Source organism: Amblyraja radiata, unplaced genomic scaffold, assembly GCF_010909765.2.
Source record: "Amblyraja radiata isolate CabotCenter1 unplaced genomic scaffold, sAmbRad1.1.pri S89, whole genome shotgun sequence".
Lineage (NCBI taxonomy): Eukaryota > Metazoa > Chordata > Chondrichthyes > Rajiformes > Rajidae > Amblyraja > Amblyraja radiata.
In genome coordinates, this window is record NW_022630172.1 from 1,105,703 (window position 1) to 1,177,242 (window position 71,540).

General features: G+C 48.9%; 2 protein-coding genes and 1 long non-coding RNA gene across 3 annotated transcripts in view; 1 reads left to right on the forward strand and 2 right to left on the reverse strand.

Annotated features, from left to right (window-relative positions):
• The window catches only part of LOC116969599 (zinc finger protein 239-like), an 8,528-nt gene extending 4,192 nt beyond the window's left edge, over positions 1–4,336 (reverse strand). The window contains exons 1-4 of the mRNA XM_033016428.1: positions 4,326–4,336; positions 2,592–2,771; positions 2,354–2,446; positions 1,440–2,185 (exon numbers count right to left, since the gene is read on the reverse strand). Coding sequence (XP_032872319.1) covers positions 1,440–2,185; positions 2,354–2,446; positions 2,592–2,771; positions 4,326–4,336 — 1,030 coding nt within the window. The remainder of the gene's footprint in view (positions 1–1,439; positions 2,186–2,353; positions 2,447–2,591; positions 2,772–4,325) is intronic.
• A 20,330-nt stretch (positions 4,337–24,666) lies between these two features.
• On the reverse strand, positions 24,667–39,084 carry LOC116969621. Its single transcript, XR_004410860.1, has 4 exons — positions 39,006–39,084; positions 37,433–37,490; positions 31,702–31,707; positions 24,667–24,677 (listed from the first exon to the last, which is right to left on the reverse strand). It is a non-coding gene; the product is annotated as an uncharacterized LOC116969621 (long non-coding RNA).
• Positions 39,085–45,081: 5,997 nt separating this feature from the next.
• On the forward strand, positions 45,082–46,512 carry LOC116969620 (zinc finger protein 239-like). The gene is made up of 2 exons (XM_033016448.1): positions 45,082–45,282; positions 45,451–46,512. Exons 1-2 carry the CDS (start codon positions 45,193–45,195, stop codon positions 46,501–46,503), a joined length of 1,143 nt encoding a protein of 380 aa, XP_032872339.1. The 5' UTR covers positions 45,082–45,192; the 3' UTR covers positions 46,504–46,512.
• Positions 46,513–71,540: the final 25,028 nt, after the last annotated feature.

Consider the following 71,540-nt stretch of genomic DNA (forward strand, 5'->3'; position numbering starts at 1 on the left):
AGGGGAGTTAAAATGGTTGGCAACTGGGAGTATTTGTGTTTGGTCCTTATCCGTCCTTAGCCTTGGGCGGACCGAGCGCAATGCAGAGTGGGGGGATCGAGGACCAGATAGAAGGAACAGCAGATGCTGGTTTACAAAAAGAGACACAATCTCCTGGAGTAACTTGTACATCTGGAGAGCATGGACAGGCAACATTCTAGGTCAGGACCCTTCTTCAGACTGCTTGGTGTGGGGGGTGGAGAAAGTTGGAAAGGAGAGGTGGGAGTGGTTGCCTTAGATTCCCTTCCCTCTACAGATGCCGCCTGACCCACTGAATTCCTCCACCGCTTTAGAGGGAATGGACAGACGACGTTTTGAGTCAGGACCCTTCTTCAGACTGAGTGGAGTGGGTGGGGGGAGGAAGCTGGAAAAGAGAGTTGGGGGCTGGACAAAGCCTGGCAAGTGATAGGTGAACACAAAATGCTGGAGTAATTCAGCGGGACAGGCAGCATCTCTAGAGATAAGGAATGGGTGACGTTTCAGGTTGAGACCCATCTTCAGAAGTGATAGGTGGATATAGGTGAGGGAGACACAAGAAACTGCAGATGCTGGAATCTTGCATAGAACACAATTTAGTTAGATGCACAGAATATTTTGCCCAGAGTGGGGGAATCGAGGACCAGAGGACATGGGTTCAAGGTGAAGGGGAAAAGATTTAAAAGGAAACTGAGGGGTAACATTTTCACACAGGGTGGTGGGAGTATACAACAAACAGTCAGAGGAGGTAGTTGAGGCTGTGACTATCCCAAGAAACAGTTAGACAGTTACATGGATAGGCCAAATTTGCAGGGATATGGACCAAACACAGGAAGATGGGACTAGTGTAGCTGGGACATGTTGGTCGGTGTGGGAAAGTTGGGCCGAAGGGCCTGTTTCCACACTGTATCACTTTATGACTAACACAAATTGCTGGAGTAACTCAGCGGGTCAGACAGCATCTGTGGAAGACATGGATAGGTGACATTCACAGAGTGCTGGAGTAACTCAGCGGGACAGGCAGCATCTCTGGAGACAAGGAATGGGTGATGTTTCGGGTCGACACTGAAGATGGGTCTCGACCCTGAAACGTTACCCATTCCTTCCTGCGTCTACCTAAACTGTGCCTATCCACGTGGCGATGTGCCAGCAGGCTGGAGCGGGCAAAGGCCTTGCTGCAGAGCGGGCAGGTGAAGGGGCGCTGGACGGTGTGGTCTCGTCGTTGCTCCAGCAGATGGTCAAGGCGGGTGAATCCCTTTACACATTCAGCGCACACAAAGGGTCTCTCCGATGTGTATCCGCTGGTGTTCCCGCAGCCCCCGTGCTCTCTTGTCACAGTGGGAGCAGCTGCTCGCCGGCGTGGGTCCGCCGGTGCTGCCGCAACTCCCGTGAGCTGTCAAACTCCTCACCGCAGTACAGGCAGTCGTAGGGCTGGCCACTGGTGTGCACATGCTGGTGAGGCGGGGCGTAGGAGGCCATGGTGAAGCGCTCTCCACACACCGGGCTGGGGACGGGACGGTCGCCGGCGTGCACTCGCTGGTGGGACAGCAGCCGGGTGGAGTTGGTGAAGCCCTTGCCGCACTGGGCACAGGTGTAGGGGCGCTCGCCGGTGTGGGTGAGCTGGTGGGACAGCAGGTGACTAGACTGGGTGAAGCCCTTGCCACACTGGGCGCAGGTGAAGGGACGCTCGCCGGTGTGGACGCGCTGGTGCACCAGCAGGCTGCTGGAGTGGGTGAAGCCCTTGCCGCACTGGATGCAGGTGTAGGGACGCTCAGCAGTATGGGTGTGCTGGTGGGACAGCAGCTTGCTGGAGGAGGTGAAGCCCTTGCCGCACTGAATGCAGGTGTAGGGGCGCTCGCCGGTGTGGTTGCGCTGGTGCACCAGCAGGCTGCTGGAGTGGGTGAAGCCCTTGCCGCACTGGATGCAGGTGTAGGGGCGCTCGCTGGTGTGGGTGAGCTGGTGGGAATACAGCCTAGTGGAGCTGTTGAAGCCCTTGCCGCACTGGGCGCAGCTGTAGGGGTGCTCGCCGGTGTGGGTGCGCCGGTGCTCCAGTAGGTTGCTGGAGTGGGTGAAGCCCTTGCCGCACTGGATGCAGGTGTAGGGACGCTCGCCAGTATGGGTGCGCTGGTGGGACAGCAGCTTGCTGGAGGAGGTGAAGCCCTTGCCGCACCTAATGCAGGTGTAGGGGCGCTCGCCGGTGTGGTTGCGTTGGTGCACCAGCAGGCTGCTGGAGTGGGTGAAGCCCTTGCCGCACTGGGCGCAGGTGTAGGGGCGCTCGCCGGTGTGGGTGCACTGGTGCGACAGCAGCCTAGTGGAGCTGGTGAAGCCCTTGCTGCACTGGGCACAGGTGTAGGGACGCTCGTCGGTGTGAGTGCGCTGGTGTATCTTCAGGTGGTTGGACGTCTTGAAGCCTTTGCCGCAGTTGGAGCAGGTGAAGGGTCGCTCACTGCTGTGCACCCGCCGATGATCCCCCAATGCCGACGACAGTGCAAAACTCTTGCCGCAGGTGGAGCAGCCATGGGGCTTCTCGCCCGTGTGCACCCGCCGTCTTGAAGCTCTTGCCGCAGTCGGAGCAGGTGAAGGGCCTCTCGCCGGAGTGCACGCGGTTGTGCCGCTGCAGCTTGTCATAGCAGGTGAAGCTCTTGCCGCACTCCGAGCAGTCGAAGGGGCGTTCTCCCGTGTGCACCCGCCGGTGGAGCTCCAGCTGGCTCGGGTACTGACTGGCCTGGCCACACACGTCACACTCATAACGCTTCTCCTTGTTGTGTCCCGTCATGTGGTCCTCCATCGCAGCTCAGCAGCTCGAAGCTCAGCCCGCACACCGAGCAGATGGGGGGGGGGGGGGCTCACCATCCTCGTCTCTCCGTCCACGGCACCGGCTCTTAAGCCCTGCAGGAGGGGAACACAGAGGGTCAACAAGCTGGCAAACAGGACATTACAGATCCGATCTTTGTCCGGAAGCAAGATGGCGGAGGCTGGTTGCTAAAATGGGTCCTATAATCACCCATGAATCTGCCCATGACCGCACTAAGTGTTTTGCGTAGGAGTAGGCCATCTTGCTCTGCTATAAGATCTTTGATTGGCTCTAGCCCAAGTGGGAGCAGAGTTAGAAGTGAGTCAGTGAGGGGAAAACAATTGAAAACTGAGGAAGAGAGAGGAGAATTCAATGTTAATGCCATAAGGACGCAAGGTCCCCAGACGGAATATGAGGTGCTGTTCCTCCAATTTCCGCTGTTGCTCACTCTGGCAATGGAGGAGACCCAGGACAGAGAGGTCGGATTGGGAATGGGAGGGGGAGTTGAAGTGCTGAGCCACCGGGAGTTCAGGTAGGTTTTTGCGGACTGAGCGGAGGTGTTCGGCGAAACGATCGCCCAACCTACGCTTGGTCTCCCCGATGTAAATCAGCTGACATCAAGAGCAGCGGATGCAGTAGATGAGGTTGGAGGAGATACAGGTGAACCTTTGTCGCACCTGGAACGACTGCTTGGGTCCTTGAATGGAGTCGAGGGGGGAGGTGAAGGGACAGGTGTTGCATTTCTTGCGGTTGCAACGGAAAGTGCCCGGGGAGGGGGTGGTGCGGGAGGGAAGGGAAGAATTGACGAGGGGGTTGCGGAAGGAGCGGTCTTTGCGGAAGGCAGACATGGGAGGAGATGGGAAGATGTGGCGAGTGGTGGGGTCACGTTGGAGGTGGCGGAAATGGCGGAGGATTATGTGTTGTATTTGGCGGCTAGTGGGGTGAAAGGTGAGGACCAGAGGGACTCTGCCCTTGTTGCGAGTGCGGGGATGGGGAGAGAGAGCAGTGTTACGGGGTATGGATGAGACCCTGGTGTGAGCCTCATCTATGGTGGCGGAGGGGAATCCCCGTTCCCTGAAGAACGAGGACATTTGAAGAAGGGGTCTGAAGAAGGGTTTCGGCCCGAAACGTCGCCTATTTCCTTCGCTCCATAGATGCTGCTGCGCCCGCTGAGTTTCCCCAGCAATTTTGTGTACCTTTGAAAACTGAGGAATTTTGTTTGTAAATTAGGCAATTTATCAGTCAATATAAGCAAGATGGCTATTAGGGAGCAACAGTGAGGGAGCGGCCTTGTGAGGGAAGTGCCCTGTGAGAAAAGTGCGAGTCTTTGGCTCGAGAGTCTTCAGCGAGGAGGCTGAGGAGAGGAGGCTACGCAAAACGCTGGAGAGGGAGAGACGTAAGAAGGATATGTCAGGCAAGGACACTGCTGGTGCCTCTGGCTGCTACAAATGTGAGGTGCATCCAGGTACAGCTCCTGAAGGACCGTGTTAGGGAACTGGAGAAGCAAGTGGAGGACCTCAGGTTCATCCGAGAAACTGAGTCGTTCCTCGACAAGTCCTACAGTAAGATTGTTACACCTAAGGTACTAGAAGTGAGAAGGGGGGTGACGGTGAGAAAGGGAGGGAAGCATGGAATGCAAACGTCCCCAGGTGTTGTACCTCTTGTGAACAGGTTCACCCACTTAGAAGGTGAACAGCCGGAAGTGGTAGTGCATGTCGGCACAAATGATGTCGGAAAGAAGGGGATGAATATTCTGCAGCGTGACTTTAGAGAGCTCGGAAAAATGCTGAAAAGCCGGACCTCCAGGGTTGTTCGCTCCGGTTTGTTTCCAGTTCCCCGTGCTGGCGAGAGCAGGAACAGGGAGATACGGGACCTGAATGTGTGGCTGAGGAACTGGTGCACGGGCAGGGATTTAGAGTCTTAGATCACTGGGATCTGTTTTGGAGTAAAGGGGAACTGTACAAAAGGGACGGATTGCATCTTAACAGGTGGGGGAACCAGCATTCTGGCAGGCAGGTTTGCCACTGCCACACGGGTGGTTTAAAACTCAATATGGGGGTGGGGTGTCAAATGGGATAGTTGAGGATAGAGTTAAAGGGAAAGGGTTTCTTAAATGTGTGAGCGGAGAGTCAGAGGGGTGTAAAATGAGGGTAGAAGCAATAGGTAGCAAGGTGAAAAGTTAAAGTGGCAGGCAGACAAATCCAGGGCAAAAATCAAAAAGGGCTACTTTTCAACATAATTGTATAAGGGGTAAGAGTGTTGCAAAAACAAGCCTGAAGGCTCAATGTCTCAATGCAAGGAACGTTCCATATAACCATATAACAATTAAAGCACGGAAACATGCCATCTCAGCCCTACAAGTCCACACCGAACACTTATTTTCCCCTAGTCCCATCAACCTGCACTCAGAACATAACCCTCCATTTCTTTTCCATCCATATACCTATCCAATTTATTTTTAAATGATAAAATCGAACCTGCCTCCACCACTTCCACTGGAAGCTCATTCCACACAGCTACCACTCTCTGAATAAAGAAGATCCCCCTCATGTTACCCCTAAACTTCTGTCCCTTAATTCTGAATTCATGTCCTCTTGTTTGAATCTTCCCTACTCTCAATGGGAAAAGCTTATCCACGTCAACTCTGTCTATCCCTCTCATCATTTTAAAGACCTCTATCAAGTCCCCCCTTAACCTTCTGTGCTCCAAACAATAAAGACTTAACTTATTCAACCTTTCTCTGTAACTTAGTTGTTGAAACCCAGGCAACATTCTAGTAAACCTCCTCTGTACTCTCTCTATTTTGTTGACATCCTTCCTATAATTGGGCGACCAAAATTGCACACCATACTCCAGAATTGGTCTCACCAATGTACAATTTTAACATTACATCCCAACTTCTATACTCAATGCTCTGATTTATAAAGGCTAGCACACCAAAATCTTTCTTTACCACCCTATCTACATGAGATTCCACCTTCAAGGAACTATGCACAGTTATTCCTAGATCCCTCTGTTCAATTGCATTCCTCAATTCGCTACCATTTACCATGTACGTCCTATTTTAATTTGTGCTACCAAGATGTAGCACCTCACACTTATCAGCATTAAACTCCATCTGCCATCTTTCAGCCCATTCTTCCAAATTGCCTAAATCTCTCTTTAGACTTTGGAAATCTAATCTTCGTAATAAGGTGGATGAATTGAATGTGCAGATAGTTATTAATTACTATGATATAGTTGGGATCACGGAGACATGGCTCCAGGGTGACCAAGGCTGGGAGCTGATAATCCAGGGATATTCAATATTCAGGAGGGATAGACAGAAAGGAAAAGGAGGTGGGGTAGCGTTGCTGGTTAGAGAGGAGATTAACACAATAGAAAGTAAGGACATTAGCTTGGTGGGTGTGGAATCGATATGGGTAGAGCTGCGAAACACTAAGGGGCAGAAAACGCTAGTGGGAGTTGTACAGGCCACCTAACAGTAGTAGTGGAGTTGGGGATGGCATCAAACAGGAAATCAGAAATGCGTGCAACAAAGGTAAAACAGTTATAATGGGTGACTTCAATCTACATATAGATTGGGTGAATCAAACTGGCAAGGGTGCTAAGGAAGAGGATTTCTTGGAATGTATGCGGGATAGTTTTCTAAACCAACATGTAGACGAACCAACGAGAGAGCAGGCTATTCTAGACTGGGTATTGAGTAATGAGGAAGGGTTAGTTAGCAGTCTTGTTGTGCGTGGCCCCTTGGGCAAGAGTGACCATAATATGGTTGAGTTCTTCATTAGGATGGAGAGTGACATTGTTACTTCAGAAACAAGGGTCCTGAACTTAAAGAAAGGTAACTTTGAGGGTATGAGATGTGAATTGGCCAAGACAGACTAGCAATTGATTCTTAAAGGGTTGACGGTGGATATGCATTGGAAGGCATTTAAAGACTGCATGGATGAACTACAACAATTGTTCATCCCAGTTTGGCAAAATAATAAATCAGGGAAGGTAGTGCCTCCATGGATAACAAGGGAAATCAGGGATAGTATCAAAACAAGGGATGAAGCATACAAATTAGCCAGAAAAAGCAGCCTACCAGAGGACTGGGAGAAATTCAGAGTCCAGCAGAGGAGGACAAATGGCTTAATTAGGAAAGGGAAAATCGATTATGAAAGAAAACTGGCAGGGCACATAAAAACTGACTCCAAAAGTTTTTATAGATATGTGAAGAGAAAAAGATTAGTTAAAACAAATGTAGGTCCATTGCAGCAGGATACAGGTGAATTGATCATGAGGAACAAAGACATGGCAGACCAATTGAATAATTACTTTTGTTCTGTCTTCACTGAGGAAGACATAAATAATCTGCCGGCAATAGCAGGTGACCGGGTGTCAAATGAGATTGAGGAACTGAGTGAAATCCAGTTTAGCCCGGAAGTGGTGTTAGGTAAATTGAATGGATTAAAGGCCGATAAATCCTCAGGGCCAGATAGGCTGCATCCCAGAGTACTTAAGGAAGTACCGGCAGAAATAGTGGATGCATTAGTGATAATTTTTCAAAACTCTTTAGATTCTGGAGTAGTTCCTGAGGATTGGAGGGTAGCTAATGTAACCCCACTTTTTAAAAAGGGAGGGAGAGAGAAAACGGGGAATTACAGAGTAGTTAGTCTAACATCGGTAGTGGGGAAACTGCTAGAGTCAGTTATTAAAGATGAGATAGCAGCACATTTGGAAAGTGGTGAAATCATTGGACAAAGTCAGCATGGATTTACGAAAGGCAAATCATGTCTGACGAATCTTATAGAATTTTTCGAGGATGTAACTAGTAGAGTGGATAAGGGAGAACCAGTAGATGTGTTATATCTGGACTTTCAGAAGGCTTTCGACAAGGTCCCACATAAGAGATAAGTATACAAACTTAAAGCATACGGTATTGGGGATTCAGTGTTGATGTGGATAGAGAACTGGCTGGCAGACAGGAAGCAAAGAGTAGGAGTAAATGGCAGGCAGTGAGTAGTGGGGTAACGCAAGGCTCAGTGCTGGGACCCCAGTTATCTTAGATTACTAAAACTCTGTTCTTGACCGGCTTTGGCCATCTGTGCTGTGATCTCCGAGAGAACGCCGCCACCTACGGCCGTCATTTTTGGCCACCTTGCTCAGAGCCCCCCTCCGCCGTATGTGTGCCAAGGATTTTTCCTGTCGATGAGAAATGACAGAGATGTTAATGTTTTAACAAAATTCCCCATTCTCTCTGCTGCCCCTGCTGGCGGCAGGGGGGAGGGACTATAAAACCAGGAAGTGGTGTGCCTCACAGTCTCTTCAAGATGGAGTAAGGCAGAGGGTCGTGTTTCTCTGAGCTGTGAATAACACTGAACACATGTCTACTCAAATGTAAGTGTCTTTAGTGGTTCTAAAACGCTTGCAGAATGTGTCTATTGGTTCTAAAATGTTTGATAATCGTTTATTGGCTCTAAAATGTTTGCAAAACGTGTCTCTTTTGGTCCTACAATGCTTGCAGAATGTGTCTTTTTTGGTTCTAAAATATTTTTTAGGTTCTCCCCCCCCCCTTCATCTTGCCACATATCCTCTCTCCCCCCCTCTCCATCTCCCACCGCTCCTCTCCCCTCCTCCTCTCCCCTCTCTCCCCCACTCTCCTCTCCTCTCCCCCCTCTCCTCTTTCCTCTTTTTCTCTACCCCCGTCCCCGTCAATCCCCTCCCCCACCCATTCCTCCCTACACCCTCCCCTCCACACATCCCCTAACCCCCTTCCCCACCTCTCTCCTCCCCCCTCGTCCTCTCACACACCCTCTCTCTCCCCCCTCTCTTCCCCTCTCCTCGCCTCCCCTCTCCTCCCCCCTACCCCGCTCTCTCTCTCCCCTCCCCCCATCCATCCCCTCCCCACCCTCCCTCCCTCCCCTAAACCCCCTCCCCACCACACCGCCTACCCTCTTCCCTCCCTCTCCCTGCTCCCCACCTCTCCCCCCTCTCAGCACCGCCTCTCTCTCCCCCTCACTTCTCACCCTCTCTCTACTCCTCCCCTCCTCCCCCACCTTTCCTCCTCACCCACCCTCCCTCTTCTCCTCCTTGCCACCCCCCCTCCCTCTTGCCCCTCTCTCTGTGTCTCTGTCTCTCTCTCTGTCTCTGCCCCTTCTCTCTCTGCCCTCACTCTCTACCCCCCCCCCCGCACTCTAGATGTGACTGCAGGTTGGGGGCTATGCGTCAGTAGATAGGGTGGTTATGGGGTAAAAGGAGCACATTAATAATATTAATATAATATCAAGGGGGGTAATTAGCGTGAGTGCGGGGGGGGGGGATAGTTAGCGTGTGTGACGCTGCATGCCGCCTCCACCCCCCCCCCCCCCCACAACCGCACGTTGGGGGAACAGACCCAACGGATCTGCACTTGGTCTAGTTTACAATATATATTAATGATTGGACGAGGGAATTGAATGCAACATCTCCAAGTTTGCGGATGACACTAAGCTGGGGGGCAGTGTTAACTGTTAGGAGGATGCAAGGAGGCTGCAAGGTGACGGATAGGCTGGGTGAGTGGGTAAATGCATGGCAGATGCAGTATAATGTGTATAAATGTGAGGTTATCCACTTTGGTGGCAAAAACACGAAAGTAGACTTTTATCTGAATGTTGGCCGATTAGGAAAAGGGGAGATGCAACGAGACCTGGGTGTCATGGTACACCAGTCATTGAAAGTGGGCATGCAGGTGCAGCAGGCAGTGAAGAAATCGAATGGTATGTAGCATTCATAGCAAAAGGATTTGAGTATAGGAGCAGGGAGGTTCTACTGCAGTTGTACAGGGTCTTGGTGAGACCACACCTGGAGTATTGCGTACAGTTTTGGTCTCCTAATCTGAGGAAAGACATTCTTGCCATAGAGGGAGTACAGAGGAGGTTCACCAGACTGATTCCTGGGATGTCAGGACTTTCATATGAAGAAAGACTGGATAGACTCGGCTTGTACTCGCTAGAATTTAGAAGATTGACGGGGGATCTTATAGAAACTTACAAAATTCATAAGGGGTTGGACAGGCTAGATGCAGGAAGATTGTTCCCGATGTTGGGGAAGTCCAGAACAAGGGATCACAGTTTAAGGATAAGGGGGAAATCTTTTAGGACCGAGATGAGGAAAACATTTTTCACACAGAGAGCGGTGAATCTGTGGAATTCTCTGCCACAGAAGGTAGTTGAGGCCAGTTCATTGGCTATATTTAAGAGGGAGTTAGATGTGGCCCTTGTGACTAAAGGGATCAGGGGGTATGGAGAGAAGGCAGGTACAGGATACTGAGTTGAATGATCAGCCATGATCATATTGAATGGCGATGCAGGCTCGAAGGGTCGAATGGCCTCTACTCCTGCACCTATTGTCTATGTTTCTATGGCCCTCTCTTGTCTCTCTCTCTGTGTAACTGGCTCGCTTTCTCCCTCTCTCTATCCATCTGTCTCTCTCTGTCCCCCTCTCTCTCTCTGTCTCTCTCCATCTCTCTCTTCCTTCTTTCTCCCTGTCTCTCTCTCTATCTCTCGCTCTGTCCCTCCCTCTCTCTGCATCTCACTTCTCTCTCTCTGTCTCTTTCCCATCTGCCTATCTCTCCCTACGTGCCTCACTGTTTTTCTCTCTCTCTATCTGTCTCTGCATCTCTCTCTCTGTCTGTCTCTCTCCTTCTCTTTCCCTCTCTATCTCTCTTTGTCTGTCTCTCGCCTTCTCTCTCCCTCTCTATCTCTCTCTCTCTCTCTGTATCTCTTTCTCTATTTCTCCCCCACTGTTTGTCTCTCTCAATTTTCAATTTTTAAATTCAGAAACTTTATTCGCATGATAAAAAATACATTGTTATATTGCCAAAGTATATAACATGACATACATATTTAAGATGCATAAATATAAATACAAGTCTACAGTGCATGGATAGATATGTCCCTATACATAAACTCGCATTAGGCCTATAGCCCTTTATAGATGCTACATGTTCTTGCAGCTGCAGCAGTACAACACAATAGCAAATTTAGCAATTAAATATTCATTTCTATGTGTCAGTTAATGTCGATTAGTGTGTGCGTACACATGTGCATGTTGGTCATTCGCCGTCTCTCAGGTTGTGGCATGCTGTTACGTATTGTGCCTTATTTCCTTCGCCAATTATTATTCTTAGTTTTGATGTATCATCTAGTTCTTTAAAATCAGGGGTTGCCACACTGAGTTTGCCAAAGTATGCTTTCCTTGTTTTGTCAAATTGTTTGCATTTTAGGAGGAAGTGTACCTCTGTTTCAACCTCATCTGTCAAACAGTGGCCGCATATTCTGTTTTCTCTTGGTTGCCAGAATCTCTTGTCTTCCTGTCTCTCTCTTTCCCCCTCCCTCTGTCTCTCTGTCTCTCACTCTCACTCTCTCTATCTCTCTCTCCCTGTCTCTCTCTCTCTCACATGCTCATAGATACATAGAAAATAGGTGCAGGAGTAGGCCATTCGGCCCTTCGAGCCTGCACCGCCATTCAATATGATCATGGCTGATCATCCAACTCAGTATCCCGTACAGCCTTCTCTCCATGATCCCTTTAGCCACAAGGGCCACATCTAACTCCCTCTTAAATAGAGCCAATGAACTGGCCTCAACTACCCTCTGTGGCAGTGAGTTCCACAGATTCACCACTCTCTGTGTGAAAAATGTTATTCTCATCTCGGTCTTAAAGGATTTCCCCTCTATCCTTAAGCTGTGACCCCTTGTCCTGGACTTCCTTGTCTCTCTCTGTGTCACTCCCTCTCTCTCTTTCTCTCTCTGCCTCATTCTCTCCCTCTCTCTGTCACCCCCCCTCCCTCTCTCTCTGTCTCTCTCTCCCTCAGTCTCTCCCTCTCTCGCTTCCTCTCTCTCCCTCTCTGTCTCTCTCTCCGTTTCTCTCTCACTCTCTCTGTCTCTCTCTCTGTCTCTCACCCCCTCTCTCTGTGACTATATCTGTCTCCCCCTCTCCTCCCTCTGTCTCCCTCTGTGTCTCCCACTGTCACTCTCTCTGTATCTCTCCGTCTCTCACTGACTGTCTCTCTCTCTCGCTGTCTCTCTCTCTCGCTGTCTCTCTTTCTGTTTCTCACCGTCTCTCTCTCTCTCTGTCTCCCTCTCCGTTTCTCTCTGTCTGTTTCTGTCTTTCTTTCTCTCTCTCTGCATCTCTCTCTATTTCTCGCTGCCCCTCTCTCTATCTCTCTCTGCTTTTCTCTGCCACTGTCCCTCTCACTGACACTCACTTTCACCCTCTCTCTCTTTCACCCTCTCTCTCTTTCTCTCTCGCTCTCTCTGTCTGCCTCTTAGTCTCTGTCTCTCTCTGTCTCTCACTGGCCCTGTCTCTCTCTCCCTCAGTCTCTCCCTCTCACTCCCCGTCTCTCTCTCACTCTCTCTATGTCTCTCTCTCTTTCTGACTCTCTCTCTTATCTCTCTCTCTCCCCATCTCTCTGCTTCTGTAACTGTCTCTCTCTCTCTCTCTCTCTCTCTCTCTCTCTGTCTGTCTGTTTCACTGTATCTCTCTTTGTATCGGTCTCTCTCTCCCTTTCTCTCTTTCTCTCTCTCTCTATCTCTCCCTGTCTCTATCTCGCTCTCTGTCTCTCTCTCTCCCTCCCCCTCTCTCTTTCTCTCTGTATTGAGTTTGTAATGAGAAGTTGGGAGGTCACGTTGCAGTTGTACAAGACGTTGGTGAGGCTGCATTTAGAGCATTGGGTTCAGTTGTGGGCACCGTGTCACAGGAAAGATGTCGAGCTGGAAAGAGCGCGGAGAAGATTTACGAGGATGTTGCCGGGACTCGAGGAGCCTGAGCTACAGGGAGAGGTTGGGGCAGGCTGGGACTCTATTCCTTGGAGCGCAGGAGATGAGGGGTGATCTTATGGAGGTGTACAAAATCACCAGGGGAATAGATCGGGTAGACGCACAGAGTCTCTTGTCCTGAGATGAGGAATCGAAGACCTGAGGACATGTGTTCAAGGTGAGTGAGGCGGGGGTGGGAAAAAATTGAATAGGAAACTGAGGAGCAACACAGTGGGTGTATGGAACGAGCTGCCGGAGGAGGTAGTTGAGGCTGGGACTATCGCAACACTAGTACAGGTACATGGATAGGACAGGTTTGGAGGGATATGGGCCAAACGCTGGCAGGTGGTTCTTGTGCAGATGGGGCATGTTGGTCGGGGTGGGACTAGTGTAGATGGGGCATGTTGGTCGGGGTGGGACTAGTGTAGGTGGGGCATGTTGGTCGGGTGGGACTAGTGTAGATGGGGCATGTTGGTCGGGGTGGGACTAGTGCAGATGGGGCATTTTGGTCGGGTTGGGACTAGTGTAGATGGGGCATGTTGTCCTCTGGCATGGTGTGGGCAAGTTGGGCTGAAGGGCCTGTTTTTGTGCGCTGTCTCTCTATCTCTCCCCCTCTCTGTCTGTGTCCCGCTCTGTCTCTTTCTCTCGCTCTCTCTCTCTCTCTCTCTCTCTATCTTTCTCTATCTCTCTCATTGTCCCTCTCTCTGACTCTCCATCTATCTCTCTATCTCTCTCTCTCTCTGTCTGTCTCTGTGTCTCTTAATGTCTCTCTCTCTCTCTCTCTCTCTCTCTCTCTCTCTCTCTCTCTCTCTCTCTCTCTCTCTGTCTCTCCCTCACTCTCTTTCTCACTCTGTCTCATTCTCTCTCTCTCTCTCTCTCTCTCTCTTTCTCTGTCTCCATCTCTCTCTCTATCTGTTTCTTTCGTTCTCTCTCTGTCTCTCTCTCCGTCTCTGTCTCTCTCTCAGTCTCGCTCTCTCTCTCTCTCTGTCCCACTATGTCAATCTTTCACTCTCTCTCTCTCTCTGTCCCTGTCTGTTTCTCTGTATCTCTCTTTGTATCGGTCTCTCTCTGTCTCTCTCTCTGTCTCTCTCTGTCTCTCTCTCTGTCTCTCTCTCTGTCTCTCTCTCTCTGTCTCTCTCTGTTTCTCTCTCCCTCTCTCTCTCTCTGTCCCTCTGTCACTATCTCTCTCTCCCTCCCTCTCTCTCTCTCTCTGTATTGAGTCTAGAAGTTGGGAGGTCACGTTGCAGTTGCACAAGACGTTGGTGAGGCTGCATTTAGAGCATTGTGTTCAGTTGTGGGCACCGTGTTACAGGAAAGATGTCGAGCTGGAAAGGGCGCGGAGAAGATTTACGAGGATGTTGCCGGGACTCGAGGGGCCTGAGCTACAGGGAAAGGTTGGGGCAAAGGGCTGGGACTCTATTCCTTGGAGCACAGGAGATGAGGGGTGATCTTATAGAGGTGTACAAAATCACCAGAGGAATAGATCAGGTAGACGCACATAGTCTCTTGCCTTGAGTAGGGGAATCGAAGACCCGAGGACATGTGTTCAAGGTGAGTGAGGAGGGGGTGGGAAATATTGAATAGAAATCTGAGGGGCAACACTCATTGGGTGTATGGAACGAGCTGCCGGAGGAGGTAGTTGAGGCTAGGACTATCGCAACACCAGGACAGGTACATGGATAGGACATGTTTGGTGGGATATGGGCTAAACGCTGGCAGGTGGTTCTTGTATAGATGGGGCATGTTGGTCGGGGTGGGACTAGTGTAGATGGGGCATGTTGGTCGGGGTGGGACTAGTGTAGATGGGGCATGTTGGTCAGGGGTGGGACTAGTGTAGATGGGGCATGTTGGTCGGGGTGGGACTAGTGTAGTGGGGCATGTTGGTCGGGGTGGGACTAGTGTAGATGGGGCATGTTGGTCGGGGTGGGACTAGTGTAGATGGGGCATGTTGGTCGGGGTGGGACTAGTGTAGATGGGGCATGTTGGTCGGGTGGGACTAGTGTAGATGGGGCATGTTGGTCGTTGTGGGACTAGTGTAGATGGGGCATGTTGGTTGGGGTGGGACTAGTATAGATGGGGCATGTTGGTCGGGTGGGACTAGTGTAGATGGGGCATGTTGGTCGGGGTGGGGCTAGTGTAGATGGGGCATGTTGGTCGGGTGGGACTAGTGTAGATGGGGCATGTTGGTTGGGGTGGGACTAGTGTAGATGGGGCATGTTGGTCGGGGTTGGACAAGTGGGGATGGGGCATGTTGGTCGGGTGGGACTAGTGTAGATGGGGCATGTTGGTCGGGGTGGGACTAGTGTAGATGGGGCATGTTGGTCGGGGTGGGGCTAGTGTAGATGGGGCATGTTGGTCGGGGTGGGGCTAGTGTAGATGGGGCATGTTGGTCGGGGTGGGACTAGTGTAGATGGGGCATGTTGGTCGGGGTGGGACTAGTGTAGATGGGGCATGTTGTCCTCTGGCATGGTGTGGGCAAGTTGGGCTGAAGGGCCTGTTTTTGTGCGCTCTCTCTCTCTCCCCCTCTCTGTCTGTGTCCCGCTCTTTCTATTTCTCTCGCTCTCTGTCTCTCTGTCTCTCTCTATCTTTCTCTATCTCTCTCATTGTCCCTCTCTCCCTCTGACTCTCCATCTATCTCTCTCTCTCTCTGTCTGTCTCTGTGTCTCTTAATCTCTCTCTCTCTCTCTCTCTCTCTCTCTCTCTCTCTCTCTCTCTCTCTCTCTCTCTCTCTCTCTCTCACTCTCTCATTCTCTCTCTCGCTCTCTCTGTGTATATACCTCTCTGTCTCTCTATCTCTGTCTCTCTATTTCACTCTGCTGCTCTCTCTCTCTCTCTTTCTCTGTCTCCATCTCTCTCTCTATCTGTTTCTCTTTCGTTCTCTCTCTGTCTCTCTCTCCGTCTCTGTCTCTCTCTCAGTGTCGCTCTCTCTCTCTCTCTGTCCCACTATGTCAATCTCTCTCTCTCTCTCTCTCTGTGTGTCCCTGTCTGTTTCTCTGTATCTCTCTTTGTATCGGTCTCTCTCTGTCTCTCTCTCTCTCTCTCTCTGTCTCTCTCTCTCGTCTCTCTCTCTCTCGCTCTGTCTCTCTCTCTCTCTCTCTCTCTCTCTGTCGCTCTCTCTGTCTCTCTCTCTGTCTCTCTGTCTCTCTCTCTCTGTCTCTATCTGTTTCTCTCCCCTCTCTCTCTCTCTGTCCCTCTGTCACTATCTCTCTCTCCCTCCCTCGCTCTCTCTCTCTCTCTGTATTGAGTCTAGAAGTTGGGAGGTCACGTTGCAGTTGCACAAGACGTTGGTGAGGCTGCATTTAGAGCATTGTGTTCAGTTGTGGGCACCGTGTTACAGGAAAGATGTCGAGCTGGAAAAGGCGCGGAGAAGATTTACGAGGATGTTGCCGGGACTCAAGGGGCCTGAGCTACAGGGAAAGGTTGGGGCAGGGCTGGGACTCTATTCCTTGGAGCACAGGAGATGAGGGGTGATCTTATAGAGGTGTACAAAATCACCAGAGGAATAGATCAGGTAGACGCACATAGTCTCTTGCCTTGAGTAGGGGAATCGAAGACCCGAGGACATGTGTTAAAGGTGAGTGAGGAGGGGGTGGGAAATATTGAATAGAAATCTGAGGGGCAACACTCATTGGGTGTATGGAACGAGCTGTCGGAGGAGGTAGTTGAGGCTAGGACTATCGCAACACCAGGACAGGTACATGGATAGGACATGTTTGGTGGGATATGGGCTAAACGCTGGCAGGTGGTTCTTGTATAGATGGGGCATGTTGGTCGGGGTGGGACTAGTGTAGATGGGGCATGTTGGTCGGGGTGGGACTAGTGTAGATGGGGCATGTTGGTCGGGGTGGGCCTAGTGTCGATGGGGCATTTTGGCCGGGGTGGGACTAGTGTAGATGGGGCATGTTGGTCGGGGTGGGCCTAGTGTAGATGGGGCATTTTGGCCGGTGAGGGCAAGTTGGGCCGAAGGGCTTGTTACCGCACTGTATCTCTCTCTCTCTCTCTCTGTCTGTCTCTGTGTCTCTCTCTGTCTCTTTCTCTCTCTTTCTGTCTGTCCGTCTCTCTCTCTCTCCCCCCACACTGACGTCACAACAGCTTCTAATTTTCAGCCGGTTTCCTTTACTGTGTCTCTCTCTGTCTCTCTGTCTGTCTCTTTCTCTCTCTCCGTCTCCATCTCTCTCTGTCTCTCTCTCTCTCTCTTCATGTGTCTCTGTCTCGCCCTCTCACACTCTGTCTCTCTGTCTCTCTCTGTCTGTCTGTCTCTCTGTCCCTCTCTCTCTCTCTCTCTCCCTCTCTCCCTCTCTGTCCCTCTCCCTCTTTCTCCTTCTCTCTGTCCCTCTCTACCTCACTCTCTCCCTCACTCTCACTCTCTCTGTCTCTCTCTCTCTCTCTCTCTCACATTCTCTCTGGGACAGAGGATTTGGGTGAACATAGACCCATTCCTGCCATCCGTGGGCCTAACTGCAGATAGATACATAACGTACTCAACACATAGGACAAGAAAGAGAAATGATCCGCAAATAGAAACGCCATTGTCCAGGACAGATATTTATAAGGACAAGCTCTTTGTAAGAACCGCAATGGAATGGAATAAACGAGACAACAATGTCGTCTAAATGTTTAAGAAGGAACTGCAGATGCTGGAAAATCGAAGGTAGACACAAAATGCTGGAGTAACTCAGCGGCTGAAGCAGCATCTATGGAGCGAAGGAAATAGGTGACGATTCGGGTCGTGACCCTTCTTCAGACTCAAGAACCATTTCCTTCACTCCATAGATGCTGCCTCACACGTTGAGTTTCTCCAGCATTTTTGTCTAACAACAAGTCAAATCACCTTCACTGGACAATAGACAACAGGTGCAGGAGGAGGCCATTCGGCCCTTCGAGCCAGCACCGTCATTCAATGGCTGATCATCCCCAATCAGTACCTCGTTCCTGCCTTCTCCCCATATCTCCTGACTCCGCTATCTTTAAGAGCCCTATCTAGCTCTCTCTTGAAAAAAAACATCCAGAGAACCGGCCTCCGCCGCCTTCTGAGGCAGAAAATCCCACAGACTCACAACTCTCTGGGTGGAAAAGTTTCTCCTCATCTCGATCCTAAATGGCCACAGATTCACAACTCTCTGGGTGCAAAGGTTTCTCCTCATCTCCGTTCTAAATGGCCAACGCCTTATTCTTAAACTGTGGCCCGTGTTTCTGGACTCCCCCAACATCGGGAACATGTTTCCTGCCTCTAGCGTGTCCAAACCCTTAACAATCTTATATGTTTCAATAAGATCCGCTCTCATCCTTCAAAATTCCAGTGTACAAGCCCAGCCGCTCCATTCTCTCAGCATATGGCAGTCCCGCCATCCCGGGAATTAACCTGGTGAACCTACGCTGGGCTCCCTCAATAGCAAGAATGTCCTTCCTCAAATTAGGGGACCAAGACTGTACACAATACTCCAGGTGTGGACTCACCAGGGCCCTGTACAACTGCAGAAGGACCTGTTTGCCCCTAGACTCAACTCCTCTTGTTATGAAGGCCAACAGGCCAAAACGGCACACAATGCTTCGTGTGTGGTCTCACCAGGGATGGAGGGAGAGGGAGAGGGAGAGAGAGAGGGGAGGGGGAGAGAGAGAGAGGGAGGGGGAGAGGGAGAGAGAGAGGGGGGGAGAGAGAGAGAGAGAGGGGGAACCGCCTGCCAGCGCCTGTGCATGCTCCCCCTGCTGCATTAAAGGGACTGCATGCATCACTGGCTGCATTGCTGCCTCCCGCGCTGCATTATGGAGCTTTTATCCTCACCTGACCTTCACAGCTGCATTCCCGCACCGATGAGTGATGAACCTGATGTCCACAAAGGCGCTTCCGGCGGGAGGGGGGACGCTTTAGTGCGGCGCACCTGCGCTGGCAAAGCGGGACGGCGGGTCTAATGTGTCCGGGTGGAGGGCGAATAGCCGAATATTGGTTCCGGGTGGATTTTCGGTGCATTGCGAGTGGGATTGAGAAGAAAAAGGACGGGGAGTAGGAGTGAGGGAAGGAGAGAGATGGGGGGGGAGGGGGAGAGAGGGAGGGAATGATTGGGGGAGAAAGTTTGGGAGAGTTTTGAAAAGTTTTCAGAAACATTTTACGACGTTTTGGAGAAAGAGAGAGAGATTATTATCTGAATGGTGGCCGATTAGGAAAGGGGGAGATGCAGCGAGACCTGGGTGTCATGGTACACCCGTCACAAAATTCATAAGGGGTTGGACAGTCTAGATGCAGGAAGATTGTTCCCGATGTTGGGGAAGTCCAGAACAAGGGGTCACAGTTTAAGGATAAGGGGGAAATCTTTTAGGACCGAGATGAGGAAAACATTTTTCACACAGAGTGTGGTGAATCTCTGGAATTCCTTCCCGCAGAAGGTAGTTGAGGCCAGTTCATTGGCTATATTTAAGAGGGAGTTAGATGTGGCCCTTGTGGCTAAAGGGATCAGGGGGTATGGAGAGAAGGTAGGTACAGGATACTGAGTTGGATGATCAGCCATGATCATATTGAATGGCGGTGCAGGCTCGAAGGGCCGAATGGCCTATTCCTGCACCTATTCTCTATGTTTCTATAACAAGAGGAGTTGAGTATAGGAGCAAAGAGGTCCTTCTGCAGTTGTACAGGGCCCTGGTGAGACTATACCTGGAGTATTGTGCGCAGTTTTGGCCCGTTGGCCTTCATAGCAAGAGTAGTTGAGTCAAGTAGCAGAACTCCTGCAGTTGCACAGGGCCCTGGTGAGACCACACCTGGAGTATCATATGCAGTTTAGGCCTGTTGGCCTTCATAACAAGATGGGTTGAGTACAGGAGCAAAGAGGTCCTTCTGCAGTTGTACAGGGCCCTGGTGAGACCACGGCTGGAGTATTCTGTGCCAGATAATATGAGGTGGCCTCATTCTGGTAATGGAGGAGGCCCAGGACAGAAAGGTCAGTATGGGAATGGGAAGAGGAGATAAAATGGTTAAGGAACTTGGAGATCTAACTGGCCTCGGTGTACCAAATGTATGTATTTGACAAAATGGTTCTCAGTCTACGTTTGGTCTTGGCGAAGAAGTAAAAGAGGCCACATCAGGGGCACAGAATGCAGTAACCATATAACCATATAACAATTACAGCACGGAAACAGGCCATCTCGGCCCTACAAGTCCGCGCCGAACAATTTTTTTCCCTTAGTCCCACCTGCCTGCACTCATACCATAACCCTCCATTCCCTTCTCATCCATATGCCTATCCAATTTATTCTTAAATGATACCAACGAACCTGCCGCCACCACTTCCACTGGAAGCTCATTCCACACCGCTACCACTCTCTGAGTAAAGAAGTTCCCCCTCATGTTACCCCTAAACTTCTGTCCCTTAATTCTGAAGTCATGTCCTCTTGTTTGAATCTTCCCTATTCTCAAAGGGAAAAGCTTGATCACATCAACTCTGTCTATCCCTCTCATCATTTTAAAGACCTCTATCAAGTCCCCCCTTAACCTTCTGCGCTCCAGAGAATAAAGACCTAACTTATTCAACCTATCTCTGTAACTTAGTTGTTGAAACCCAGGCAACATTCTAGTAAATCTCCTCTGTACTCTCTCTATTTTGTTGACATCCTTCCTATAATTGGGCGACCAAAATTGTACACCATACTCCAGATTTGGTCTCACCAATGCCTTGTACAATTTTAACATTACATCCCAGCTTCTATACTCAATGCTCTGATTTATAAAGGCTAGCATACCAAAAGCTTTCTTTACCACCCTATCTATATGAGATTCCACCTTCAAGGAACTATGCACGGTTATTCCCAGATCCCTCTGTTCAACTGTATTCTTCAATTCCCTACCATTTATCATGTACGTCCTATTTTGATTTGTCCTGCCAAGGTGTAACACCTCACATTTATCAGCATTAAACTCCATCTGCCATCTTTCAGCCCATTTTTCCAAATGGCCTAAATCACTCTGTAGACTTTGGAAATCCTCTTCATTATCCACAACACCCCCTATCTTGGTATCATCTGCATACTTACTAATCCAATTTACCACCCCTTCATCCAGATCATTGATGTACATGACAAACAACAAAGGACCCAACACAGATCCCTGAGGCACCCCACTAGTCACCTGCCTCCAACCCGACAAACAGCCATCCACCATTACCCTCTGGCTTCTCCCATTCAGCCACTGCTGAATCCATCTTGCTATTCCTGCATTTATACCCAACAGTTTAACCTTCTTAACCAACCTTCCATGAGGAACCTTGTCAAAGGCCTTACTAAAGTCCATATAGACAACATCCACTGCTTTACCCTCGTCAATTTCCCTAGTAACCTCTTCAAAAAATTCAAGAAGATTAGTCAAACATGACCTTCCAGGCACAAATCCATGTTGACTGTTCCTAATCAGACCCTGTTTATCCAGATGCTTATATACATTATCTCTAAGTATCTTTTCCATTAATTTACCCACCACTGAAGTCAAACGAACAGGTCTATAATTGCTAGGTTTACTCTTAGAACCCTTTTTAAACAATGGAACAACATGCGCAGTACGCCAATCCTCGGGGACTATTCCCGTTTCTAATGACATTTGAAATATTTCTGTCATAGCCCCGGCTATTTCTACATTAACTTCCCTCAATGTCCTAGGGAATATCCTGTCAGGACCTGGAGACTTATCCACTTTTATATTTTTCAAAAGTGTCAGTACTTCTTTTACTTTGAAACTCATAGTATCCATAACTACTCTACTCGTTTCCCTTACCTCACATAATTCAATATCCTTCTCCTTGGTGAATACCGAAGAAAAGAAATTGTTCAATATCTCCCCCATCTCTTTTGGCTCTGCAGATAGCTGTCCACTCTGTTTCTCCAGTGGACCAATTTTATCCCTCGTTATCCTTTTGCTATTAATATAGCTGTAGAAACCCATTGGATTTACTTTCACCTTGCTTGCCAAAGCAACCTCATATCTTCTTTTAGCTTTTCTAATTTCTTTCTTAAGATTCTTTTTTACATTCCTTATACTCCACAAGCACCTCATTTACTTCATGCTGCCTATAATTATTGTAGATCTCCCTCTTTTTCCGAACAAGATGTCCAATTTCCCTTGAAAACCAGGGCTCTTTCCAATTTTTACTGTTTCCTTTCAACCGAACAGGAACATAAAGATTCTGTACTCTTAAAATTTCCCCTTTAAATGTCCACCATTTCTCTTCTACATCTTTCCCATAAAACAAAATGTCCCAGTCCACTCGTTTTAAATCATCTCGCATCTCATCAAAGTTAGCCTTTCTCCAATCAAAAATCTCAACCCTAGGTCCAGTTCTGACCTTCTCCATAATTATATTGAAACTAATGGTATTGTGATCACTGGACCCGAAGTGCTCCCCAGCGCATACCTCCGCCACCTGTCCCGTCTCATTTCCTAACAGGAGGTCCAGCACTGCCCCTCCTCTAGTAGGTACCTCTATGTATTGCTGCAAAAAACTATCCTGCACACATTTTACAAACTCCAAACCATCCAGCCCATTTACAGAATGTGTTTCCCAGTCTATGTGTGGAAAGTTGAAATCTCCCACAATCACTACCTTGTGCTTACTACTAATATCTGCTATCTCCTTACATATTTGCTCTTCCAATTCTCGTTCCCCATTTGGCGGTCTATAATACACCCCTATAAGTGTTGCTACACCTTTCCCACTTCTCAGTTCCACCCAAATAGCCTCCCTAGATGAGCCCTCCAATCTATGCTGCCAAAGCACTGCTGTAATATCTTCCCTGACTAGCAATGCAACACCTCCACCTCTTGCCCCTCCAATTCTATCACACCTGAAGCAACGAAATCCTGGAATATTTAGTTTCCAATCACAGCCCTCCTGCAACCATGTTTCACTGATCGCCACAACATCATACTTCCAGGTGTGTATCCAGACTCTAAGCTCATCCACCTTTCTTACAATGCTCCTAGCATTAAAATATGCACATTTAAGAAACCCCCCGTCTCTTCTTCTCTGTTTATTTCCTTTTTTTCTTTCTCCTCTTGTGTCCGAGTGCTTCCCTTTTCTGCTTCCTGCCTCCCATTCTGTCTACTAGCTTTCTCTATTTGAGTCCTTCGCCCCAACCATTCTAGTTTAAAGTCTCCCCAGGAGCCTTTGCAAATTTCCCCGCCAGGATGTTGGTCCCCCTCGGGTTCAAGTGCAACCCATCCTTTCTGTACAGGTCCCACCTTCCCCAAAAGAAGTCCCAATGATCCAGAAACTTGAATCCCTGCCCTCTGCACCAGTCTTTCAGCCACGCATTTATCCTCCACCTCGCTCCATTCCTACTCTCACTGTCGCATGGTACAGGCAGTAATCCTGAGATTGTTACCTTTTTGGTCCTTTTCCTTAACTCTCCTCCCAACACCCTAAATCCTCCCTTCAAGACCTCTTCACTTTTTTTACCTATGTCATTTGTACCAATATGTACCACGACCTCAGGCTCCTCTCCCTCTGATTTCAGGATATCTTGGATGCGTTGAGACACGTCCGAGACCTTGGCACCAGGGAGGCAGACCACCATCCTGGTCTCCTGACTGCGTCCACAGAAACGCCTATCCGACCCCCTAACAATAGACTCCCCAATTACTATTGCCCTCTTCTTTTTTTCCCTACCTTTCGGAGCAACAGGGCCGGTCTCTGTGCTGGAGGCCCGTCCGCTGTTGCTACCCCCGGGTAGGCTGTCACCCCCATCCGTACTCAAACAGGAGTACTTATTTGCAAGGTGTACCGACATTGGAGTACTCCCTCGTTCCTGCCTCTGCCCCTTGCCCTTCCTTAGCGTGACCCACATGTCTCTCTCCCGTGGTTTTGGAGTGACCACCTCCCTATAACTCCCCTCTATGACCTCGTCACTCTCCCTGACCAGACAGAGGTCATCGAGCTGCTGCTCCAGGAACCTAATACGGTCCCTTAGGAGCCCCATCTCTCTGCACCTGGTGCAGATGTGGACGTCTGGAGGGCCATCCACCACCATGACCTCCCACATCTGACTTCCAGAACAGTACACTGCTCTGACTGTCATTCTCTCGCCTTACCCTGGATCCGATACCAGTATAATACAATAGAAACTGCTGGGAGAAATCAGCAGGTATCTGACTCACAAACAGCTGCTCCCTCTTGCCTTTTAAACTGCACATGAGGTTGCACCCAATCAGCTGCTTCCTCTAGTCTGCTTCCACCAATCAGCGGCTTCCACCAGAAACCCTCCCTATGAAGTGTGGAACGTTACGGGATTTGGTAAAAAAGCCCTGACCCTCCTCCACTGTCTCCAACGGTCCCGGGCCTCTGTGAAAACAAGCCCCGTGCCCGATTTAAGTACTCACCGCCCTGACCCTCCTCCGCTGTCTCCAACGGTCCCGGGCCTCTGTGAAAACAAGCCCCGTGCCCGATTTAAGTACTCACCGCCCTGACCCTCCTCCGCTGTCTCCAACGGTCCCGGGCCAGTAGAGGTTAGCGAAGGTGCATGTGACACCTCATCTCACCTGAAGGATATGGGATTCCTGAATGGATGTGAGGAAGTATAGGGATAAGTGTTCCATTTCCTCTGGTTCCTGGAGAAAGTACCTGGGGAGGGAGGTGATGGTTTGGGTGGGTCATCACCGCTGCTAATTTCCCATCCACAACTCCAACCGTATGGTCTCAGTCCCAAAATCCACAGATTGGACTGGCTTGGCTAACCCATTGTTTCTCACTGCTGCACTGAACTAATCTCCAAATACCTCGATTCCATCTCTCCCTAGATTCCCTCTCCGAGATCAAGCCCTCGAGTCCTGGCAACAACCTCGTAAATCCTCTCTGGACTCTTTCCAGCTTAATGACATCCCTGACCAAAATTGTACACAATGCTCTAAATGTAGGCTCATTAATGTCTTGCACAATCGCATTATAATATCTAACTTCTATACTCAACACCCTGACTGATGAAGCCCAATGTAACAAAAGTTTTCTTTACCACCCTAGCTACCTATGCTGGCTGCCACTTTCATGGAACCGTTTAGCTGTACTAGAAGCCCTCTGCTCTACATTTCCCAGAGCCCCACCATTCATCCTGCCCTGGTTAGACTTCACAATGCAAACCTCCCTCACAATTACCTGCATTAAGCTTCATTAGCCATTCTTCAGCCCACTTGCCCAGCTGATCAAGATCCAGCTGTCATTTTTGACGTACTCGCTAGAATTTAGAAGATTGAGGGGGGATCTTATAGAAAGAACAAAATTCTTAAGGGTTGGACAGGCTAGATGCAGGAAGATTGTTCCCGATGTTGGGGAAGTCCAGAACAAGGGGTCACAGTTTAAGGGTAAGGGGGAAATATTTTAGGACCAAGATGAGGAAAACATTTTTCACACAGAGAGTGGTGAATCTCTGGAATTCTCTGTCACAGAAAGTAGTTGAGGCCACAGTTCATTGGCTATATTTAAGAGGGAGTTAGATGTCGCCCTTGTGGCTAAAGGGATCAGGGGGTATGGAGAGAAGGCAGGTACGGGATACTGAGTTGGATGATCAGCCATGATCATATTGAATGGCGAATGGTGCAGGCCCGAAGGGCCGAATGGCCTACTCCTGCACCTATTTTCTATGTTTCTATGTTTCTATTACCACCTTCATTGAGTATGAAGCTGCTCACTTTAGTATCATCTGAAACCGTACTAATCATGCCTAGTACATTCCCGTCTAATGTACAAAAGCATGATTAGTAAGTTTGGAGAGGATGCATCTCCTGTGGCTGCAGGGAAAATATCGGGAAAGGTGGTCATTCGGGTGGGAAAGGATGAGTGAACCAAAGAGTTGCGGAGGGAGCAGTCTGGGCGGAAAGGTGTGGGGATGGGAAGTTGCAAAGTCTGGTGGAATTAAAAGCATAGGACTAGGACAAGGGGAGCTTTATGCTTATTCCGTCTGTGGCCGGGGGGGGGGGGGGGAGGGAATGAGAACTGAATTGCAGGGTATATATGGAGGAAGTATAGGAACAGGTATTACATCTCTTGCGGTTGCAGGGGAAAATACCTGAGAGGGGATGGTTTGGGTGGGAACGAAGGAGTGTGGAGGGAGCAGTGTCTGTGGATAAGGATGGGAAGAGGTGACTGGTAGTGGTGATATAGGCGGCTGAAATGACAGATGTGGAGGCAGGTGGTATGAAAGGTAAGGAGCAGAGTAACTCTATCCTTGTTCATTTGGGGAGAGGTGGAGTGAGTGTAGAACTACAGGACACGGGAGATACAGGTGAAGGATCATATATACGTACGACAGCAGGGAGAACCATATTTGCTAAAGAAAGAGGATGTCCTCGAGTGGAAAGCCTCATCTTGAGAGCAGATGCAACAGAGATGGTGAAATTGAGCGTAGAGGATGGCATCGTTGCTAGAGGCAGGGTGGGATGATGTATACTCGGTGGGAGTCAGTGTGTGTGTACAGTGGTTGATATCTGTCAATAATCTGTCCCTTGTAATGGAGACGGAGAGATCAAGACAGGGGAGAGCGATGTCAGAGATGTTCCGAGTGAATTTGAGGATGGGGTGGAAGTTACTGGGAAAGTGAATGAAATCAGCAAGTTGTGTATGGGTGCAGGAGGCAGGCAGGCAGCCCCGATGCAGTGGAGAGAGAGTGGAGAAGAAGTGTATGTTTGCAATAAGGACTGTTTGATTTTACTTCGGAGTCACATGAGTGACTACGTGAAGACCCCGCCAGCACGCATGCGCGTCATAGCGTCTCACGCAGTGCAACAGCGACGGGCGGGGGAACGAGCTCTCCCGCAATAGAGTTTAAAACGGACACTTCAGGTAAAACTTATTCTGAGGTCGTTATTGCCAATCCCTTGTTGTGTTATGTGCTTCTACAGAACATGGACAAGGGTAGGAAACCAAAGAAGGTCGCACCCCGTCTGACTGTGATGGCCCAGGAGGGTTCCAGCAGTTTGGCGACCGGCAGCACCTGGACCCCACTCGATGTGGTCTACAGTCACCGACGCAATTTCTGTAGAGCCGAGCCCAATGCCGCAAGCTGCTCAGCTCGAACCACCGCAGCGGGTTGGAGGCAAGGCGAAGCAGAAGTCGGTCCGGCCAATAGACTCGGACGAGTCCGGTCAGGAAGACGCGCTGCCCGAGAGCAGCAAAGTTTATCCCACATGGAGCGGTTGATGGAGCAGATGCTCCAGCGGGACTTGCTCCGGGAGATGGAGCAAGCCCGCCATGGGAGTGCACGCACACCCACAACAGCACCATATACGGCGCTGTCCATCGCATCTCCCTCGACAGAGGGGAGCGTTGGGGGCCAGGGCTGGGCTGGCATAGAAGAGGGGTCCGTGGCTCAAGACACCAGCAGTGTGCTGGGGTTGCAGGACCAGGAAGAGCTGCTGGGAGTGGTCAACCGGTACGCGGTAACACCACGAGCGGGACAGCCGTTGCAGTCGAAACTGGCGGCCAGTATAGACTACCTGTCATTCAACCCGCTACAGGAACAGGTAGTCAATGAGGCTATGGACAGATACACGCCTCCGGAGAACTGCATCTCACTCAATGTACTGGCCGTTAACAGACAAATCTGGGGGTACATTGGATTGGGCATAAGAACCCTGGAGGTGAAGCTCCAGAAAATCTTAAAGCTCCTGACGTCAGCTATCACGTCCTATGCTCGCTCAGTTGATGGGGTCGAAATGACCGATAATCAGCAGGACACTCTGGCTCTACTGTGTAGCACACAGTATGAGATAAACAGCCTGCAGAAGGATGCCATCAGACCTGCCCTCAATCCCAAATTTGCAGGATTGTGCAAATCTGCAACTGCACAACCACACATCTTGCTGTTTGGGAAGGATTTGGCGAAACAAGTTAAAGATCTGGATGAGGAGTCGAAAGCACTTGGACTCATGAGGGCAGGCCCAGGAACGAGGAAAGCCACACAACCCAGGCGGCAGCACCCCTATGCTTCCACGAGCAGGCGTCAACACCAGGGTGCTGGTCAAAGCATGGGGGCCGCACATCATCCCCGGAGGTCTTTTTTAGGCCAGGGCCTAGAGCGGACCCCATGGAAGATGCGCCAACCCCACACACCGACACCTCGACCGACAAAGAAACAGAAACCCAGGAAATGAACACACTACCGGTAACCATGGAGGTAGGTGGGTCTTGTTCCTTACAGAACATAAAAGGTGCAAGGCCTGCAGGGGGAAGGTTACACCTGTTTTTGGAAGCATGGAGGACTATCACTCTTGATAAATATATACTACAAAGTATTCAGGGATACAAAATTGAATTCATCCAAAAAGGTATGCCACCAGTTCAACATGTACCTCACAGGGAGTTTGCACTCTCACAAAGGGAAACATACGAGGGACATGCTGAACTGGTGAGGTGACATACAAAATCAGTCATAGAGAAAACAGAACATGACTCATTGGAATTTGTATCAAATATTTTTACAAAAACCAAGAAAGATGGTGGGTGTCGCATCATCATGGACTTGACAACACTGAATGCTTTTGTCAGGTATATACATTTCAAAATGGAAACATTTGTTACTGCCAAACAATTAATCTCCAGAGGATACTTCATGGCATGCATCGATTTGAATGATGCATACTATTCAGTACCCATTCATAAGGATCATCGTAGATACCTAAAGTTTAACTGGATGGGGCAACAATGGCAGTATAAAGCGTCGCCTAATGGGTTAACATCAGCCCCAAGACTGTTTACCAAGATATTAAAACCGGCCTTGGCAATACTAAGAAAACAAAAACATATTGCCATGGCATATCTTGATGATATTTTGATAGTGGGTAAAACCCTGCAATTAGCTAAATCGGCGGTATTAGTTACCAAGCATTTGTTTGAAACTCTGGGGTTTGTCATACATCCAGATAAATCTAAGTTGACGCCATCCACAACTATGGACTATCTGGCAATCACAATTAACTCTGTCCACATGTATGTGCCGTTGGCAAAAGACAAAGCAGCAGAATTGGTGCAAGCCTGCAACAAATTGATAGGTACTAATCAACCATCTATTCGACAGGTGGCAAGAGTAATTGGGAAACTCGTAGCAGCATTTTCAGTTACTCAACTTGGACCTTTGCATTACCAAAACTTACAAAGGGCAAATGTGCAAGCGTTAAAACAACATGCAGGTCATTTTGATCGACCCATGCAATTACCAGCGAAAGCAATTTCAGTTACAATGGTGGAAAGAAAACGTTTGGCATAGTTCCAGCCCCATCGTTATCAGTAACCCAGCAATCACGATACAAACGGATGCCAGTGCGCAGGGTTGGGGAGCAACTAACATTATATCCAGTAATGGTGGCAGATGGAACATACAAGAATCATCACGACTACAGACACTGGGTATAAATTATTTAGAAATGTTGGGTGCGTTTTATGGGCTAAAAGCTTACTGTTCCGCTATGCACCATTTGCCTGTCCGCCTATAAATTGACAACACAGCGGTGGCTTATATTAACCATATGGGTGGATCGATATCGTATGACGATCTGGTCAACACAATCTGGCAATAGTGTGTCGACAGACATATTTGGCAATCAGAAACTTACCTACCAGGTAAGCTCAATACATTGGCAGACACCAGGTCACAAAAATTTAATGACAACACCGAATGGATTTTGAACCCTAAAGTATTTGCTGAAATTACAAAGCGATATGGAACACCTGATATCGATCTCTTTTCATCCCGACTGAATCACCAGTTATCAACATATGTCGCTTGGGAACCAGACCCTGAGGCAGCAGCGATAGACGCTTTCTCGCTGAATTGGGGAAATTTCTTTTTCTATGCCTTCCCCCCCCTTCTGCCTCATCAGTCGGGTCCTACGCAAAATACAAATGGACTCAGCTTCAGGTATTTTGGTAGTACCCAACTGGCCTACACAGCCATGGTTCAATGTGGTCCTCGACATGGTCACTGAACCACTCATGACCATTTCCAAAAGACCAGATCTGTTGGTCCATCCTGTTACGGGCGAATGTCATCTGTGCCATGACAGGATAAATCTGTTGGTTTGCAGAATTTTAAAATGCCTCTATTGGATCTGGGATTATCGGACAGGACCATGCACATGATCACTGCAGCCTACCGACAATCGGCCAAGAAGCAGTACCTCTCCAGCATACGGAAGTGGGAAACATACTCAAGGACTGGGGTAGCATACAGAACAGCTACAATTACGAACGTCCTGGAGTTCCTATCCAGCCTTCACCTCGATGAAGGACTGTGTTATAGCACAATTAATAGTGCCAGGAGTGCTCTGTCAGCCTATCTATGGCAGGCACCAGGACAGCAGTCCATAGGATCACACCGGCTGGTGGCCAAGTTAATGAGGGGGTATTTATAACACCAATCCCCCTAGACCAAGGTACACCCAAATCTGGGACGTCAGTGTCGTCCTGTCATTACTAAGGGGTTGGTCACCAGCCTGATCGCTGTTTCTCGGGAACAGCTCACCCTTAAAACTGTTATGCTGATGGCCTCAGTCTCAGCCCAAAGGGTCCAGTCCCTATACTATCTGGACTGGACCCTTTGGGCTGGACAATATGGTAACATCATCTGACCAGATAACATTCAGAATCTTGGAGCTGGTCATGCAGAACAGACCGGGAACTTCGGGACTGACGATGGAATTCCGGGCGTACCCACCTGTTTGTGTGTCACATCACATCTGCTATATCTTAGCTCAACTAAAGCCTTAAGAAGGAGCGAAATGGCACTATGGATTAGCTTCAAACAGCCACATGGTCGGGTGTTAGTACAAACCATCTCAAGATGGCTCAGACAGGTTCTGGGAGCTGCTGGGATGGATACTGACGATTTTGAATCTCACCCCACTAGGGCAGCAGCAACATCGGCGGCCAGAAATATGGAGGTACCAATGGACCATATTCTGGAAACAGCAGGATGGTCTACGGAAAGGACTTCCCAAATATTTTATAACAAGCCGATTGCCAAACCTGCAGTGTTTGCAGAAAGAATTTTAAGTTCTACAAATATATAATTTAGCCCGGGGGAGCATTATTTTCTTTGTTTTAAAAAATAAATAAATATTGTTATTATTTTTAAAACATTGATTCATGTTTAATTACGATACCATACTTCCTCCCTTGGATGACTTCGGCAGTGAGTGAAGCATGGACTGTTACATGGCTTGAAATCACAGAGCTTTAAAATCTTCACGTAGTCACTCACGTGACTCCGAAGTAAAATAGTAAGATTAAACGAGAATTTACCAGTTTGAAGTATGATCTTTATTTTATGAGGAGTTACGATGAGGGATTACGTGCCCTCCGCTCCCGCCCTCAATTATAAAGGTCAACTGGTATCCTAGTTCTTCTTATCTTACTATGTTTATTTCAATTATTATTTCTGTGATTCCACACCGCTGCTTTGAAGAAAAAGCGCTAGCGTGCTGGCAAGGTCTTCACGTAATCCCTCATCATAACTCCTCATAAAATAAAGATCAAACTTCAAACTGGTAAGTTCTCGTTTAATCATACCATTATAACCAATGAAAAGAAATGCATTGCTGGGACTAAGGAGCTGCCCATGGTTACACCTTTAACTTGAAGAAAGTAAAAGGAGTCAAAAGGAAAGATGTTGAGAGTGAGGACACGATCCACCAGGTGGAGGAGAGTGTTAACAGATGGGAACTGAATGGGTCTCTGGAGGAGGAACGCGAGGGCTCCAAGACTTTCCCAGTGAGGAATAGAATTATAAAGGGACTGAAGGTCCATGGTGATGATGAGGGAATGGGGGCCTAGGATTTGAAAGTTATTGATGTGTGGAAGAGTGTGAGAGGTATCTCAGATGTAGCTCAGAAGGGAGGGGGCAGGGGAGAGGGGGGATTTGGGAAGGAGATAGTAAGGAGCAGTACAGGGCTGAGGAAATACAAGGTTGGAATCTGTACAGGGGAGATTGCCCGAGGCAATGACACCCAAATCACCTCTTCCTCCAAGGTAGTTTCTCCTGCGACCGCAGGTGGTGCTATACCCCTCACTCACGTCCATCCAGGGACTCTGGATGCCCTTCCACTGCAGATTATATTATAATCCAGTTCCACATCTATATCACTAAAACTCTGATCTTGACCGCTTTTGGCCCACTATGCTGCGATTTCCGACAGAACGCCGTCACCTACGGCCGTCATTTTTGGCCACCTCGTTCAGAGCCCCACGTCTGCCTTACGGGTGTGGAGGATTTTTCCGCATCGATGACAAATCAAAGAGATATTAATTTATTTTTTTTAATCACCATTCTCTCTGCTGCCCCTGCTGGAGGGAGGGGGAGGGACTATAAAACCAGGAAGTGGTGTGCCACACTCGGTCTCTGCAAGATGGATGAAGCCAAGGGTCACGTCTCTCTGAGCTCTGAATATCACTGAACAAATATCTACACAACTGTGAGTCCCCTTAATGTGGTTTGAAAATGAAAATATTGTTTGTTTGAAGTAAAAAGGCACTGCATGCAAATAGTTGTTTGGGTGCTTTGGCTTGAAGTTGAGAGGCACTACTTATTGCAAATGGCGGCTTGGGTGCTTTGACTTAGTTAAAAGGCACTACTGCAAATGCACTTACTCCCTGTTTGCACTGTATGTTGATTTTAGATATAACACTACGACTTACGGCTGTGATTTTTGGCCATCTTACTCAGTCCCTGTCCGCCGGGCAGGTGCAGAGAATTCTTCCCATCAATTAAAAATAAAAGTGTTATTAGTGTTTTAAAAATGTTGAGAATATCTCTCCTGTCAACCCTGAAAGTCACACCTTTTCCGGTGGGAGGGGGAGGGGTTATAAAACCCGGAAGTGTAGGTGTGGCTCAGTCGCTGCATGATGGGGGAGGAAGAGGTCACAACTCTGTCTGAGCAGTGAATCAACTGAACACACTGAATGTCTACTGAGCTGTGACTTTGGTGTTTTGTGTGGTTTTATGGTGGTTTCACCCTGTGGTAGGAAACTGCACTTGAATTTGGTGGCCTTGCACCCTGCTCATAGTGGTAAGAAACTGCACTTGAATTTGGTGGCCTTGCCCCTTACTTGAAATGGTAGGAACATGGATTTGAATTTGGTGGCCTTGCATCCTGCTTGAAATGGAATTTCAAGGAATAGTCATGAGCCAACTGCCAGCCCACCAGCCGTGAGTGAGCTGCCAGCAGATCAGGCTTGCGGGATTGAGCTGCCACCCACATACCAGCACTCCAGAAAGCCCCCCCCCACTGGCCACCAATATTGGAATTGGTGGAGAGGTGGAATATTGCGTCGGGGGACCAGCCCTCCCGTGTGAACATGGGACCCAACGGGTCCCACTTAGTCTAGTTATATTATAAAGTTTAAAATATAAGACTATATAGGGTTTGGACAAGCTAGAGTCACGAAACATGTTCCCAATGTTGGGGGAGTCCAGAAACAGGGGCCACATTTTCTACTTCTTCTTTCGTGTGGCGTGCACAGCCTAAAGTTTGTTCTTCCGTTTGTGCACGTCAAGTTGATTTGTATCAGTCGAAACAGGGCGGACTACGTGAAGGTTGCAATCCTCCACCCCAGGCCACACTTTAAGAATAAGGAGTATGCCATTTAGAACGAGATGAGGAAACACTTTTTCACACAGAGAGTTGTGAGTGTCTGGAATCCTCTGCCTCAGAGGAGGGTGGAGGCCGGTTCACTGGATACTTTCAAGATACTTGGTAGGGCTCTTCAAGATAGCGGAGTCAGGGGATATGGGGAGAAGGCAGGAACGGGATGGTGATTGTGGATGATCAGCCATGATCAGCCGAATGGCCTTCTCCTGCACATATTGTCTATTGAGGCAGGGGCTCACACGCACGTCAACCAACCCCATCCACCACACTGAGCCTCCCAATGTGGTCTCCTACCGTTGGCAAGAACTAGTGCAGATCGGACGACTGATCCACCGAATACATGCACTCAGTCGACCAAGGCCACCCAAATGTCATGGGTGCTAGTATCTTTGAACCCCCTTTTCCTTGAGTGACGCTCCAATCCTAGGCCACCTCCATCAATAAGAGTGAGGCCCCACTCAAAAGTGGAAGAACACCTTATAATTTTTCGTTTCATCTGTCGATGTAAGTACTCAGTTAAAATGACATTAAAGTAAATACTGAAAACTGAATATATTCCACTTGGCTATTTTACAACCCAACAGCATGGACATTGAATCCTCCCATTTAGCTAAATGTGGATAAACACATTTCAGAACGAAAGGCACAGCGTTAAAGATTAATGGACGGAATACCTGCCAATGATTGAACGGTTCACTTCCAGATGAGCACAAATGTAACCCAGGTATCACTGGTTACTCTCGCGCTTGCCAGCAATGGTGGCAATTACTGGCAAACATCCTGATTGAGATGTCCTGCAAAAAAGGATAAATGAGAAATATACCAAGTTAAAAGTTGAAGAATAACATTTTCTGATTATCACCAAAAGTACAAACTAATTGTACAAATCAAAATTCTTCTGAAAACAAGTCATTGAGTTTTTCCAATCAACTTACATCATAGTGCAGGGTGTAAGTCATAGTTTGCAAAATATCTTTTGTATATTTAGCTCTAATGGCAATCACCATATTGTATTATTCTATGCATTATTTGGACTAATTCCATTTCTTAATGCTATAATTTAATTAGTATTAGATAATAATATATTGTTTTAGAGTTTAGATAATGGAAGACTTTCCATTAAAAAAACGCAACTACACCGTGAGAATAGTCACACTAGGCTCTGCAAACCGGTTGTCTAATCTGTGATTGGGTTTTCATAAGGAGAAGGGGGGCACAGTGACACACTTGGTAGAGTTGCTGCCCCACAACGCCAGAGACCCAGGTTCGATCCTCGACTCCGCTCAGTTGACCTAAACCTACCTCATCTCCCAATTGCTAAACACTTTAATTCCCCCTTCCATTCCCATACTGACCTTTCTGGCCTGGGCCTCCTCCAATGTCAGAGTCAGGCCCAGCACGAATTGGAGGAACAGCACCACACATTTCGCTCGGGCAGCGGTATGAATATTGACTTCAAATAACCCTTGCTTTCCCTCTCTCTACATTCTTCCCCCTTCCAAATTCCAATGAGATCAGGAGCCGTTTCAAATGGCCATGCGTGTGGATCAGATGCAGCCTGCATCGGCACGGAGCAGTGGAGCAATGGTGGAGGGCATCGACACGTTACCTGGTCAAGCTGACCCCTGCAACTCCAACCCACTGGCCATGCGTGTGGATCAGATGCAGCCTGCATCGGCACGGAGCAGCAGAGCGATGCAATGCTGAGGCTCCATAAGGATCTATAAGGACAGATGCAATGCTGAGGCTCTAAAAGGCGCTGGTCAGCCCGCATTTGCAGTACTGTGAGCAAATTTGGACACCATATCTGAGGAAGGATGTGCTGGCTCTGGAGAGTGTCCGGAGGAGGTTTACAAGAATGATTCAGGAATGAGTGGGTTAGCACATGGTGAGCGTTTGACAGTACTGGGCCTCTACTCGCTGGAGTTTAGAAGGATGAGGGGGTATCACATTGAAACTTACAGAATAATGAAAGGCATAGATAGAGTGAATGTGGATAGGATTGGTGACCCTATTAATAATAATAATAATACATTTTATTTTTGGGCGCCTTTCAGACATCTCAATGACACCTTACAGAGATTAACAGGAATAAAAAACATATAATCAGAATAAAATAAATAATAAAGACATCACAGAAACACAAATTAAAAACAGAATTCAGTCCAAAAACAAAAAATCAAAAACACAATGTGAAGAGAGAGCAGCAGCAGCTAAAGCGCGCCAGCGTCCACTCTCTCTTCACGGCAGCGTATCAACTGATGTGTCGAACAAGACTCGAAACCGAGGTTTAATTTCGTTTAGTACAACTTAATCTTTTTTAACACTCGAGAAACTTAAAACATGCATGTAAACACTTGACTTCTAATAACTTCTCATTGACTTTACTATTTCAACTTATCACTTCTTAAACTAAATCACAAAGTCAGATATAGCCCCTATGAATGAATTGGACAGATTCACTCTGTTTGGTAGGGGGTTTGTCTTCTCTGAGCTTTGAACTCGGGTCCCTCCTTCTTGTGATGGTTGTTCCCGGGTTGTCGCTGCCCATGTCTCGGACCGCCCTTCTTTTATACTAATTTTCCTTCAATCTCCTAAAGGAAGCCTTTGTTCAAACCCAACGCTCTCACAATTCTAAAGTCGATAATTTTGAGTTGGCACTCATCCAAGTGCTAAATAAACAAAACGCACCTTCATTCCTTCTCAGGCTGGGGAGTTCTTAATTAAGATAAGATAAGATAAGATAATCTTTATTGTCATTGTACAAGACAACGAAATTCTGTTGGAGCAGTCCTCCAGCTGCACGGGAATATAAGTATAAAAATACAATTTAAAAAAAAGAATTATTAAAAAATTTAACTATAACCATAAACATACAGGAGTATTGGCGGGTGTGTGAGAGAGAGGGGGGGGGGGTCAATGTGGGAGGGGGATAGAGTTCAGTAGTGTCACAGCTCTATGGTAGAAGCTGTTTTTCAGTCTTGTCGTGCGGGCGCTCAGTATCCTGTATCGTCTTCCTGAGGGCAGAAGGGTGAAGAGACAGTGTCCAGGGTGTGTGCTGTCTCTAAGGATGCCCTTGACCCTCCGGATGCAGCGGGTCCGGTAGATGTCCTCCAGACTGGGGAGCTGGGTGCCAGTGATCCTCTCAGCAGTCTTGATTATGTTGCCTGTTCATATTTTCATTCTCATCATACAATTCCTTTGTAAAATGGCCGTTCCCAGACACCTTATCTTCTCAAGGCCAAACTGCCGAGCAATGAAATTACGTGCAGTTCTGTTCTCACCAGATGTTCATCATGTGACCATTTTCACAATATTTCTTTGTTCTCCTGTTCCCACCGTTTTGCTCTGTCTGTCTCTAGCTAGTAGCATCCTCCCAAAGCCCGTCGGGATATTGACATCCAGTCCCAGGCTATAGGATGTTTCCAATGGTGGGAGAGTCTAGGAAAGGGGTGGGGAACCTTTTCATGTTGGAATGCCGCATTAAGTTAGCTGTAATATATTACGGCCAAATCCAAGAAACTTCAATTAGATATACTTCAAAATGTACATTATTTTGTTAAAATAACCCTCATGACTTACTATTGTTTTAATTGTGGCCGTCAGTCGTGGCGGATTATTTCGTTGAATCTTCTTTTACTCTTTAGTATTTTAAATACGTTCATTTTAAGATTAAAGTGAAAATAAAAGACGAACAAAAATATATTAATACAAATAAAATAATTTGTTCTACAAAATTTGGATTCATTCAAAAGGCCGCACTTAATGGTCTAGAAGGCTGCAGGTTCCCCGCCACTGGTCTAGGTCCAGAGTTTCATAGTCTCGGAATTAAAGGGCACTCGTTTAGAAAGAGGAGGTGGAAGTGAGGAAGAACTTCTTTAGTCAGATGGTATTTAATCTGTAAAACTCATTGCCACAGAGGGCTGTGGAGGCCAAGTCAGTGGACAAATTCTTGATTAGAACAGGTATCAAGTGTTATGGGGAGAAGGCAGGAAAATGGGATTAGGAGGCAGAGGTCAGCCATGATTGAACGGCAGTGGACCCAATGAGCCGAATGGCTTAATTCTACTCCTATAACTTGTGAACTTTGCCTGCGTTATATTATAGATACCATTAGTTTAGAATTAATCAATTACGTTTACATTAACTGAAAACGTCAGTTTACAAATTGATATGAATGTTATTCAAATGGATTGATATTAAAACAATTTGTGTATCTATATCACTACCCACCAAGTTCATGATTTTCGATATTCTACTTGTGTTTGCTTTCTTCATTTCTTCCTTTGTACTGCGTTTACAAAGACAAAAATATACATAATTTTAATAATTTTAACATTTTAAATAATTAATTCCCAGTCAATATTCATGCTGGCAATACCACTACTGATTGCCCATACTTCAGTTCAGCAATTGATACAGCTGTACCTCTTGTAAGTTGCTGGTTCTCAAAGGAAAGACACCCGAGAATGCATTTGTCTACTGGGAAACTGCAACAAAGCCTCTCAGCCAGGACATCGAGATACGCAGGATGAAATCTGCAGGACATGTACTCAGAATGTCACCAGAACGGGCACCTAAAATAGCAATGCCAACCTGACGGAAGAAGGAAAAGAGGCCGACCAAAACTCATATGGAGTCGAACACTGCCGAAGGATTTGGAAGCCCGGGACACAAACCTATCGAGGGTGGAAGATGGCGCACACGACCGAACAGAATGGCCAAAGCTTGCTGACCAATGAACTCAACAGTGTGGGAGGAACTAAGTTTAAGTCGAAGTCCAGCACCTACGTCTTAAGGTGCAAACTTTCAAATTCTCAAAACACCACGGAGTTATGATTCAAACAGCATCCTCGTAACAACCCGAACTCTAATTAGAACAGGAGTCATGGGTTATGGGGAGAAGGCAGGAAAATGGGATTAGGAGGCAGAGATCAGTCATGATTGGAAAATAAGAAGGTACACAAAAATGCTGGAGAAACTCAGCGGGTGCAGCAGCATCTATGGAGCGAAGGAAATAGGTGACGTTTCGGGCCGAAACCCTTCTTCAGACTGTTCGCTCCATAGATGCTGCTGCACCCGCTGAGTTTCTCCAGCATTTTTGTGTACCTTCGATCTTCCAGCATCTGCAGTTCCTTCTTGAACAACATGAATGGAAAATAAATCCCCAATATACTGAACCCAAATTCCTATCCTGGAAATTAATTGTCTGTCTGTCTGTCTGTCTGTCTGTCTGTCTGTCTGTCAAAGGCAGGTGTGTTCCACCAAGACTGACAGATGTTGGACATAGAAAGTATTCAATGGATACACTTAATGATCCACTGTACATTGTGCAGCAATCATCGTTTTGTTTCACATTGATAGCACCTGTTTTTCTTTAACATATCCATTTACTGGCAGAATCCTGTACTAATTATCTAATTTATAAGCAATCACTTCTCAACCATATTTTTCACAAACAGACATTGGAACTCTGTAGTTAAATGCCGCAAACATAGAAATCAATTGCTATCAAAGCCAAGAACACAATGTATTAAATTAAATCTGAGCTAGATATGACACTTCTCCTCGCAAACCCACCCCCCCCCCCCTCTCTCTCTTCCTCTTGCCCCACGAGGAATGGACGCCCACAATCCCACACCACCCCTCCCCCAATGATCACAATGAATGGTGGTGCTGGTTTGAAGGGCCGAATGGACTACACCTGCACTGTTCACAAAACAAAAACAAAACACAACCCAGAGTAGTAAACAGGAGCCGGCCCTTTGGCCCGCAGTGTCTATGCCCAATATAAACTCATTTCTACCTGCACTCCATCCTGATCCAGGTGCCCACCAGCCCAGTTAAGGTCAGCAGCTTGCTCCACTCACTGAAGAACAAAATCAAAACGTCGCCCACAACAATAGCAACAAAAACGAAAATAGTAACAAAAATACAAGTGAAAAGAGGGATAAACTTCGCCCAAAATAACAAGATAATAGGAATAACTAAACCAAGTGCTCCCTCTCTATATATTCTCTCTTCCTCTCTCACTATCTCCAGACGTCATTTCCGGGCTCATGCCCCCTCTCTCTCCCTCCGCCTCTCGAGAACCTTCGAGCGGGGCGGCCCTAGCCCGGAAATGACGTCGCTGCCCCGGACGCCCTTTGCCCCGCACTCTGCGGGGCGGCCTCAGCCCGGAAATGACGCATCTGTCGCGGCCAAGATGGAGCCGATCCGCACTGAACGGTGAGAGAGAGAGAGAGAGATGGAGAGAGAGAGGGAGATGGAGAGGACACAGTCCGGGGGAGGGAGAGAGAGAGAGAGTGGGGAGGGAGATGGGAGCGATAGAGGGAGAGAGCGTGGGGAGGGAGAGAGGTGGATTGAGTAGCAATGTTACAAAATTTTGAGATTTTAAAAATCAAGTCTGTAATTTATCCCATCAGATAAAGCATAAAAATAAGTTTAATTTGACACCTAATTCACTTTCATATCTCAAGTATTTAAAAAGTTATGGCCATTTTCATACTGGGAAATGAGCATCTTGTTCCCTATTGATTTTCTATGGACATAACAAAAAAGCTGTGATCGTGAACAGTCAAAAGCCCATAACTTTCTTAAAAATTAAGAGAACTGAATGAAATTTTCAGTTATCATAGATTGAAGCATTCTGAAACAAATATAAAATAATCTTACTTGGATGACCTGAAATTAAAGCATATAATTAGTTAGTTACCTAATTGTAGCTAATTTCAGACTTCAATTACTAGATCTAAACATCTATCCATTTCTTAATAAATGATTAACATTTTTAAATAGCCTAAATGTCCAAATAATATTCACAAATAATTCACAATAAAACATGATTTTTAAATCTCATTTACATTAATTTATAGGCCAAATGGAAGGAATTTAGTGTTTAATTGCTGTAAATAAATGCCCATTTAAATCAGCTTTCCAGTGGGTCCCTGTGGAACGCGCTGGTTTAGAACGTTCACATTGCGGTAGATTTGTGCCCCAAATGCCGAGAAAAATACTGCGCGATATAACGGGGCCAAATTGAGCTACTCGCAATAGTAAACTTTGTATAAAGGGATCTTTAGAAGCCCTTTTTAATGTAAAAATATACAACCTAACTTCTGCTATTTGCTTTATGAGACCATGCGGTTGCTGACGGTCGCGGGTTTAAAGATTGATTTTTAAACTACTATAACTATTATTCAAGGCCTTTAAACCTATTAATAGCTTTTGCGACGGGGTCTTCCAGCGATTTTTCGTTAATAATTAACTAGGCTGAACATTTTCGATTGGAACAGCTTAGAGAAAATCGCGTTTTAAACCCGCCCCCTCTAAACGGCGCCAAAATCGCGCACACCCGCAACGGAAGATTTTCAAGGACGCTTCAGGTAGGTTTTGCAACATACCTAGATTGAGTAGAGAGAGAGGGGGAGAGGGTAGAGAGACAGAGGGGGAGAGAGAGGGAGGGGCAGAGATATAGAAGGTGGAGAGAGAAGGGAGGGAGAGACAGGGAGGGGGGAGTTGAGGAGAGAGAGTTCGGGAGAGAGAGAGATATCTGAGCGGTGGGGGCTGAGAGGGGCAGGAATAATGGGAGAGAGAGAGAGAGAAAGAGGAGACAGTCCGGGGGAGGGGAGGGAGGGGGGAGAGACGGGAAAAGGTGGTGAAGTGAGTAGCGTGGGGAAGCAGGGAGCAAAGGGAGGGGGAGGTATTCAAGGGGGAGTGGGTTTGGTGCCGAGGGGGATGAATGGAGGCAGGGAACTGGGGGGGGGTGGGGGGAGAGACGGGTCAAGTGAGTCATGGAATGGGGCAGGGAGGCTGGTGGGGGTAGAGATAGATAGATAGATAAATCTTTATTGTCATTGTACAAGACAACAAAATTCTGTTGGAGCAGTCCTCCAGCTGCACAGGAATATTAGTATAAAAATACGTTTAAAAAAAGAACTATTAAAAAATTAGACTATAAACATACAGGAGTATGGGCGGGTGTGTGAGAGAGAGGGGGGGAATCAGTGTGGGAGGGGGATAGAGTTCAGTAGTGTCACAGCTCTATGGTAGAAGCTGTTTTTCAGTCTTGTCGTGCGGGCGCTCAGTGTCCTGTATCGTCTTCCTGAGGGCAGGAGGGTGAAGAGGCAGTGTCCAGGGTGTGTGCTGTCTCTAATGATGCCCTTGACCCTCCGGATGCAGCGGGTCCGGTAGATGTCCTCCAGTCTGGGGAGCTGGGTGCCAGTGATCCTCTCAGCAGTTTTAATGACGCGTTGGAGAGCTTTCCTGTTCTCTGCGATGCAGCCAGAGTACCATACTGTGATGCAGTATGTGAGAACTGACTCGATGGCTGACCTGTAGCAGCTGTTGTGGGAGACGTGCCCTCTTCAAGCACCTCAGGAAGTGAAGCCTTTGAAGTCCTTTCTTGGCCGTCGCCGTGATGTTGACGGTCCAGGTCAGGTCGTGGCTGATGTTGACCCCGAGGTACCTGATGTTCTGCACAGCCTCCACTGTCTCGCCGTTAATGGTGATGGGCTGATGGACGAAGGTCTTCGGTCTCCTCCTGAAGTCCAGGATCATCTCCTTTGTTTTTGCTGCATTGAGGATCAGGTTGTTCTCACGGCTCCAGCTCACCAGGTTCTCTACCTCTGTCCTGTAGGCGGCCTCGTTGTTACTCGTGATCCTGCCTACCACGATGGAGTCATCTGCAAACTTTAATATGGTGTTGGCCTCGTGGGTGGGTTTGCAGTCGAGAGTGTAGAGGGAGAAGAGGAAGGGGCTCAACACACAGCCCTGTGGTGCACCGATGTTCAGGGTGATGCTGGAGGAGACCTGCCTCCCCATGCGCACAGTCTGTGGTCGGCCGGTGAGAAAGTCCAGGGCCCAGCTGCTCAGGTGTGTGTTGAGGCCCAGGTGGTCCAGCTTAGTGACTAGTTTATGGGGGGGATCGTGTTAAAGGCGGAGCTATAATCTATGAATAGCATCCGCACATAACTGTCCCGCTGGTCAAGGTGTGTCAGGGTGGAGTGGAGGGCCAGTGACACTGCATCCTCCGTCGACCTGTTTGCCCTATAGGCAAATTGGTGGTGGTCTAAGGAGGGGGGGATGCTGTTCTTCAAGTGTCCCAGTACCAGACGTTCGAAGCACTTCATCACCACCGGTGTCAGCGCCACTGGCCGATAGTCGTTGAGGGACCTGATGGCTGATTGTTTTGGCACAGGGATGATTGTGGCTGTCTTGAGGCATGTGGGGACGGAGGCCTGCAGCAGGGAGGTGTTAAACAGGTCCGTGAGCACCGCAGTCAGCTCCCCTGCGCAGTGCTTCAGAACCCGCCCTGGTACTCCGTCAGGTCCGGTGGCCTTGTTGGGGTTGATGTGCTGCAGGGTCCGTCTCACGTCGTGGGGGCTCAGAGTCAGCACCGGTGGTGAGGGTCCCTGCTGTGCCCGTATGTTGTCACTGCTGTCGGCGCAATCAAACCTGGCAAAAAAACAGTTCAGGTCGTCAGGGAGGGATGAGCTTTGTGCGTGTGTGGAGCTGTTGTAGCCGGTGATGGTTCTGATGCCCTGCCACACGCGTCGAGAGTCTGAGCTGTTAAAATGCTCCTCGATACGCTTCGTGTAGCGGTGCTTTGCTTCCCTGATGCCCTTCCTCAGACTGGACCTTGCTGTTCTGTAGGCCTCTGCATCACCTGAGTGGAAAGCTGCATCCCGGGCCTTCAGCAGACCAGTTACAGTGCCATTCATCCATGGCTTATGGTTGGGGAGTGTCAGTATTGTCCTCTGTGTGGTGACACTGTTCATACAGAAGGTGATGTAATCCAATACTGATGAGGTGTAGGTGTTGAGGTCTGTGTGGTTGTTGTGAGTGGCAGCCTGTTTAAAGATGTCCCAATCAGTGTACTCAAAGCAGTTCTGTAGCCTGTCCATGGCTCCTTCTGGCCAGACCATGATGGTGCGAACTGTTGGCTTTGTCCTTGCAATGAGGGGTCTGTATGCAGGTGTTAAGTACAGACTGATGTGATCGGATCGGCCAAGATGGGGGCAGGGGGACGCTTTGTAGCTCTTGGCAATGTTGCAGTAGACCTGGTCCAAGATATTGTTTCCTCTGGTCGGAAAATCAATAAACTGGTGAAATGTTGGCATTACAGTCTTCAGCTTGGCGTGATTGAAGTCTCCTGCTATTAAAAACACGCCGTCTGGGTGGTTGTTTTTCAGCTGGTGGATAGCATCATGCAGACTAGCCAGTGCTAGTTTAGCGTTAGCTTGCGGTGGTATGTAAACAGCAGTGAGGAACACCACTGTAAACTCCCTTGGCAGATAAAACGGTCTGCATTTCACTGTAATAAACTCTAAGTCCGGGGAGCAAAAAGTCTCAACAATGTCAGTGGTGGTGCACCATGAGTTACACACATATATGCACACACCACCGCCTTTATCCTTACCGGAGTCAGCTGTTGATAAACTGCTCGATAAACAGACCGAACTGTTTGGGGTTGGGGAGGAGGGGGGAGGGAGCAAAGGGGGGTAAGGAGCAGGAGGCGGCAGGGGTAAGGGGCAGGGAGCCACAGGGAGGAGGTCACATTGTTTGGGGGTGGGGAGGGTGTTGCAGTTTAGGAAGACAAACCAGGGCAGGGTCTTCACTGTGAATGGCGGGGCGCTGGGGCAATAGACAAGGACAATAGGTGCAGGAGGCCATTTGGTCCTTTGAGCCAGCACCGCCATTCAATGTGATCATGGCTGATCATCCCCAATCAGTTCCCCGTTCCTGCCTTCTCCCCATATCCCTTGACTCCACGATCTTTAAGAGCCTTATCTAGCTCTCTCTTGAAAATATCCACAGAACCGTCCTCCACCGTCCTCTGAGGCAGAGAATTCCACAGACTCACAACTCTCTGAAAAAAAGTGTTTCCTTGTCTCTGTTCAAAATGGCTTACCCCTTATTCTTAAACTGTGTGGCCCCCGGTTCTGGACTCCCCCAACATTGGGAACATGTTTCCTGCCTCTAGCGTGTCCAAACCCTTAACAATCTTATATGGTTCAATAAGATCCCATCTCATACTTCTAATCTCCAGAATGTGCAAGTCCAGCCGCTCCATTCTCTCAACAAATGACAGTCCAGCCATCCCGGGAATTAACCTGGTGAACCTACGCTGGACTCCTTCAATAGCAAGAATGTCCTTCTTCAAATTAGGGGACCAAAACTGCACACAATACTCCAGGTGTGATCTCATTAGGACTCTGAACTCTGAGCCTTGCGGAATGTGTAGAGCCGAGGGATCTAGGAGTGCGGGTACGAGTTGGGCCAAAGGGCCTCTTTCCAACGCTGTATCACTCCATGAATCTATGACAAAGTGCTTGAGTAACTCAGTGGGTCAGGCAGCATCTGTGGAGAAGATAGACACAAAGTGCTGGAGTAACTCAGCAGGTCAGGCGGCATCTGTGGTGAAAGGAATGGGTGACGTTTTGGGTCGAGACCCTTCTTTGGTTTAGTTTAGTTTAGAGATGCAGCGCGGAAACAACAGGTCATTCGGCCCATGGGGTCCGCGCCGACCAGCGATCACCCCGTACACTAGCACTATCCTACGAACATTGGGGATAATTTAGCTTTTTTGTGGAGGCCGATTAATTTACAACCCTGAACATCATTGAAATGTTGGAGGAAACCGGAGCACCCGGAATAAAAACCCACGCAGGTCAAAGGGAGAACATACAAACTCCACACAGACAGCACCCGTAGTCAGGATCGAACCCGGGTCTCTGGCGGTGAGGCAGCAACTGTACCGCTGCGCCACTGTGCTGCGCAGAATTACATAATGCTTTCCTCCGCCATAAACGCACCCAATATGTGCTAGTAATGTCCTGTTTGCCAGCTTGTTGACCCTCTGTGTTCCCCTCCTGCAGGGTTTAGGAGCCGTTGATGTGGACGTGAGCGGCCATTGAGGGTGGCCAGGTTGCCGGTGAGCCCCTCCCCCCTATGCTCGGTGTGCGGGCTGAGCTTCGAGGAGCTGAGCTTCGATGGAGGACCACATGACGGGGCTCAACAAGGAGAAGCATTATGAGTGTGACGTGTGTGGCAAGGCCTGTCAGTACCCGAGCAAGCTGGAGGTCCACCGGCGCATGCACACGGGAGAACGCCCCTTCAACTGCTCGGAGTGCGGCAAGCGCTACACCTGCTATAACCACCTGCTGCAGCACAACCTCGTGCACTCCGGCGAGAGGCCCTTCACCTGCTCCGACTGCAGCAAGAGCTTCAAGACGGCGAATGAGCTGAAGATCCACCGGCGGGTGCACACGGGCGAGAAACCCTATAGCTGCTCCACCTGCGGCAAGAACTTTGTCCAGTCGTCGGGGCTGCAGGTGCACCGGCGGGTGCACAGCAGTGAGCGGCCCTTCACCTGCTCCGATTGCGGCAAAGGCTTCAAGTCTGCAACAGCGCTGAAGAAGCACAGGCGTGTGCATACCAGCGACCGTTCCTTCAACTGCGCCCAGTGTGGCAAGGAATTCACCCGCTCTGCAAGCCTGCTGTTGCACCAGCGCACCCACACCGGCGAGCGCCCCTACACCTGCATCCAGTGCGGCAAGGGCTTCACCCAGTCTAGTCACCTGCTGTTGCACCAGCGCACCCACACCGGCGAGCGCCCCTGCACCTGCGCCCAGTGCGGCAAGGGCTTCATCTGCTCCGCCAGCCTGTTGTTGCACCAGCGCACCCACACCGGCGAGCGCCCCTACACCTGCGCGCAGTGCGGCAAGGGCTTCACCTCCTCCAGCAAGCTGCTGGAGCACCAGCACACCCATACTGGCGAGCATCCCCACAACTGCATCCAGTGCGGCAAGGGCTTCACCCAGTCCAGCAAACTACTGGTGCACCAGCGCACCCACACTGGCGAGCGTCCCTACACCTGCGCCCAGTGCGGCAAGCGCTTCACCCAGTCCAGCAACCTACGGGTGCACCAGCGCACCCACACTGGCGAGCGCCCCTACACCTGCGCCCAGTGCAACAAGGGCTTCACCCGCTCCAGTCACCTACTGGTGCACCAGCGTACCCACACCGGCGAGCGTCCCTACACATGCGCCCAGTGCGGCAAGGGCTTCATCTGCTCCACCCGGCTGCTGTCCCACCAGCGGGTGCACGCCGACGACCGTCCCGTCCCCAGCCCGGTGTGTGTAGAGTCCTTTGCCATGGCCTCCCGTGCCCCGTCTAACCAGTGTGTGCACACCAGTGGTCAGCCCTACGACTGCCCGTACTGCGGTGAGGAGTTTGACAGCTCGCGGGGGTTGCGGCAGCACCGGCGGACCCACGCCGTCGAGCAGCTGCTCCCACTGTGACAAGAGAGCATGGGGGCTGCGGGAGCACCAGCGGATACACACCGGAGAGAGACCCTTTGTGTGCGCTGAGTGTGGCAAGGGTTTCAACCGCATGTCCAGCCTGTGGCAGCACCTGCGAACCCACAGTGGTGAGCGTCCCTTCCCCTGCCCGTCCTGTGGTGAGGGCTTCACTCGCGTTGACCACCTGCTGGAGCACAGGCGAGTCCACACCGGCCAGCGCCTATTCACCTGCCCGCTCTGTGGCAAGTCCTTTGCCCACTCCTCCAGCCTGCTGGCACACCGCCACGTGGATAGATAGGCGCTGTTTAGGTAAACACAAAATGCTGGAAGGAATGGGTAACGTTTCGGGTCGTTTCTTCAATCACCCATTCCTTCGCTCCTGAGATGCTGCCTGTCCCGCTGAGCTACTCCAACACTTTGTGTCTTTTTTTGTAAACAAGCATCTGCAGTTCCTTGTTTTTAAACCATTCTGGTTACCCATCTCTGCACCTTCCCCAAAGCCTCCACATCAGTCCTGTGTGTAATGAAGTGACCAGAACTGTATGCAATACTCCAAATGTAACCTGACCAATGTCCCTTAAAGCTGCACATATACATTCCTCTCTCTCCCCTCCCTCCACTCTCACCCCCCCCCCCCCCCCCATTCGTACACAAATACTCTCCATTCCACCCTCTCGTGCCCCCCTCCTATCTCTCACAGCGAGACCTGGGTGTCCTTGTACATCAGTCACTGAAAGTTGGCGTGCAGGTACAGCAGGCAGTGAAGAAAGCTAATGGAATGTTGGCCTTCACAACAAGAGGATTTCAGTATAGGAATAAAGAGGTACTTCTGCAGCTGTATTGGGCTCTGGTAAGACCACATCCAGAGTATTATGTACAGTTTGGTCTCGTAATTTGGGGAAGGACAACATTGTGATTGAGGCAGTGCATTGTAGGTTCACGAGAATGATCGCTGGGATGGCGGGACTGTCATATGAGGAAAGATTGAAAAGACTATGCTTGTATTCACTGGAGTTTGGAAGGATGAAAGGCATCTTATAGAAAGGTATAACATTATAAAAATGACTGGATTAGCCCGATGCAGAAAAAATGTTCCCAATGTTGGCCGAGTCCAGAACCGGGGGACACAGTCTTGGAATAATGGGGAGGCAATTTAAGACTGGTGAGAAAAAACTTTTTTAACCCAGAGTTGGGAATTTGTGTAATTCCCTGCCACAGCGGGCAGTGGAGGCCAAATCAGTGGATGGATTTAAGAGAGTGTTAGATAGAGGGCTAGGGGCTAGTGGGGAGTCAAGGGATATGGGGAGAAGGCAGGCACGGGTTATTGATTGGGGACAATCAGCCATGATCACAATGAATGGCGGTGCTGGCTTGAAGGGACGAATGGCCTCCTTCTGCACCTAGTTTCTATGTTACACACACACCCTCTCTGTCCCTCTCTCACACGCACACACACACTCCCGCTCCCTCTTGTTCTCTCTCACACACTCCCTCTTTCTCTCTCACACACAAACCCCCTTTCTCTCACACACACACTCCCTCTCTCTCACACACACACTCCCTCTCTCACTCACACACTCCCTCTCTCACACACACACACTCCCTCTCTCACACACACTCCCTCTTTCTCTCACACACACTCCCTCTCTCTCACACACACACTCCCTCTCTCACACACACACACTCCCTCTCTCACACACACTCCCTCTTTCTCTCACACACACTCCATCTCTCTCACACACACACTCCCTCTCTCACACACACACTCCCTCTCTCTCTCACACACACTCCCTCTCTCACACACACACTCCCTCTCTCACACACACACTGCCTCTCTCACACACACACACTCTCTCTCACACACACACTCCCTCTCTCTCACACATGCACCCCTCTCTTGCTGTCTCACACACAACCTCTCTTGCTCTCGCGCACAATGGAGATTTTCTGAAAAACAAAACAGTCAAATTTAAAAGATAATTTTCCCAGCAGAATAAATTCTGGGAAAATCTTAGATCCTTGGTTTATACTAATCACTGAAACAATGTATTAACATAGAGATGTATTTTCTGGGCACAGCACCATATTAGATATCTGTCTGAACTGCCTGTCCCAGCTAAGGACAAGGTAGTGGCTTTCATCCAAGTCTTACAAGCTTGTTTTAGTTCACAGACGGATGCCCATTCTGGAACCAAGATGGAAGTCATTTGAAAACAAAATGGAGTTTGTTGTCCTTCCGGAATGGGCAGCTGTACTGAAGCTGTGCCAAGATTTGAGTAAAAGGCCGACATTGCAAATATATGGGTCCAGCCTTCCTTGTCTCCCTTAGGCTACGGATCTTTCACTCAGATTTAGAAGGTGTTTTTTATTAATAAGAAAATGTATAATTACTCTAACTTTCCTTTGTTCTTTGAGTGGAGCCCGAGAAGCGCTGAGCAATGTGTGTGTTATTTGTAGATCTCCCCAGCCACTCCCGTCTGGCAAATTGATTAAAAGATTACTTTGGTTTACCTTTAACAAATTTACTGCTGTCTGCTTTCTTTAAGAGACGAACGTTGGCTACTGTGCTCTTTGGAATTCTTCAGAATTCATGTTGTACTATCAATAATGAAAGAAAATGCCAAACCATCTCCAGAAATTATAAGAAATTATTCACACCTCCAAGCACCTCCCCACTACTTCAAAGATAGTTCCTGTACTTGGCGATATCATTTGCTGATTGGCGGCTGAAATGCGACGGCGGGGCTACAGACAGCCCGGCACCCGAGTGATTCACCCCATGTGTGGGTGGGGGGGGGGGGGGATTCACCCCATGTGGGGGTCGGGGGAGTGAATCACTCCGCTGTGTGGGTCGGGGTGTGGGTGAATCACCCTGGTAGGGGGGGTCCTGGTGCTGGTGCAGCGCGGTCAGTGACTGGGTGGGGCAGAGGGACCAGACTGTCCCCAACTCTGCAGCAGCTGATGGGTATGTTGCTGGATTTATGGCCCCTTGTGTCCGCTGGCCGGAGCCGCGGCCCCGCTCCTCCCGGCCCCGTGTGTGTGTGTGCGCTGCCGACCCACAGCCCGTGACAGTGCGGTGGGAGCCAGCTTGGGGGAGTAAGGGGAATGGGAGGTAGTCAGCTTGGGGGAGTAAGGGGAACGGGAGGTCGCCAGCTTGGGGGAGTAAGGGGAAAGGAGGTAGCCAGCTTCGGGGATTACCGAATGGGAGGTACTCGCCTATAGGGGTACCGGATGGGGTGTAGCCAGCTTGGGGATAAGGTATGGAGGTGGCCAGTCTGGGGGGTATGAGAGATGGGAGGTCGCCTGCTTGGGGGAGTAATGCCCCTGTCCCACTTAGGAAACCTGAATGGAAACTGCCCTCTCTAAAGGACTTAGGGTGCTCTGTGGTAGTCGTTTACCTTCCTCTTCACCGCACAGACAGCGCTCCTCCGCTCTCCATGGCCCCCACCTTCGTGATGTGTTTGTGTGTGTGATCTGTAGATGCAGCTCACGCTTTGGTCGATCCAGCTCAAGGCGTTCCAGGCGAGTGACCAAAACCTCCGGCGACCTCATGGAAACTTTGGGTCGCGGGCAAGGTCACCAGAGGTTTCCGTTCAGGTTTCTTAAGTGCGGCATTTGGAGAATCGGAGGTCGCCAGCTTGGGGGAGTAAGGGGATTGGGAGGTGGGCAGCTTGGGGGAGTAAGGGGAATCAGTGGTCGCCAACTTGGGAGAGTAAAGGATGGGAGGTAGGAAGTTTGTTACTCTGCAGATCGACCGGGAGGCGATGACATCGCCCGTTCACACGCAGCCGCCAGAGCAAACAGTGTACATACGGTGATGACAAACGCAATCAATGCAATATCCAGTGCAAAAAAGTGCAAGATTGTGTTGCAAAATGCCCGGGGTAGCACGGACGAGAGGGGCTGAAGGGCCCTTCCCCGGGCAGAGCGACCACCGACGCTGTCCGTGTGGAGTTTGCTCGCTTCCCTCTCCGTGGTGAACCGAATGCAGTTCGGGGCAGAGGAGGTGAGCTCAGCCTTCCGAGTCTCAATCGAACCTCATCCTTCCTCCCGCGCATCCTAGCCCCGACAGGCCAGTGCCGCCACCTTCCTCCCCGGACAAGAACTGAGGGGGAAACTCAGACGAAACATCTTCCAACCGCAGTCACACACAGTGGGTGGAACAGCGCAGATCGCACGCAGCAGATCCATTGTAACGTCATCAGCAAGACCATCTCGTTTATTTACAAAGTTTTATCGGATTTGTGAACATTTTCATCAATAACTCGAGAACTAAAGCACGAATTATTCAGATAAGGCTGTTTTGGTCCCACGAAGAAAATCTCTGCCGGAATACGTAATTTTTTTACCGATAGCACATCGTTTTTTCGATTAGATGTGATTACACACAAACATGACACAAAAACAAATACATATCCAAGATTAGAGTTTGATAATTATAGAGGAAAGCTTATCAAGTTGGTTGGAATTTATTGTCACATGTATCAATTAAGGTACTGTAGCGAGTTGAGACGAGAGTTGGTTTCAAACAGGTTTATTAACGTAAACGGTGAAATCAACGGGAGTTCAACAATGACCAACTGAATGGGTCTGACCACAGCACTGGGTGGGCATTTTTTTTTTTTTTTTTAAATTTCAAAATATACTTTATTCAATTGGAAAATATATACAATTTCTGAACCATTCAAACAAAATTCATCCGACATTTTCGGAGACGATACAATTTTTTTCCAGTACAATTTTTTTACATTTGTCAAATTTCACCAAACAGCCCCCCACCAGTGCCACTCTGTGGCCCCTGTCCAAGTAATAAATATATACAATGTGTACACAGTGCGAAAATTTCCATCTGACATTTCAAGTTCCACAAAAAAATGTCCCCCACCCGTGCCACTCATGTGGCCCCCTGGCGTGGGATACCTTCCCTTAATTTAATTTGAGGGGCGTCTCCACCATACTGTGCCCCCCATGTCCAGCAGCGGAAGGACCCTAGACTGTGGCCCTCCCCCACCGAGCCTTGGCGTTGGCTGCACCAAGCTTCAGCGAGTCCCTTAGCACGTACTCCTGCAGTCTGCAGTGGGCCAGTCGCCAACATTCCCTGACGGACATCTCGCTCTGCTGGGTGGTGAGCAACGCTCGGGCAGACCAAAGAGCGTCTTTCACCGAGTTGATGACCCTCCAGCAGCACTCGATGTCAGTCTCTGAATGTGTCCCTGGGAACAGTCCGTAAATCACAGAGTCCTCTGTGACGGAGCTGTTCGGGATAAATCGTTCCAGGGACCCTTTCATACTTCTCCAGACTCGTTTTGCAAATCCACACTCTGCAAAGAGGTGGGCAACCGTCTCCTCTCTATAGCAACCGTCCCGGGGGCAGCGTGCGCTGGTAGTGAGGTTCCGACGGTGCATGAAGGATCTAACTGGGAGGGCTCCCCTCACCGCCAGCCAAGCCAGGTCTTGGTGCTTGTTGGTCAGTTCTGGCGATGAGGCATTTTGCCAGACAAGCTGGGCAGTCTGCTCTGGGAACCACGCCACCGGATCCATCGAGTCCTTTCCCTGCAGTGCCTGCAGGACATTCCGTGCTGACCACTGCCCGATGGACTTGTGGTTAAAGGTGTTGGTCCGGAAGAACCTTTCAACAGACGACAGATGGGGCGGCAATGTCCAGCTGACTGGCACATTGCGTGGCATCTGCGCCAGGCCCATCCTTCGCAACACCGGGGACAGGTAGAACCTCAGCAGGTTGTGACACTTAGTGCCCACGTGGCTTGGCTCTACACTCCGCCTGATGCAGCCACACACAAAGGTGGCCATCAGGATGAGGGCGACGTTGGGCACGCTTTTACCCCCGTTGTCTGCCGACTTGTACATTGTGACCCATCGCACCCGGTCCATCCTCGACCCCCAGATGAACTGGAAGACGGCCCGGGTGATCCCGTGGCGTAGGAGGGAGGGACAGGTCACACTTGTGCCAAGTACAGCAGACCCGAGAGCACCTCACACCCGATGACCAAATGTTTCCCGGTTATGGAGAGGGAGCGTTGCCTCCACAGCTCCAGCTTCCTCCACACCTTGGCTATCCGCTCCAGCCAATTCTTGTTACTCGACTCAGCCCCCCCCCCCCCCCCCCCCCGAACCAGATCCCCAGCATCTTCAAGAAGTCAGGCTTGATGGTGAAGGGGACGGAAGATCGTTCGGGCCAGTTGCCAAAGAGCATGGCCTCGCTCTTCCTGCGGTTCACCCTGGCTCCCGTGGCCGCCTCAAATTGGTCACAGATGCTGATCAATCTGCGGACGGACCTTGGATCCGAGCAGAAGACGGCGACATCGTCCATGTACAGGGAGGTTTTTACTTGAATGCCCCCACTGCCTGGCAATGTCACTCCTCTTATGTCCTTCCTGATGGACTCGGCAAAAGGTTCAATACAGCAGACAAACAAGACAGGGGAGAGAGGGCAACCCTGCCTGACTCCAGACCTTACAGGGAAACTGTCTGATTCCCACCCATTGATTTGGACTGCACTACGGATGTTGGTGTAGAGCAGTTTGATCCAATTTCGGATTCCCTCCCCAAAACCCATTTTGGAGAGCACGTCCCTCATGTACGTGTGCGATATCCTGTCGAAGGCCTTCTCCTGGTCCAAGCTGACTAGGCAGGCATCCACCCGTCTGTCCTGCACGTAGGCGATGGTATCTCTCAGCAGCGCTAGGCGGTCTGAGATTTTCCTGCCAGGCACAGCACAGGTTTGGTCCGGGTCGATCACCCGTCCCAGAGCAGACTTGACCCGGTTGGCGATGGCCTTAGACAGGATCTTGTAATCTACATTCAACAATGTTATGGGTCTCCAATTCTTTATATCCTTCATCTCCCCCTTCTGCTTGTAGATTAGGGTGATGCTGCCCTTCCTCATGGAGTCTGACATGCTGCCAGCTAGAAGCATGTCGTTGTACACTTCCAGCAGGTCCGGGCCCACCCAGTCCGGAGGAGGCGCTGTCCTGAACGGCTGCCTGTCCTGCAGCTGTTCGTTTTTTTTCCCCTTCTTTTTTATTATTTTTAGTTCGTGAAGTGTACAGTCAGGGGGCCTAATCTTTTTATGTGTGGGGGGTGGTGGGGGGGAAGGGGGAAACTGCTTTTCGAGTCCCTACCTGGTCGGAGGGGTTGCCTTCCTCCGAGCAGCGACTTCGACCTGTCCTTGCGGCCTACCAGCGGGTCCTGGAGCGACGTTTCCCTGAGGGGACCTGGCCAGAACATCGGCTTTGGCGGCGGCGCAGCCCTGGAGCGCTATTGCGGAGCGGGCGATGCCTTTCCTGGGTCGCCGCGCTGGAACTCCAGTATGCTGGGACCGCCGATAAGAACATTGTGGAGCCGCGGTTCTGTGGAGCGGCCAGCTGCGACGCTGAACGTTACATCCCGGAGCCTGGGATCTCTTGCCGAGATCGCCAGTGTGCGGAGCTCCGTCCGGCGCGGTCTGTTGGCTTGGAAGCCGGGGTCTCCGGTGGGAAGGCGGCCGTTCCTGGCACCCCAAGCCGCTGGGGGTTCTCCCGACGCCGGAGCACCATCACCCGGCGAGAACATCGGGCGCCGTGGCGGCGACTGTGGAGGCCTCAATAGGCCCGACTTTGGGTGGACAAGAGGATGGGGACTGGACTTTGTGCCTTCCCCCACAGTGGGAATCACTGTGGGGGGATGTTTTTGTGTTGAACTTCGTTTTGAATGCTATGTTGTATTTTTATTAGTGTGCTGCAAGGACATAAGAATTTCCCCTCAATAAGGGGATTAATAAAGTTTAATCTAATCCCACAGAGCCGAATACAACTCGGCCGGTAAGCCATCGCTTCCGGGAGTTTTACTCGAGTCAAAGGAGCGGATGGAGCCCGTCAGCTCCTCTAGGGTCAGTGGTTGGTCCAGATTCTCCTGCTTGCTGTCCTCCAAGACCTCCGTGATAGAGGACAGGAAGTTCTGGGAGGCGGTGCTGTCTGTGGCCTTTTGGTCATACAATTTCGAGTAAAAGGATTTGCAGACCCTCATCATGTCTGTCTGCGAGGATGCTACCGAGCCGTCCTCCTCCCTAAGGCTGTTGATCACAGAGCTCCCCCTGTGAACCTTATGGAAGAAGAAACGTGAGCACGTCTCATCCTGCTCCACATGGCGGACCCTGGATTGGAAGATGATCTTGGAGGATTCAGAGGTAAAGAGCTGAGCTTGCCGGTCCTTCACCTCTCTAAGTTCCTCCCTCACATCCACCCCCCTCGACTGCAGAAGGAGCAGTTGTTGCAATTCTGTCTGGAGTTGGCACAGTTCCCTCTGACTCTGTCTTGCTCTCTGAACCCCTTTGGCTATGAAGAACCTCTTAATGTTCTCCTTGGTTGCTTCCCACCAGAGTGTCGGGGAGTCAAAGAGGGGCCTCACCGTTCTCCAACGTGCGTAGTCCCTCTTTAGCTCCTCGACGTTCTCTGGGGTCAACAGCTTCACATTTAACTTCCACGTCCCTCTGCCTGCCTTCCGGTCCTCCTGTAGGTGACAGGAAGCCTGAAGGAGGCAGTGGTCAGAGAAGAACACCGGCGTGAGGTCGGTGTGTCTCACCGTGACGGCCTTCGTGGTGAAGACGAAGTCTATCCGGGATCGGGCTAAACCGTCCGATCTCGACCAGGTGAACCGCGGCTGGGACCCGCCTGCAGGGTCGCTGAAGGCGTCGTGCAGCTTTGCGTCTTTTACCATTTCCATCAGGAACTTGGACGTGCTGTCCAGTCTGTTGTCGGCACTGCCGGATCGTCCAGCCGCATCAATGATGCAGTTGAAGTCACCGGCCAGAACGAGCTGCCGGGACGTGGCCAACAGCACTGGGAGCTGCTGGAGAACGGCCTGCCGCTCGCTCCGCACGGGTTGGGCATACACATTAATCAGCCGGAGCGGTGAACCACGGTACATTACATCCACCACGAGGAGACGCCCCGCAACCACCTCCCTGACCTCAGTGATGGCGAAGTTCCCTCCCCGCAGCAAGTTCCCCAGGCCGGAAGCACGACAGGCATTGCCCCCCGACCACACCGACAGTCCGTGGGGCCACCATCGCGACCACCTCCGATAGCAGCGGAGATATGGCAACCCGCACTCCTGTAGAAAAGTCACATCTGCCTTGACCTTGGCCAGGTACTGTAAGGCATTAACACATCGCGCAGTGCTCTTCACACTGCGCACGTTTAAGGATGCCAGTTTGAGCTCCATTGTCCTTTAGAGCCACTGGCCATTTTCCTGTTCCCTCATGCCCACCGCTTCGGTGAATTGCCTCACCTTTCCTGGGCTCAGATACCCGGCCTCCTCAACGGGTTGGGTTTCCCGTGTCGTAACCCGAGGTGTCGTTGGGGGGGGGGGGGAGGGGATGCTCGTTTTACCCCCTTCTGGGTGCGCCGCTTCCCCCGTCTCTCGTGGCTGGGGCACGGTGACAGGCTTACTGCTCCCGGAAACTCGGAGCTGAGGCCCATTGGCCGCTGCACTGCTCCCGGTTGCCTGGAGCTGGGGCCCATCGGCCGCTACGATACTCCCGGTTGCCCGGAGCTGGGGCCCATCGGCCGCTACAATGCTCCCGGTTGCCCGGAGCTGGGGCCCATTGGCCGCTACGATACTCCCGGTTGCCCGGAGCTGGGGCCCAACTGCCACTGCACTGCTGTCGATGCCCTGGGGCTGGAGCCCCTCGACCACTGCTCTGCTCCCGATGCCCTGGGGCTGGGGCCCAACGGCCACTGCACTGTTCCCGATGCCCTGGGGCTCGAGCCCCTCGACCGCTGCACTGCTCCCGATGTCCTGGGGCTGGAGCCCCTCGACCGCTGCACTGCTCTCGGTCTCCTGGTGCAGGTGTACAATCGGCCTGGACCTTGTCCTTTCCTCCCCGGTTTTCTTCTTGTGGGTTTTCCCGTTCGCCTCATCCTCCGACGAGGAGGAGAGGTTGCTGCCTTCTGTCAGGGAGAGAGACCGTTTTGGGGGGGGGGGGGGGGGGGGGGGGTTTTGGGGGGCTTGCCATCCCCTTCTGGCTTCTGCTCCGTGTGCTGACCCTTCTGGTGTTTTTTATACTTCACCGTCGTCCAAATCTGCTCTCTCCCCTCCTCCATCGACTCTCCCTCCTGGGCTTGGTGCTGGAGTTCTCCTGGCACTTGGGGGCTCGAGGTGGTTGAGGTGGTTGGGCTGTCCTCATCCCTGTTTCCCCTTTCTGCTGGGGACTTGGCAGTGGTAGTGGGTGTCTCACCTACCCTGGGGGTGCTGGAAGCCGCCCCTCTTGTTGCCTGTGCGTATGTACAGGCTCTTTTTGGGCAGGCCCTGTAAAGGTGGCCTCCCTCCCCACACAGGTTGCAGTTCTTGCTGGCCTGACAGTCTTTTGTCTCGTGGCCCTCCGTTTTGCAGTTTTTGCAGACCACTGCATTGCATTGGGCCACCACATGCCCAGGCTCGTTATATTCTCTGCATACTCTGGGCTGCCCCACGTAATTTAACTGAATGGGTCTGACCACAGCGGTGGTGGAAACTAGACTGGGAGGGCAACGTCCAGAAAACGCGCGAACACAAACCCCTTCCCACAGTCACATGGCCAAGGTAGCAGGTGCGCTACCGTACAATGATATTTGAGTTACCATACAGCCATACTGAGTAAAAAGCAACAAGGCACAGCCACCTAAAAGAACATTTAACATAAACATCCACCACAGCGGAATCCACATTCCTCACTGTGATGGAAGGTAATAAAGTTCAATCATCTTCCCTGTTTGTACACCCGTGGTCGGGGCTGGTGAACCCTCCACAGTTGCCGCTCACTGCCGACACACTACATAAAAGTCCCTTTAAACTTCCATGATCCAAAGACATCCTCATGCAGAAGGATTATGTTTGGACAGCTATCCAGCCAGAAGACTCGAAAGCATTGCGGGAGTTTGCGATATTTCTTAGAAGTATGATAGAAATGGCTACCTTCCTAGACGACTTGCAAGATATGAATGTTGTTAGCAATCTGAAAATTATTACTCTAAAACTGACTTAAGGGCCTGTCCCACTGTACGAGGTAATTCAAGAGCGCTCCCGAGTTAAAAAAAAAATCAAACTCATGGTAAGTACAGTAGAATGCGCGTAGCAGTTACGTCGGATTTCGGGACGTCTCTTAGCGGCTCGTAACACTAACGGCAGGTACTCGGGAAACACGGTAAAGTAGCTTTATCACGGGGCGACTTGACGCAAGAGTGAACCAGAGTTTAACATCGTGGGAACCTCGTGCGATAACAGTACGCCATTCGTGGACCACCGTGGACCACCGTGGCGCTAACGGCAGGTAAACGTGTAACTTGGTCACTCGGGAGAAAATTCAAGCAAGTTGGAATTTCTCCAAGAGTGACTTGTACACTTGTGGTTGAGCATTGCAACATTGTATGAACATAGTGGCCAGTGCGATATCCGTGCGATATCCGTAATAACTCTTGCGGGTACCGTGGGAACTCCTGCGAACGGTGAGTAACTGAGCAGTTTGATTGTCAGTGCTTGTTTTACCTAATTGTTAAATAAATATATTTGTTACTATCAGATTGATGTCTGCAATTCTTCATTAACACATCACTACAAGATGAATGTCTCTAATGTTATAATCCCTCTCATGCTGAAGCACAAAATAGTTGAAGGGAGGTGAAATAATCACATTTTCATTCTTTTTCATTTTTGATCGTTCAGGTACCTCACTTGCTGAGCTATTTTACTCCAGCAGTTTGTGTCTCTTTTTGTCTAAAGCAGTTTCTAAGACTGTAGGAACTCCGCGGGCCAGGCAGCATCTACGGAGGGAAATGGACAGGCGACCCTTTCTTCAGGCTGCCTTATCTCTCTCCCCCCCCCCCTCCCCCCTACTCCCACCCACACACACAAATGCTGGAGAAACTCAGCGGGTGCAGCAGCATCTATGGAACGAAGGAAATAGGCAACGTTTCGGCCCGAAACGTTGCCTACTTCCTTCGCTCCATAGATGCTGCTGCACCCGCTGAGTTTCTCCAGCATTATTGTGTACCTTCGATTTTCCAGCATCTGCAGTTCCTTTTAAAACACAAATGCACCGAGTTCCTCCAGCATTTCGTGTTTTGCTCAGTATTCCAGCATCCGCTGTCTCCCGCGTCTCCAATAAAACAGAACTACTGTCAAAAGGGTGAAGAATAGGGGCAGAGATAGATGCATTCCTGATTATTGCGGATGTCAGGAGGTTATGGGGAGAAGGCAAGAGAATGTGGTTGAGAGGGAGAGATAGATCAGCCGCGATTGAATGGCGGAGTGGACTTAATGGACCGAATGGCCTAATTTTGCCCCTATAACTAACAAAGATAGTAATTGTTAGGGAAATGTAGTTATTAAATGCGAGGGGGAGCAGAAATGGGCAGTCTGGGATGGCTCGCGAGATACTTGCATAGAGGCACAAAAGTTAAAGAAAGGGCAGATAAACAGAGAGGGGGGGGGGACTTCCCTCAGTGCCCATCTGTTACCATTAATTGGACAGCGGTCTGTGAAACGCAACACGCCAGCCCCGACATCCAGCCTGGTGGTCAGTCCTTTGAAGATAGACACCAGTTGCTTGGAGCAACTCAGCCGGACAGGCAGCAACTCTGGAGAGAAGGAACGGGTGGCGTTTCGGGTCGAGAGCCTTCTTCAGACTGAGGTCAATCCCCTGCATGGATAACAGGAGTCCCAGCCAACACGACAATCGCCCGCTGCACAGTCTCGGAGCTTCCACTGCGAAAACGGTGCCTACATTTGAGCACTTATGTAACTGAACCATCCTAACACCAACCACAGAGCATTCCGGAACTACTACCTACCTCATTCTAGACCCTCGGACTATCTTAGATCGTATACTCACTGGCTTTATCGAGTTACAGTGTGGAAACCGGCCCTTCGGCTCAACTTGCCCATACCGGCCAAAATGTCCCATCGAAACTAGTCCCATCTGCCTGCGTCTGGTCCATATCCCTCCCAACCTGTCTTATCCATGTACCTGCCTAAATGTTTCTTAAATGTAGGGATGGACCCAGCTTCAACTACCTCCTCTGGCAGCTTGTTCCATACACCCACCACCCTTTGTGCGAAAATGTTACCCCTCACTCAGATTCCTATTAGATCTTCCCCCCTCACCTTGAACCTATGCCCTCTGGTCCTCGAATCCCCTCTGTGGGCAAAGGACATATATTACCCTGGACTCTGTCTATTTCCCTGCCTGTTCGTCTCATGGTTTTGTACACCTCTCAGCCTCTGTCCCCAGTGTGGAGTTAAGAGCTTGTTTTTGGGCGCCTTGGGCTGAGAACTCTGGAGGATGGGTTTTAGACTTTATCGGGAATCGAGATAGACCCCGTAATGCAGGAGCAAAGAATCGCAGACGCTAATCTGCATTGGAAAGACACAATATGCAGAGTAACTCAGCGCTGAAGAAGAGTCCCGACCCGAAACATCATCTATCCATGTTGTCTAGCGATGCTGCCTGACCCGCTGAGTTGCTCCAGCGCTTTGTGTCTTTCCACTAGACCTGTAATAAGTCTCGGCTGGATGTTTACTGGGATATCTGGTGTTTAATAGACGTCCTGATGTTGTTTTTGATCGGGTTTACTACTGACAGTATTTAATCAGATCCATATTAAATCATTTCCCCTTCACCTTAAACCTATGTAATCTGGTCCTCGATTCGCCTACTCTGGGCAAGAGACTGTGCATCTACCCGATCGATTCCTCGCATGATTTTAAACATTATCTTGCACACAGCGTTGTTCCCTTCACCATGTATACACCATTTATGGCTCGATTGTTACTATTTATTGTCTGTCTACTGACTGGTTAAACGTTTGAAAGTTTCACCTCTCAGTAGATAATAAAATAAGACAACCATCACGGTCAATGTGAGACAAAGTCTTTATTCCTATTTGACAAAATAAAAAGACGACTTATTGCACATATTGAGAGAAGGTGCATCACACCAAACAACATTTGTCTAAAAAAAAACAGATTATTCTTCAGCTCATTAAAGAGCTCGGGTGAAATTCTGACAAAGTTTGTGAATGCACTTTTATCCTCTTCGCACAGCACATTAAGCAGCTGATCATATTGTCCAAATTTAGGTCTCTGTTGAAAGATGGGCTTCACCCAGTGAGACTTCCTCTTAATTCTCTTTTTAATTAATCTCACCCTTCTGCCTTCACGCAAGCGTTCTCGATGCACATAGTGGGCTGCTGCATACAGCGCGTCAATGAAAATAACCACCATCCTGTACTCGAAAATACTTAGTATAGGCATGTCTCCAAATGAGCCAATTCAACCAAGGAAGGAATATAGTGTGTGAAAAAAACAATACAGTGTGTGAAAACAAAGTAACATCATTTGTGCCACGTGATTAACAACACTACAGTTCACGATGTTCATTCAAGATTAACGGGAAAGCTCGGGAGACGGACAAGTCACACGCACAAATAACAGAAATGCCGAGTACCGTGGGAACTCTTTATCTACCACCCGTTATATTGTGCGAGACTCGTGCTGGACCACGACCACTTCACTTTGGTGACATCTTGCGTCAACTCGCACCGTGAAAAAGCCGCTTAAGTTCGTGAAGATTTTTCAACGTTGAAAAATGTCCACGAGAGCCCCGACTACCTACGAGCGGCTATTACCGTAATTCTACGAGTTCGAATCAGGAGAAACTCAGGAAAACTCTTGAATTACCTCGTACAGTGGGACAGGCCCTTTAGAGAAATGTGGAGGGATAAAGCTAGTCTGTTAGAGGAAAATGAGAATGGAGAGGCCATGCTTCCTGATCTGGGGAACTTCATAGAAAAGGAAGTGCGGTTCATGTCAAATTTACGCTATGGGAGTATTCAAGATCCTAAACCAATCGCAACTGTCAATGGTTCTACCTTTACTAAAACAAAAGGAAGATCAGGACCTAAGGGGAGTAGTTTTGATTCCGCTGTAAATACCTGCAGAAACGAAAGGCCAAAAGGATGAAGATACATCTACTGTTAAGCCAAGATGGTTCTGCTTGTCATCCAGCAAGAAGAAGACAGAGGAATGACAAAGAGATGGCCCACGATGGAAGGGAAGGGGGGGGCTGTCGACGACTGGTCAGCTCGCACCTTGCATCCCATCCCAAGAATGGACACCGCATTCTTGACAGGGCCAAGGAGAGCTTGTAATAGGAACACTTCTCCATCCGTTTCCCACCACGGATGGCTGACCTGCTGAGTTCTACCAGCACTTTGGAGGGGAATGGACAGGTGACGTGTCGGGTCTGGACCCTTCTTTGGACTGATGGAGTCGGGGGAGAAAGCTGGAAAAAAGAGATGTGGTTGGGACAGACTCCAGGACTTGATTGGGAGGGGGCAGTCTACTTAATTTGGAGAATTCAATGTTCATGTCATTGGGCTGTAAGCTATGAGGTGCTGTTCCTCCAGTTTGCGTGTCACCTCACTCTGGCAATGGAGGAGGCCCATGACATAAAGATCTTGTCTTGGAGGACCGAGCGCACGTGTAGGCTGCAATGCACGCCTAGTCCAGATACATTAGACATTAGACAAGAGACAATAAGTGCAGGAGGAGGCCATTCGAGCCAGCACCGCCATTTAATGTGATCATGGCTGATCATCCCCAATCAGTACCCCGTTCCTGCTTTATCCACATATCCCCTGACTCCGCTATCTTTAAGAGCCCTATATAGTTATCTCTTGAAGGTAACCAGAGAACCGACCTCCACCTAAGGCGAAACATTTCGCAGACTGACAACTTTCCGAGTGAAAAAATTAGTTTTTTCATCTCCGTTCAAAATGGCTTACCCCTTATTCTTAAACTATGGCCCCTGTTTCTGGACTCCCCCCAACATTGGGAACATATTTCCTGCCTCTAGCATGTCCAAACCCTTAATAATCTTATATGTTTCAATAAGATACCCTCTCATCCTTCTAAACACAAGAGTATACAAGCCGCTCCATTCTCTCAGCATATGACAGTCCCGCCATCCTGGGAATTAACCTACGTTGCACTCCCTCAATAGCAAGAATGTCCTTCCTCAAATTAGGGGACCAAAACTGCACACAATACTCCAGGTGCGGTCTCACCAGGGCCCTGTGCAACTGCAGATGGAACTCTTTGCTCCAATACTCAAATCATCTTGTTATGAAGGCCATTCGCCATTCACTTTCTTCACTGCCTGCTGGACCTGCATGCTTACTTTAATTCACTGATGAACAAGGACCCCCAGATCCCGTAGTACCTCCCCTTTTCCCAACCTGACACCCTTTAGATAATAATCTGCCTTCCTGTTTCCGCTACCAAAGTGGATAACCTCACATTTATCCACATTAAACTGCATCTGCCCACTCGCCCAACCTGTCCAAGTCACCCTGCATTCCCATAGCATCCTCCTCACAGTTCACACTGCCACCCAGCTTTGTGTCATCTGCAAATTTGCTAATGTTACTTTGAATCCCTTCATCTAAATCATTGATGTATATTGTAGATAGCTGCGGTCCCAGCACCGATCCTAGTCATTACCTGCCATTCTGAAAGGGACCCGTTAATACCTACTTTTTATTTCCTGTCTGCCAACCAATTTTCTATCCATGTCAGCACTCTACCCCCAATACGTTGTACCCTAAATTTGCTCATTAATTTCCTATGTGGGACCTTATCAAATGCTTTCTGAAAGTCCAGGTACACTACATGCACTGGCTCTCCCTTGTCCATTTTCCTAGTTACATCCTCAAGAAATTCCAGAAGATTGGTCAAGCATGATTTCCCCTTTGTAAATAAGTGACTCCAGCATCTCCCCACCACCGATGTCAGGCTAATCCAGGGGTGGGGAACCTGCGGCCTTCTAGGCCATTAAGTGCGGCCTTTTGAATGAATCCAAACTTTGTAAAACAAATCCTTTTATTTTTATTAATATGTTTTTGTTCGTCTTTTATTATTTTTATTTTAATCTTTAAATGAACATATTTAAAATACCAAAGAGTAAAAGAAGATTCAACAAAATTAGCTTTTTTAGCATTCAAATTAGCATTTCAACCTCACCCAGTTGTTGTCTCCAAGGCTGATTAGATTAGATTAAACTTTATTAATCCCCTTATTCAGGGGAAATTCTGATGTCCTTGCAGCACACTAATAAAAATACAACATAGCATTCAAAAAGAAGTTCAACACAAAAACATCCCCCACAGTGATTCCCACTGTGGGGGAAGGCACAAAGTCCAGTCCCCATCCTCTTGTCCACCCAAAGTCGGGCCTATTGAGGCCTCCACAGTCGCCGCCACGGCGCCCGATGTTCTCGCCGGGTGATGGTGCTCCGGCGTCGTGGGAACCCCGAGCGGCTTGGGGTGCCAGGAACGGCCGCCTTCCCACCGGAGACCGCGGCTTCCAAGCCAACAGACCGCGCCGGACGGAGCTCCGCACACTGGCGATCTCAGCGAGAGATCCCAGGCGCCGGGATGTAACGTTCAGCGTCGCAGCTGGCCGCTCCACAGAACCGCGGCTCCACAATGTTCTTATCGGCGGTCCCAGCATACTGGAGTCCCAGCGCGGCGACCCAGGAAAGGCATCGCCCGCTCCGCAATAGCGCTCCAGGGCTGCGCCGCCGCCAAAGCCGATGTTCTGGCCAGGTCCCCTCAGGGAAACGTCGCTCCAGGACCCGCTGGTAGGCCGCAAGGACAGGTCGAAGTCGCTGCTCGGATGAAGGCAACCCCTCCGACCAGGTAGGGACTCGAAAAGCAGTTTCCCCCTTCCCCCCCACCACCCCCCACACATAAAAAGACTAGGCCCCCTGACTAGACACTCAACGTACTAAAAATAATAAAAAAGAGGGGGAAAAAAACGGACAGCTGCAGGACAGGCAACCGTTCAGGACAGCGCCTCCTCCGGAATGATTGATTGAGCTCTCAGAAGATATAACCATATAACAATTACAGCACGGAAACAGGCCATCTCGGCCCTTCAAGTCTGTGCCGAACAACTTTTTTCCCTTAGTCCCACCTGCCTGCACTCATACCATAACCCTCCATTCCCTTCTCATCCATATGCCTATCCAATTTATTTTAAAATGATACCAACGAACGTGCCGCCACCACTTCCACTGGAAACTCATTCCACACCGCTACCACTCTCTGAGTAAAGAAGTCCCCCCTCATGTTACCCCTAAACTTCTGTCCCTTAATTCTGAAGTCATGTCCTCTTGTTTGAATCTTCCCTATTCTCAACGGGAAAAGCTTGATCACATCAACTCTGTCTATCCCTCTCATCATTTTAAAGACCTCTATCTAGTCCCCCCTTAACATTCTGCGCTCCAGAGAATAGACCTAACTTATTCAACCTATCTCTGTAACTTAGTTGTTGAAACCCAGGCAACATTCTAGTACATCTCCTCTGTACTCTCTCTATTTTGTTGACATCCTTCCTATAATTGGGGAACCAAAATTGTACACCATACTCCAGATTTGGTCTCACCAATGCCTTGTACAATTTTAACATTACATCCCAGCTTCTATACTCAATGCTCTGATTTATAAAGGCTAGCATACCAAAAGCTTTCTTTACCACCCTATCTATATGAGATTCCACCTTCAAGGAACTATGCACGGTTATTCCCAGATCCCTCTGTTCAACTGTATTCTTCAATTCCCTACCATTTATCATGTACGTCCTATTTTGATTTGTCCTGCCAAGGTGTAACACCTCACATTTATCAGCATTAAACTCCATCTGCCATCTTTCAGCCCATTTTTCCAAATGACCTAAATCACTCTGTAGACTTTGGAAATCCTCTTCATTATCCACAACACCCCCTATCTTGGTATCATCTGCATACTTACTAATCCAATTTACCACCCCTTCATCCAGATCATTGATGTACATGACAAACAACAAAGGACCCAACACAGATCCCTGAGGCACCCCACTAGTCACCTGCCTCCAACCCGACAAACAGCCATCCACCATTACCCTCTGGCTTCTCCCATTCAGCCACTGCTGAATCCATCTTGCTATTCCTGCATTTATACCCAACAGTTTAACCTTCTTAACCAACCTTCCACGAGGAACCTTGTCAAAGGCCTTACTGAAGTCCATATAGACAACATCCACTGCTTTACCCTCGTCAATTTCCCTAGTAACCTCTTCAAAAAATTCAAGATTAGTCAAACATGACCTTCCAGGCACAAATCCATGTTGACTGTTCCTAATCAGACCCTGTTTATCCAGATGCTTATATATATTATCTCTAAGTATCTTTTCAATTAATTTGCCCACCACTGAAGTCAAACTAACAGGTCTATAATTGCTAGGTTTACTCTTAGAACCCTTTTTAAACAATGGAACAACATGCGCAGTACGCCAATCCTCTGGGACTATTCCCGTTTCTAATGACATTTGAAATATTTCTGTCATAGCCCCGGCTATTTCTACACTAACTTCCCTCAATGTCCTGGGGAATATCCTGTCAGGACCTGGAGACTTATCCACTTTTATATTTTTCAAAAGTGTCAGTACTTCTTTTACTTTGAAACTCATAGTATCCATAACTACTCTACTCGTTTCCCTCACCTCACATAATTCAATATCCTTCTCCTTGGTGAATACCGAAGAAAAGAAATTGTTCAATATCTCCCCCATCTCTTTTGTCTCTGCAGATAGCTGCCCACTCTGTTTCTCCAATTTTATCCCTCGTTATCCTTTTGCTATTAATATAGCTGTAGAAACCCTTTGGATTTACTTTCACCTTACTTGCCAAAGCAACCTCATACCTTCTTTTAGCTTTTCTAATTTCTTTCTTAAGATTCTTTTTACATTCCTTATACTCCACAAGCACCTAATTTACTTCATGCTGCCTATAATTATTGTAGATCTCCCTCTTTTTCCGAACAAGATGTCCAATTTCCCTTGAAAACCAGGGGTCTTTCCAATTTTTACTGTTTCCTTTCAACCGAACAGGAACATAAAGATTCTGTACTCTTAAAATTTCCCCTTTAAATGTCCACCATTTCTCTGCTACATCTTTCCCATAATACAAAATGTCCCAGTCCACTCCTTTTAAATCATCTCGCATCTCATCAAAGTTAGTCTTTCTCCAATCATAAATCTCAACCCTAGGTCCAGTTCTGACCTTCTCCATAATTATATTGAAACTAATGGTATTTTAAAGTCATTTAAATGACATTTTAAAGTCCTTATTTGAATGCTGAAAGATCCGATTGAAATATGGAAAAATGCAATAGAATACCCACGTCTTCGGCAACATGCACGAAAAATGCTTTCTTGCTTTTCAACCACTTATCGCTGCGAATCTACGTTCTTCTATCTAACCCAAATCAAGACGCCCTTAAGGTCACAAATGACGGATACTCATCCAGAAGATCAGCTGAAACTGCGTACCTCCATGTTACAAACAAATATTCAAATGCTTTCCCACAAAAAGCAGTCACAGCAAAGTCTTTGAAAGGTTAGTTAACTTTAGAATATTACATTTTTTTCATTTTCTTGAAGTTAGTACATAGTAGTAAGATTTTTACAAAATAAAGTACATTTTGAACTATATCTAATTGAAGTTTCATGGATGCGGCTTTATTAGATTACAGCTAACTTAATGCGGCATTCCAACATGAAAAGGTTCCCCACCCCTGGGCTAACGTCTCTAATTCCCTGTTTTCTCTCTCCCACCTTTCTTAAAAAGTGGCATAACATTAGCTACCCTCCAATCCACAGGAACTGGTCCTGAATCGATAGAACATTGGAAAATGATCACCAATGCGTCCAAGATTTCTAGAACCACTTCCTTAAATACCCTGGGATGCAGATCATCAGGCTCTGGGGATTTATCAGCCTTCAGTCCCATCAGTCTACCCAACACCATTTTCTGCCTAATGTGGATTCCCTTCAGTTCCTCCGTCACCCTAGATCCTCTGGCCACTGGTAAATCTGGAAGATTGTTTGTGTCCTCCTTAGTGAAGACGGATCCAAAGTCCCTTAATTAAGGGACAGAAGTTTAGGGGTAACATGAGGGGGAACTTCTTTACTCAGAGAGTGGTAGCGGTGTGGAATGACCTTCCAGTGGAAGTGGTGGCGGCAGGTTCGTTGGTATCATTTAAAAATAAATTGGATAGGCATATGGATGAGAAGGGAATGGAGGGTTATGGTATGAGTGCAGGCAGGTGGGACTAAGGGAAAAAAGTTGTTCGGCACGGACTTGTAGGGCCGAGATGGCCTGTTTCCGTGCTGTAATTGTTATATGGTTATACCTGTTCAGCTCATCTGCCATTTCCTTGTTCCCCATAATAAATTCATATTTTTCAGTCTTCAAGAGTCCAACTTTGGTCTTAACTATCGTTTTTCCTCTTCACATACGTAAAGAAGGAACAGCCGATGCCGGTTTACAAAGTTTGACACAATCTCCTGGAGTAATTTGCACGTCTGGAGAGCATGGACAGGCAACATTCTAGGTCAGGACCCTTCTTCAGACTGCTTGGTGTGGGGGGTGGAGAAAGTTGGAAAGGAGAGGTGGGAGTGGTTGCCTTAGATTCCCTTCCCTCTACAGATGCCGCCTGACCCACTGAGTTCCTCCACCGCTTTAGAGGGAATGGACAGATGGCGTTTTGAGTCAGGACCCTTCTTCAGACTGAGTGGAGAGGGTGGGGGGGGGGGGGGGGGAGCTGGAAAAGAGAGATGGGGGCTGGCCAAAGCCTGGCAAGTGATAGGTGAACACAAAATGTTGGAGTAACTCAGCGGGACAGGCAGCATCTCTAGAGAGAAGGAATGGGTGACGTTTCAGGTTAAGACCCTTCTTCAGAAGTGATAGGTGGATATAGGTGAGGGAGACACAAGAAACTGCAGATGCTGGAATCTTGCATTGAACACAATTTAGTTAGATGCACAGAATCTCATGCCCAGAGTGGGGGAATCGAGGACCAGAGGACATGGGTTCAAGGTGAAGGGGAAAAGATTTAAAAGGAAACTGGGGATAACCTGTTCACACAGAGTGTGGTGGGTGTATGGAACAAACTGTCAAAGGTGGTAGTTGAGGCTGTGACTATCCCAAGAAACAATTACATGGATAGGACAAGTTTGGAGGGATATGGACCAATCACAAACAGGTGGGACTAGTGTAGCTGGGACATGTTGGTCGGTGTGGGAAAGTTGGGCCGAAGGGCCTGTTTCCACACTCTATCACTCTATGACTAACACAAAGTGCTGGAGTAACTCAGCGGGTCAGGCAGCATCTCTGGAGAACATGGATAGGTGACATTTCAGAGTGCTGGAGTAACTCAGCAGGACAGGCAGGTAGTGCAGGAGTCTCCTGCGGTCATCTCCCTCCTAAACAGATATACCATTTTGGATACTGTTGGGGGAGATGGCTCATCAGGGGAAGGCAGCAGCAGCCACGTTTATGGCACCATGTGTGGCTCGGCTGCACAGGAGGGGAGGAAAAAGAGTGGAAGGGCTATAGTAATAGGGGATTCAATTGTAAGGAGAATAGATAGGCATTTCTGCGGCCGCAAAAGAGACTCCAGGATGGCATGTTGCCTCCCTGGTGCAAGGGTCGGGGATGTCTCTGAGCCGCGGCAGAACATTCTGGAGAGGGAGGGTGAACAGCCAGTTGTCGTGGTGCACATTGGCACCAACGACATAGGTAAAAACGGGCTGAGGTCCAACAAGGTGAATTTAGGAAGCTTGGGGATAAACTTAAAAGTCTCTGGATTACTACCAGTGTCACGTGCTAGTCAGAGTAGAAACAGGAAGATATTTCAGATGAATACGTGGCTTGAAAAATGGTGCAAGGGGGAGGGATTCAAATTTCTAGGGCATTGGAACCAGTTCTGGGGGAGGTGGGACCAGTACAAACAGGACGGTCTGCACCTGGGCTGGAATGGAACCAATGTCATTGCGGGAGTGTTTGCTAGTGCTGTCGGGGAGGATTTAAACTAATGTGGCAGGGGGATGGGAGCATGAGCAGAGAGACAGAGGGGTGTAAAATGAGGGTAGAAGCAATAGGTAGCAAGGTGAAAAGTAAAAGTGGCAGGCAGACAAATCCAGGGCAAAAATCAAAAAGGGCCACTTTTCAACATAGTTGTATAAGAGTGTTGTAAAAACAAGCCTGGTGTATTTGTTGCATTTAACATTTTTGTGGGGTTCTGCAAGATTAGTGCAAAGTGATTTAATGCATTGAACTTCCAATCGGGGGTGGGGTTGCAATATTAATTGAATGCAACGCATTTGCTGCATTTAACTTTGCGGACGGTGCAATGTTATTGCAACGTGATGCATTCATTGCATTTAATATTTGAGCTGTTTCACCCGATCTGAACCCAATGGAACGTGCCTTTTATACGCTGAAGAGAAAACTGAAGGGGACTAGCCACCAAAACAAGCATCAGCTTTAAGATGGCTGCAATGCAGGCCTGGCAGAGCATCACCAGAGAAGACACCCAGCAACTGGTGATTTCCATGAATCGCAGAGTTCAATAGACAATAAGTGCAGGAGGAGGCCATTTGGCCCTTCCAGCCAGCACCGCCCTTCAATGTGATCATGGCTGATCATCCCCAATCAGTACCCCGTTCCTGCCTTCTCCCCATATCCCCTGACTTCGCTATCTGTTAGAGCCATATCTAGCTCTCTCTTGAAAGCATCCAGAGAACTTGCCTCCACCACCCTCTGAGGCAGAGAATTCGATAGACTCACAACTCTCTGTGAGAAAAAATGTTTCCTCATCTCCGTTCTAAATGGCTTACCCCTTATTCTTAAACTGTGGCCTCAGGTTCTGGAATCCCCAACATCGGGAACAAATCCAGGGCAAAAATCAAAAGGGATCAGTTTTCAACATATTTGTATAAGGGGTAAGAGTGTTGTAAAAACAATCCTGAAGGCTTTGTGTTTCAATGCAAGGAGCATTCGTAACAAGGTGGATGAGTTGAATGTGCAGATAGTTATTAATGAATATGATATAGTTGGGATCACGGAGACATGGCTCCAGGGTGACCAAGGCTGGGAGCTGAACATCCAGAGATATTCAATATTCATGAGGGATAGACAGAAAGGAAAAGGAGGAGGTGTAGCGTTGCTTGTTAGAGAGGAGATTAACGCAATAGAAAGGAAGGACATTAGCTTGGAGGATGTGGAATCGATATGGGTAGAGCTGCGAAACATTAAGGGGCAGAAAACGCTAGTGGGAGTTGTGTACAGGCCACCTAACAGTAGTAGTGGAGTTGGGGATGGCATCAAACAGGAAATTAGAAATGCGTGCAACAAAGGTAAAACATTTATAATGGGTGACTTCAATCTACAATAGATTGGGTGAATTAAATTGGCAGGGGTGCTGAGGAAAAGGATTTCTTGGAATGTATGCGGGATAGATTTATAAACCAACATGTAGAGGAACCAACGAGAGAGCAGGCTATTCTAGACTGTGTATTGAGTAATGAGGAAGGGTTAGTTAGCAGTCTTGTTGTGCATGGCCCCTTGGGCATGAGTGATCATAATATGGTTGAGTTCTTCATTAGAATGGAGAGTGACAAGGGTTCTGAACTTAAAGAAAGGTAGCTTTGAGGGTATGAGACGTGAATTGGCCAAGATAGACTGGCAATTGATTCTTAAAGGGTTGACAGTGGATATACAATGGAAGGCATTTAAAGACCGCATGGATGAACTACAACAATTGTTCATCCCAGTTTGGCAAAATAATAAATCAGGGAAGGTAGTGCATCCGTGGGTAACAAGGGAAATCAGGGATAGTATCAAAACAAAAGATGAAGCATACAAATTAGCCAGAAAAAGCAGCCTACCAGAGGACTGGGAGAAATTCAAAGTCCAGCAGAGGAGGACAAAGGGCTGAATTAGGAAAGGGAAAATAGATTATGAAAGAAAACTGGCAGGGAACATAAAAACTGACTGCAAAAGCTTTTATAGATATGTGAAGAGAAAATGATTAGGGATTAGTTAAATCAAATGTAGGTCCCTTGCAGTCAGAAAAAGATGAATTGATCATGGGGTACTAGGACATGGCAGACCAATT

Coding starts and splice junctions, on each gene's coding strand:
- LOC116969620 (XM_033016448.1), top strand. CDS start 45,193: ATGGAGGACCACATGACGGGGCTCAACAAGGAGAAGCATTATGAGTGT. Junction 45,283..45,450: donor AGTACCCGAGCAAGCTGGAG/GTCCACCGGCGC, acceptor AATGAGCTGAAG/ATCCACCGGCGGGTGCACAC.